This window comes from Pan troglodytes, chromosome 6, assembly GCF_028858775.2.
Source record: "Pan troglodytes isolate AG18354 chromosome 6, NHGRI_mPanTro3-v2.0_pri, whole genome shotgun sequence".
In the NCBI taxonomy this organism is placed as follows: Eukaryota; Metazoa; Chordata; class Mammalia; order Primates; family Hominidae; genus Pan; species Pan troglodytes.
The window spans coordinates 67,842,313-67,912,915 of record NC_072404.2 but is presented as its reverse complement, the minus strand read 5'-3'; the positions used below and the strand labels follow the sequence as shown (position 1 = coordinate 67,912,915).

The 70,603-nt window shown below is 51.0% G+C and overlaps 2 protein-coding genes across 2 annotated transcripts; both read left to right on the top strand.

The window, feature by feature from the left end:
- The first annotated feature begins 21,866 nt into the window (after positions 1–21,866).
- LOC107971940 (trinucleotide repeat-containing gene 18 protein-like) lies at positions 21,867–34,684 on the top strand. Its single transcript, XM_063815924.1, has 10 exons — positions 21,867–22,049; positions 22,790–22,931; positions 25,698–25,789; positions 26,036–26,070; positions 26,579–26,654; positions 26,761–26,836; positions 29,607–29,615; positions 31,072–31,206; positions 32,020–32,184; positions 33,297–34,684. Exons 1-10 carry the CDS (start codon positions 21,867–21,869, stop codon positions 34,682–34,684), a joined length of 2,301 nt encoding a protein of 766 aa, XP_063671994.1.
- Positions 34,685–37,807: 3,123 nt separating this feature from the next.
- On the top strand, positions 37,808–38,153 carry LOC134810615 (trinucleotide repeat-containing gene 18 protein-like). Its single transcript, XM_063815922.1, has one exon. The coding sequence runs from the start codon at positions 37,808–37,810 to the stop codon at positions 38,084–38,086; it is 279 nt and encodes a 92-aa protein (XP_063671992.1). The 3' UTR covers positions 38,087–38,153.
- The last annotated feature ends 32,450 nt before the right edge of the window (positions 38,154–70,603 follow it).

The window sequence follows — 70,603 nt, the reverse complement described above, 5'->3', positions numbered from 1 at the left end:
ATGAGTGGGGTCGTTTCATGATCAGGGAGGCCAAGTGGGAACCCTGTGACTGATCCATTTGTCCTGGTTCCCGGGAGGATGTCACCCAGGCAGGGCTGAGGGGAGGAGGTGGAGATTCGGGGGTCGAGGGGCTCCCACAGCCCAGGCCTGAATCCGCTGCTGGGTTCCTCCACCTCCCAGCTCTGCCTCTGGAGGAGGGAAGAGGCTAATCTTCCTCCAAACACTTCACGCTTCAGGAAATCACAGGCTCTCAGAGTGCAGGGCCCCTCTCGGCTGAGCGAGTGTGATTTTTCCCGGGAAGTGGCTCTTATGAGACTCTCTAAGGGGTCCCTGACCTGAAGAGAAGGTTCAACAGCCCTGCCTCGGAGGAGGAAAATGAACATTCGCTGTGCGTACAAAAATAGCTTACATGCTCGGAGCCTGCATTTGAGGGGCGCAGGCCCGGCACACAGGGGTCTGGGTCCAAGCCCCTGCCTCGCTGGCACTCTCGATGAACTTGGGAGCAGGTGCGCCCATCTCCAGCAGGTTCGTTCCCCATCAAGGAGGGAGAAACAGGCCATCTTCATGGGCCTGGGCAAGGCAGGAAGGGCTGAGTGCAGTGAGGGCCGAATGCTCGCTCCTCCTGGATACCATGGCCCTGGCAGCTGTGGGGAAGATTGAAGGCACATGTGGCTGGGTGGGAGTTGTTTCAGCTCTGCCCCAAGCAGGGAACCATGGTGGTGGGCGGAGGGGGTCCTGGGGAGTCGGGGTCTAGCTGGTCAGGTGATGTCTTCCACTCCCAGACTCTAGGAAGCAGGCCCAGCCTCGGGAGGGCAGACATGTTGTTTGTACCGGGCACAAGTGGCCAGGGAATGACCGATGGCAGGTTGCTGCTGACCGGAAGGAGAACAGAACCAGGACAGTGGAGGTCTTGGTTCTAGTGGCTGCTGTGACATTGCCCTCTCCTCTCTCTGCTTGTCTCTCTCCCTGTCCTCATCCTGATCCCCACCCTTCCTCTCTCCCTCTCTTTTCTCCTCTGCCCTGGAGTCTCACTCTGTCGCCCAGGCTGGAGTGCAGTGGCATGATCTCGGCTCACTGCAACCTCCGCCTCCTGGGTTCAAGCGATTCTTCTGCCTCAGCCTCCCAAGTAGCTTGGACTACAGGTGCCTGCCACCATGCCTGGCTAATTTTTGTATTTTTAATAGAGATGGGGTTTCACCATGTTGGCCAGGCTGGTCTCTAACTCCTGACCTCAGGTGATCCACCTATCTTGGCCTCCCAAAGTGTTGGGATTACAGGCGTGAGCCACTGCACCTGGCCTAATTTTTGTATTTTTAATAGAGACAGGGTTTCACCATGTTGGCCAAGCTGGTCTCGAACTCCTGACCTCGTGATTCCCCTCTGCCCTTTTCTTTTTTTTGTTTTTGTTTTTGTTTTTGAGATAGGGTCTCGCTCCATCCTCCAGGCTGGAGTGCAGTGGCACAATCTCAGCTCACTGCAGCTTCCAACTCCTGGGTTCTAGTGATCCTCCTGCCTCAGCCTCCCACATAGCTGGGATCACAGGTGCATTCCACTATGTCTGGCTAGTTTTTTGTAGAGATGGAGCCTCACTGTGTTGCCAGGCTGGTCTTGAACTCCTAGGCTCAAGTGATCCTCCTGCCTCAGCCTCCCAAAGTGCTGGGACTATAGGTGTGAACCACTACGCCCAGCCCCCTCAGCCTGTCTTGCCCCAAAAGGTGGGTGCCAGCCAACATGTCCCCCTGCAGGTGCCAGTCACCTTCCTCCTGAGGGCATTCCCGGTGCAGGTGCACAGCTGGGGCTGGCCCTAGGAGCGGCCCTCGCCCATGATGGGTGGCAGCTGGTGGATAAACTCGGGGTTCCTGGTGCCTGGGTTGGGACAGCCACAGCAGCCCAGGGGCTCCCAAGAGGGTTGAGTTCCTCTTGCCCACCGAGGCTCCAGCTGCCTAAAGAACAGCCTTGCCCAGACCCACAGCCCTTCTCAGGTTGCCTGCACGCTTGCTTCAGGGTTGCTTTGGGGACACACCCCTTCTGGGGCTTCCTGCTCCCAGATCACTTCTGCTAAGAAGGGTCTCGGAGGCTGGGCATGGTGGCTCACACCTGTAATCCCAAAACTTTGGGAGGCCAAGGCGGGTGGATCACAAGGTCAGGAGATCAAGACCATCCTGGCTAACACGGTGAAACCCCATCTCTACTAAATATACAAAAAATTAGCTGGGTGTGGTGGCGGGCGCCTGTAGTCCCAGCTACTCAGGAGGCTGAGGCAGGAGAATGGCATGAACCCAGGAGGCAGAGCTTGCAGTGAGCAGAGATCGTGCCACTGCACTCCAACCTGGCGACAGAGTGAGACTCCGTCTCAAAAAATAATAATAATAATAATAATAATGAAGAGGCGTGTTTGTGGCTGGGAGTGGCGGCTCATGCCTGTAATCCCAGCACCTGAAGTCAGGAGCTCAAGACCAGCCTGCCCAACATGGCGAAACCCCGTCTCTACTAAAAATACCAAAATTAGCTGGGGCATGGTGGCACACACCTGCAATCCCAGCTACTTGGGAGGCTGAGGCAGGAGAATCACTTGAACCCAGCAGATGCAGGTTGTTGTGAGCTGAGATTGCACCATAGCACTCTAGCCTGGGCAACAGAATGAGACTCCGTCTCAAAACAAAACAAACAAACAAAAAAAGGCATGTTTGTGTTGGAGACATTCTGTAGCAGGAGCTAGGGTGGAGGCCCAGGGCACCCTGCAGCCATGACTCCTTTCATTCAGCTTACGTGAGCAGCCACTGTGTGCCTGGATCCGTGCTGGGCCCAGGGATGGTGAGATGAAGCAACCGATGACACCTGTCCTCGGGGGGTTCCCAGGGTACTGGAAAAGGCAGGTGGAGGAGCCGGCAGGCCTGAGATGAGCAGGCTCTGGGGGCCTACTGCCTGCAGCTGCATCCAGGGTCTCCTGCTATTGTGTGAGTTAGTACCTCTCTCCATGCCTCAGTTTCCTCATTTGCAAGGGGCACAATAAAAGCCTCCTCCTCAAAGGGCCATCGTGAGGCAGAAATGATTCCTGTGAAGCATCTCCGGTGGGGCCTGGACCGTGGTCAGATCTCAGTCGCTGTGAGATGTCAGTGTTAGGAACAGGGCATTGAGCAGGCCTGGAGCTGGGCCAGGGACCCCTGGGGAGGGCTGCAGAGAGTGGCCACCAGGCAAGGGCTGGGCATGGCGGATTGAAGCAGGGTCTCTCTGTGGCGGGGCCTGCCAGGTTCCTGGAGAAACTGCCCTGAGTTGGTGATGAGATAGGAAAGCCTGTTAAAACGAAATGTTTAATTAATTAATTTATTTTTTATTTAATTTTACTTAATTATTTTATTTTTTTGAGACAGAGTCTCCCTCTGTTGCCCAGGCTGGAGTGCAGTGGCGTCGTCTCGGCTCAGTGCAGTCTCCACCTCCTGGGTTCAAACTATTATCCTGCCTCAGCCTCCCCAGTAGCTGGGATTATGGGCGCGTGTCACCATGCCTGGCTGATTTTTTTTTTTTTTTGAGGCGGAGTCTCCCCCTGTCTCCCAGGCTGGAGTGCAGAGGCGCAATCTCGGCTCACTGCAAGCTCCGCCTCCTGGGTTCACGCCATTCTCCTGCCTCAGCCTCCTGAGTAGCTGGGACTACAGGTGCCTGCCACCATGCCCGACTAATTTTTTTTTTTTTTGTATTTTTAGTAGAGACGGGGTTTCACCGTGTTAGCCAGGATGGTCTCAATCTCCTGATCTCGTGATCTGCCCACCTCGGCCTCCCAAAGTGCTGCGATTACAGGCATGAGCCACCGCACCTGGCCTGATTTTTGTATTCTTTAGTACAGACGGGGTTTCACTATGTTGGCCAGGCTGGTCTAGAACTCCTGACCTCAAGTGATCTGCCTGCCTCGGCCTTCCAAAGTGCTGGGATTATAGGCATGAGCCACCGCGCCTGGAATAACTCTTGTTTTAGATACTGAGGGCACACGTGCAGGGTTGTTACATGGGTAAATTTTGTGTCATGGCGGTTTGGTGTACAGATTATTTTATCACACAGGTAATAAGCACAGTACCCGACAGGTAGTTTTTTTGATCCTCACCCTCCTCCCCAACTCCACCCTTAAGTAGGCCCTGGTGTCTATTGTTTCTTCTTTGTGCAAATACGTATAACAGAGTCTCGCTCTGTCTCTCAGGCTGGAGTGCAGTGGTGCAATCTTGGCTCATTGCAGCCTCGACCTTCCAGGCTCAGGTGATCCTCCCGCCTCAGCCTCCCTGAGTAGCTGGGACCACAGGCGTGCACCACCATGCCTGGCTAATTAAAAAAATAATAATAATAAGGCTGGGCGCGGTGGCTCATGCCTGTAATCCCAGCACTTTGGGAGGCTGAGGTGGGTGGATCACAAAATCAGGAGATCAAGACCATCCTGGCTAACACAGTGAAACCCCATCTCTACTAAAAATATAAAAAGTTAGCCCGGCATGGTGGCAGGCACCTGTAGTCCCAGCTACTCAGGAGGCTGAGGCAGGAGAATGGCATGAACCCGGGAGGCAGAGCTTGCAGTTAGCCGAGATAGCACCACTGCAGTCTGGCCTAGGCAAAAGAGCGAGACTCTGTCTCAAAAAAAAAAAAAATGTAGAGATGGGGGTCTCACTGTGTTGTCCAGGCTGGTCTCGAACTCTTGGGCTCAAGTAATCCTCCCATCTTGAGCTTCCAAAGTGGTGGGATTATGGGCCGGCCTTGGCCTCCAGAAGTGTTGGGATCACAGGGATGAACCACCTCGCCTGACCTGCAATTTTTTTTTTTTTTTTTATAAAAGGAGTTTCTCCCCATTACTGATGCAAACCTGCTGGAGAGCTCAAGATATGCTGCATGGTTTTCCAAAGGAATGTGCTATATTTATGTGTGTCTATTTCTGGGCTTTCTATTCTGCTCCATTGATCCATCTCTGTTTGCTTGCCAATTCCACAGGGTCTTTATTTATTTATCTTTTAGACAGCAGTTCTCATTCTGTTGCCCAGGCTGGAGTGCAATAGTGCAATCATAGCTCACTGCAGCCTTGACCTCCTGGGCTCAAGGGATCCTCCTATCTCAGCTTCCTGAGTAGCTGGGACTACAAGTGTGTACCACAGTGCCTGGCTAATTTTTTATTTTTCATTTTTGTAGAGATGGAGTCTTGCTGTGTTTCCCAGGCTGGTCTCAAACTCCTGGCCTCAAGCCATCCTCCCATATTAGGCTCCCAAAATGCTGGGATTATAGGTGCGAGCCACGGTACTGGTTCCCCCACCTCCTTTTTTATTTTTATTTATTTGTATATTTATTTATTTTTTGAGACTGAGTCTCACTCTGTCGCCCAGGCTGGAGTGCAGTGGCGCAAACTCGGCTCACCACAACCTCCGCCTCCCGGGTTCAAGTGATTCTCCTGCCTCAGCCTCCCGAGTAGCCAGGATTACATGCGCCTGCCACCATGCCCAGCTAATTTTTGTGTTTTTAGTAGAGACAAGATTTCACCATGTTGGCCAGACTGGCCTCGAACTCCTGACCTCAGGTGATCCACCCACCTTGGCCTTCCAAAGTGCTGGGATTATAGGTGTGAGCCACTGCGCCCAGCCCTGTTTTTATTTTTATTTTTTAAGAGATGGGCTCTCTCTGCATTACCCAGGCTTGAGTGCAGTGGCTATTCACAGGTGCAATCGTAGTGCACTGCAGCCTTGGGCTCCTGGGCCCATGCCATCCTCCCATCTCAGCTTCCCATATAGCTGGGACCACAGGTGTCCACTACTGTGCCTGGCTTCTGCCTTGATTACTGTAGTTTTATAGTAAATATTAAATCAGTCTTCCAACTTTCTTCTTCAATATTATGTTGGCTATTCTGGCTCTTTTGTCTCTCCATATAAACTTGAAAATCAGTTTGTCATTATCCACAAAATAATTTGCTAGGATTTTGATTGGGATTGTGTTGAATCTATAGATCAAGTAGGGAAGAGCTGACATGTTGACAATATCAAGTTTTCCTATCCATGAACATGGAATATCTCTCCATTTATTTGGTTCTTCTTTGATTTATTTCATCAGACTTTTATAATTTTCCCCATATCAATCCTGTATATATCTTGTTAGTTTCATAGGTATTTCAGTTCTGAGGTGCTAATATAAATGGTACTGTGTTTTAAATTTCTTTTTTTTTTTTTGAGACAGAGTCTTGCTCTGTTGCCAGGCTGGAGTGCAGAGGTGCCATCTCAGCTCACCACAACCTCCGCCTCCTGGGTTCAAGCGATTCCCCTGCCTCAGCCTCCCAAGTAGCTGGGATTACAGGCACACGTCACCACGCCAGGCTAATTTTTTGTATTTTAGTAGAGACGGGGTTTCACCATGTTTGCCAAGATGGTATCGATCTCCTGACCTTGTGATCCAACCGCCTCAGCCTCCCAAAGAGCTGGGATTACAGGTGTGAGCCACTGTGCCCGGCCTGTGTTTTAAATTTAAGGCCAATTGTTCATTGCCGGGACTTAGGAGAGCAATTGACCTTAGTAAATTAACTTTGTATCCTGCAACCTTGCTATAATCGCTTATTAGTTCCAGGAAGTTTCTGTGTTGATTCTTTGTAATTTTCCATATAGGTAATCATGTCCTCTTGGAACAATAATGAAGTCATTGGCTTTAGAAATATTTGTGTTATTGAAAAATTCAAATTATACAGAAGCCAAGAGAATAAAACAATGAACTCTTATGTCCTCACCACCTACCTTTGGCAATTGTCGACTCATGGGTGAGCTTGTTTCATCCATACCTGTACCTGTGCCTCCTCCCCTCCACATTCCAGACTTTGAAAATCCCAGATATCATACCATACCGTCCGATTATATATCAGAATCTACTTCTAAAAAAGGATGCTTTTGAAAACCATCCCATAAGGCTGGGTGTGGTGGCTCATGCCTGTAATCCCAGCTCTTTGGGAGGCCGAGGCAGATGGATCGCCTGAGGTCGAGAGCTCAAGACCAGCCTGGCCAACGTGGCGAAACCCTGTATCTACTAAAAAAAAAAAAATACAAAAATTACCTGGGTGTGGTGGTGGGCACCTGTAGTCCCAGCTACTCGGGAGGCTGAGGCAGGAGAATTGCTTGAACCCAGGAGGCAGAGGTTGTGGTGAGCTGAGATTGCAACACTGCACTCCAGCCTGGGCGACATAGGGAGGCTCCATCTCAAAAAAAAAAAAAAAAGAAAAAAAGAAAAAAAAAAAGAAAACCATCTCATGATACCATTATCCCCCATTATCCCCCAAAACAAATTAACAATGTTTCCTTAACAGCATTGACTATCCAATCAGTGCTCAAATGTTTCCAATTGCTTCATGAACTTTACAACGTTTTGTTGTGAAATTTTTCAATGTCACAACATGTCTAGAAGAACAGCATGATGAACCCCTGCAGGCGCTTCACCTGTTTTCACTAGTTGTTGAGAATGTTACCTTTCATTATTGATGCAAGAGTTTTACTAGTAGGGACACATCGTTTTTAGCCATTCCAAATGAGTCATTACCCATTGCTTTGATCTCTTTTTAATAGTCAAGTCTTTTTTTGTTTTTGTGTTTTTTGAGACAGTCTCACTCATTGCCCAGGCTGGAGTGCAGTGGCACAATCATGGCTCACTGCAGCCTCCACTGCCTTGGCTCAAGCGATCCTCCCACCTTAGCCTCCTGAGTAGCTGGGACTACAGGAGTGTGCCACTATACCTGGCTAACTTAAAACAATTTTTTATAGAGATGGGGGTCTCATTATGTTGCCCAGGCTGGTCTGAAACTCCTGGACTTCAGCAATCCTCAAATCTTGGCCTCCCAAAGTGTTGGGATTATAGGCATGAGCCATTGTGCCTGGCCAATAATCAGTCTTTATACCAATAGGCTTATTCCAATGTCTTGGATTGTTACTGCTTTTTTTTCCTATAAAAAAGTGGTAAATATTTTCTTTTTTTTTTCTTCTTTTATATCCCTATAAAATTTGTAATTATTCATTTGTTTAACAAATATTTCCTGAGCCACTCCAGATACTGTAGCTGTTTTTCATATAAATTGTATTAATTTCATTTAATTAATTACTCAGTGTTTTATGTCTTTGCTGCTATTGTGAGTGATTTCCTGCCAGTTTTGTGGTGCCTCCCCTCCACCACTGTTTTTTCTAATCTATCATTGCTGGCATATAGAAAATGATTGATTCTGCCAGGCGTGGTGGCTCACGCCTGTAATCCCAGCACTTTGGGAGGCTGAGGTGGGTGGATTGCCTGAGGTCAGGAGTTCAAGACCAGCCTGGCCAACATGGTGAAACCCCCGTCTCTACTACAAAAATACAAAAATTAGCCAGGTGCGGTGGTGGGCGCCTGTAATCCCAGCTACTCAGGAGGCTGAGGCAGGAGAATCACTTGAACCCAGGAGGTGGAGCTTGCAGTGAGCTGAGATCATGCCACTGCACTCCAGCCTGGGTGACAGAGTGATTCTGTCTCAAAAAAAAAATTGATTCACGAATATTACTTTCATAACCGGACACCTAACTGAGCATTTTTTTTTTTTTTGAGACCAAGTCTCACTCTGTTGCCCAGGCTGGAGTGCAACGGCGCCATCTCGGTTCACTGCAAACTCCACCTCCCGGGTTCAAGTGATTCTTGTGCCTCAGCCTCCCGAGGAGCTGGTACTACAGGTGCCTGCCACCACACCCAGCTAATTTTTTTTATATTTTAGTAGAGACGGGGTTTCACCACATTGGTCAAGCTGGTCTTGAGGTCCTGAACTCAAGCAACCTGCCTGGCTCGGACTCCCAAAGTGCTGGGATTACAGGCATGAGCCACCACGCCCGGCCTCTTTTGGTTTTAATTGTGGGGAAATATACACAATATAAAAGTGACTGTTGCAGCTATTTTAAGTGAACAATGCAGCGGCATCGTGTGCATTCACGATATTGTGCAAACCATCTGATTACATAACTTTTTCACCATTCCTAACAGAAGCTCTCCACCCATGAAGCAAACCCTCCACATTTCAACCTCCCCCAGGCCCTGGCAAGCACCTGAGCTCCCTGGATACGCCAGACATCCTGAGCCTTCTTCAGGAATCTCTCTTGACTGAGCAGCTCTTCAATGATTTCCTTTTTTTTTTTTTTTTTTTTTTTTTGAGACGGAGTTTCACTCTTGTTGCCCAGACTGGAGTGCAATGGCACAATCTTGGCTCACTGCAACCTCCACCTCCTGGGTTCAAGAGATTCTCCTGCCTCAGCCTCCCGAGTAGCTGGGATTACAAGTCCCAGCTAATTTTTGTATTTTTTAGTAGAGATGGGGTATCACCATGTTGGCCAGTCTGGTCTCAAACTCCTGGCCTCAGGTGATCCACCTGCCTCGGCAGCCCAAAGTACTGGGATTACAGGCGTGAGTCGCCGTGTCTGGCCAGTGATTTGCATTTTGAGCCGTCTCTTTTCTTGCATCTCAAACAAATTCAAGGTCAAGTCGCAACTGGTGTGGATATTATACTGCAGCCCCAAGCTAGAGCCTGGATCTGGGGTCCACGTTCCTGGCCTCAGGTGCCATAAGACAGCCTTCCTGCTCTCACATTTGAGAATTCGCCTCTCTTTCTTTTGAGCTCAGCCATGTGTTTATAGCTGGGGGATCTGTATCCACCTGGTACATTTCTGTTGCTAAAACCCTCCACGTTTTTTCTCACCCTCTCACATAACCTCTGACGGCAGCCTTTCCATTTACAGCGCAGAAATAATGGTGCCTACCTCCCCTAGACGTGAGCTGGGACCGTAGGCTGGTGTATCGCTTCTGAAAAGTGAATACCGATTGTATTCCAGGTCCAGCTGAAACGCAAAGTCAGGCCACCACTTAAGAAGATTGGAGGGCCAAGCGTGAATTTAAAATGACTACTAGGTAATCGCACCTTCTCTTAACTGGCCTGCTTCTTTGCTGGGTTTTATTTTAAGCGCTTCGGAGCATTTGTGTTGCTTGTGATCCTTCGTTCGTTCGTGGCTCTTTTGCAGCCAAGCCCTCCCCTGGCTTATGCAAATATAAGTCCCCCAGAAGGCAGCTCCCACACCAACTGCGAGGGACAGAGATAGTAAATTCCACAGTCAGGTTCTCGGTTTCGCCACCATCAGGAGAGATGAGGCCTGGAGTTCGGGGCTGGGGGCAGGGAACAAAGCCCCACCTAAAATATCCCCACTGCCCACAGAGCCCCCTCCATCAGCTCTTCTGCAACAGAGGGCACATGCCTTTGGACTGTTGTTACCAAACCAGAGTCTACCCGCCTCGCACAGCAAAGCCTAATTCTGACATCAGGGCTGCAGTGAAGAGAAAATGAGGCGTTTCACGCAGGACTCCAAACAGGGAGAATTGGGCAGCTCAGCTCGTGCTTAAAACCCAGACTCCCTGACGGCTTCCCAGTGGCTTATGGGCAAGGGTTTTTAAAGGTGGGGAGGATCTGGGCACGGCAGCTGACGCCTATAATCCCAGCACTTTGGGAGGCCGACGAGGGTGGATCACTTGAGGCCAGGAGTTCGAGGCAAGCCTGGGCGACATGGTGAAACCCTCTCTTTACTGAAAATACAAAAAATTAGCTGGGTGTGGTGGTGCGCGCGCACCTGTAATCCCAGCTGCTCCAGAGGCTGAGGCAGGAAAATCGCTTGAGCCCGGGAGGTGGAGGTTGCAGGGATCCAAGATCACACCATTGCACTCCAGCCTGGGAGACAGAGCGAGACTCCATCTCAAAAATAAATAAATAAATAGAAGTGGGATATCTCGAAGCAGGGACCCACAGGTCATAGGAAGATTTGAAATGCTTTTTTTTTTGATGGAGTCTCGCTCTGTTGCCAGACTGGAGTGCAGTGGTGCAATCTCAGCTCACTGCAACCTCCACCTCCTGGGTTCAAGTGGTTCTCCTCCCTCAGCCTCCCGAGTAGCTGGGATTACAGGCATGCACCACCATGCCCAGCTAATTTTTGTATTTTTAGTAGAGACGTGGCTTCACCATATTGGCCAGGATGGTCTTGATCTCCTGACCTCATGATCTGCCTACCTTGGCCTCCCAAAGTGTTGAGATTACAGGCGTGAGCCACCGCACCCGACCTGAAGATTTTCTAATTTGCAATTGCTTTAAGCAGGTGAAGCTTTGTTTTAAAATCTGGGATCAGTAGAAAAGAATGTTAGCTCTGGCCTGTGGACAGGACCTCCTGCCCGCCCGTGGGGAAATAATTTAGAACAAAGAACAGGGGTCAGAGTTCTGTTCTCAGCTCCCCCTTATCTGAGGTCTAGGCCTGTCAACAGATCATTTGGTGGGGGGGGGTCCAGGTTTCTGAAAAACAACTCAGGGACATATGTTAAGATGTCATCTTTGGGAGGCTGAGGCAGGAGAATGGCGTGAACCCGGGAGGCGGAGCTTGCAGTGAGCTGAGATCTCGCCACCGCACTCCAGCCTGGGTGACAGAGTGAGAATCCGTCTCAAAAAAAAAAGATGCCATCTTTAGCTGGGTGCGGTGGCTCCCACCTGTAATCTCAGCACTTTGGGAGGCCAAGGTAGGCGGATCACCTGAGGTCGAGAGTTTGAGACCAACATGGAGAAACCCCATCTCTACTAAAAATAAAAAATTAGCTGGGCATGGTGGCGCATGCCTGTAATCCCAGCTACTCAGGAGGCTGAGGCACGAGAATTGCTTGAACCTGGGAGGCGGTGGCACCAGAATCCTTGAACCTGGGAGGCGGAGGCATGAGAATTGCTTGAACCAGGGAGGCGGAGGTTGCAGTGAGCCACGATCGTGCCATTGCACTCCAGCTTGGGCAACAAAAGCGAAACTCCATCTCAAAAAAAAAGAGTTCGAGACCAGCCTGGCCAACACAGTGAGACCCCCGTCTCTACTAAAAATACAAAAATTAGTTGGGCATGGTGGCACGTGCCTGTAATCCCAGCTATTAGGGAGGCTGAGGCAGAGGAATCGCTTGAATCTGGGAGGCGGAGGTTGCAATGAGCTGAGATTGCACCATTGCATTCCAGCCTGGGTGCTAGAGCGAGACCCTATTGAAAAAAAAAAAAAAGGATGGGCTGGGCGCAATGGCTCACACCTGTAATCCCAGAACTTTGGGAGGCTGAGGTGGGTGGATCACCTGAGGTCAGGGGTTCAAGACCAGCCTGGGTGCTAGAGCGAGACCCTATTGAAAAAAAAAAAAGGATGGGCTGGGCGCAATGGCTCACACCTGTAATCCCAGAACTTTGGGAGGCTGAGGTGGGTGGATCACCTGAGGTCAGGGGTTCAAGACCAGCCTGGCCAATATGGCGAAACCCCCATCTCTACTAAAAATACAAAATTAGCTGGGCGTGGTGGTGCATGCCTGTAATCCCAACCATTCAGGAGGCTGAGGCAGGAGAATCGCTTGAACCTGGAGGTGGAGGTTGCAGTGAGCCAGAATTGCGCCATTGCACTCCAGCCTGGGTGACAGAGCCTGACTCCATCTCACAAAAAAAAAAAAGAAAAGAAAAGAAAAAGAAATAGGGTGAATGCAGATGTAATTAGTTAAGGGTCTTGAGATGAGGTTGTATTGGATTTAGGGTGGGCCTTAAACCCAATGACAGAGGAGAAGACAGAGACACAGAGAGGAGACAGAGCCTGGAGCGATGCAGCCTCACAGAGAGGAACACCTGGAGCCACCAGAGGCTGGAAGGGGCAGGAAGGATCCCCACAGAGACCTTGGAGGGAGCATGGGTGGCCCTGGCAGACACCTCAGTCTCAGACTTCTGACCTCCAGAACAGTGAGAGAATCAAGTTCTGTGGTTGAAGCCACCCAGTCTGCAATACTTTGCCATGGCAGTCCTAGGACATTAACCCAGCTGGCATGTGGTGGCGTTGGGATTTGAACTGTGAAGATTGATCATCTGAACTGGGTCATTCTTGTCATACTCAACTAAAACAGCGTCAAGAGGCCAGGGGGGAAAAACTGACACAGAACCATGCTCCAAAAATGTCATTCTCCGCAAGCCCCAAGGCTGGCACTGCTGCTGTAATTTGAGGCCAGTTTTCTGTACAGCTGCTGAGATAGCTCACTGCAACCCTAGGACTAATTTTGCCCACCTCTATCACCTGTCAATCAGAGCTTCCCAGGTTCCCTTCCTGGGAACCTCACTAGCACCAAGGATCTTTCTCAAAGAGCAGTATGTGCTGGGTGTGGTGACTCACACCTGTAATCCCAGCACTTTGGGAGCCTTGAAGCAGGAGGGTCACTTGAGGCCAGGAGTTCAAGACCAGCCTGGGCAACATAGCGAGACCTCATCTCTACAAAAACAAATAAAATTGGGCCGGGCACAGTGGCTCACGCCTGTAATCCCAGCACTTTGGGAGGCCGAGGTGGGTGGATCACCTGAGGTCAGGAGTTCGAGACCAGCCTGGCTAACATGGTGAAACCCCGTTTCTACTAAAAATACAAAAAATTAGCCAGGCGTGGTGGCATGCGCCTGTAATCCCAGCTACTTGGGAGGCTGAGGCAGGAGAATCACTTGAACCCGGGAGGCAGAGGTTGAAGTGAGCTGAGATCGCGCCATTGCACTCCAGCTTGGGCAACAAGATCAAAACTCCATCACAAAAAAAAACACACACACACACACACACACACACACGCACACACACAAAACAAAGAAAATTAGCTAGCGTGGGCCGGGCATGGTGGCTCACGCCTGTAATGCCAGCGCTTTGGGAGGCCAAGGCAGGTGGATCACCTGAGGTCAGGAGATCAAGACTAGCCTGACCAACATGGCGAAACCCCCATCTCTACTAAAAATACAAAAATTAGCTGGGCATGGTGGCACATGCCTGTAATTCCAGCTACTTCGGAGGCTGAGGCAGGAGAATCACTTGAACCCGGGAGGCGGAGTCTGTGGTGAGCCAAGACTGGGACATTGCACTCCAGCCTCGGCAACAAGAGTGAAACTCCATCTCAAAAAGAAAGAAAGAAAGAGAAAATTAGCCAGCATGGTGGTGCGTGCCTGTAGTCCCAGCTACTTGGGACGCTGAGGCGGTAGGAGTACTTGAGCCTGGGAAGTCCAGACTGCAGTGAGCTATGATTGAGCCACTGCACTCCAGCCTGGGCAACAGAGTGAGACCCTGTCTCAAAAAAAAAAAATTAATTCTAAGAGCAATACGTAACATTTCCCTTGTCTCTCTCTCTCTCTCTCTCTCTTTCTCTGTAAAACCTCCTACCTCCATTTTGTTCTTGGACATACCTAGTCAGTGTGAATGCCCCGAATTACAGTTCTGTCTTCCCAAATAAAACATTGTATTTTCTTTATTTTTTTTTTCAGATGGGGTCTCGCTTTGTCACCCAGGCTGGAGTGCAGTGGTGCAATCTCGGCTCACTGCAACCTCCATCTCCCGGGTTCAAGCGATTCTCCTGCCTCAGCCTCCTGAGTAGCTGGGATTAAAAGTGTGCACCACCACGCCTTGCTAATTTTTGTATTTTTGGTAGAGACGGGGTTTCACCGTGTTGACCAGGCTGGTGTCGAACTCCCGACCTCAAGTGATCTGCCCACCTCGGCCTCCCAAAGTGCTGGGATTATAGGCGTGAGCCACCCCACCCCGCCCAATTAAAATGTTTTAATTTCAGAGATTCGTCTCTGCATTTTTCTTTCTTTCTTTTTTTTTGAAATGCAGTCTTCCTCTGTTGCCCAGGCTGGAATGCAGTGGCGTGATCTTAACTCACTGCAACCTCCACCTCCTGGGTTCAAGCGATTCTCCTGCCTCAGCCTCCTGAGTAGCTAGGGCTACAAGCATGCTCAAGTGATCCACCTGCCTTGGCCTCACAAAGTACCTGGCCCTGTATTTTTATCGTGACTTCAAAGAACCCTGATTTACCAAATCAGAGTGGACACAGGTCTTGAGCTCCTCAATACTGGAAAGAAGGCCTAAGAATCGAGCCTCTTACCTCTGTGATGCTGCATGCAAAATTCTCCCTGCTGTTCAAATAGCCCAGGCCCCTCACTGTGTCCCCGTGCCTGCCCTCGGCCTGCAGGCTAAGGCTCTGAGCCTGTGGCCTGGAAGGGGCTGCCCTGGGCAGGAGATGAGGAAGGAAAGCCCTGGCCGCTCCTTCTGGGCACACTTCCTCGATGGTGACAAGGCAGCCGCATGGCCAGAGGGGCAGGGGCTTAGGCTGAGTGTGTTTTCTCCTTGCAGTTCAGGGCGAGGTCTGGATTTGCCACGGCTGTGGCCTGCAGGGCTTGTGGCCAGCAGGCTCCCAGGAGGCCCTGCTGGGTGGTACTTAAGTGAGTGATAAATGAGATGGATTGTCTGCATCGATCCAGCCTGGGCCTCACAGAATGGGAACTGTTGGATAGATACTGTGGCTGCCCGGGAGACGGGGCCTTCTGGGAGCAGCTGTTATCATGGCTGCAGCTGCCTCGGCCCCCACCACTCAGGTGGGCCTTGGCCATGGTCGTGGCAGGGAAGCACCCAGGCCCTGTAGCTCAAGGGCTCCAGGCCGCCCACCCAGATCTGCGTAATCAGTTTCACAGCAGCCCCCACACCACCCTCCTGGGGAAAGGCAGGAACGTAGCATCATCTGCTGACTCAGTGGATTCCGGGGGGACCCTGCTCCACCGGCTCCAGGATCATCCTCTCCAAGCAGGACCAAGGCCAGGAAGTGTGTTCGTTTACTTCTTACTCTCTCTTTTCAAAATGGCTTTATTTAGGCCTGGCGTGGTGGCTCACACCTATGATCCCAGCACTTTGGGAAGCCGAGGCTAGTGGATCACTTGAACTCAGGAATTCGAGGCCAGCCTGGCCAACATGGTGAAACCCTGCCTCTACTAAAAATACAAAAATTAGCCGGGTATGGTGGTGCACGCCTGTAGTCCCAGCTACTTGGGAGGCTGAGGCATGAGAATCGCTTAGACCCAGGAGGCGGAGGTTGCAGTGAGCTAGGATTGAGCCATTGTACTCCAGCCTGGGTGACAGAGTGAGAACCTGTCTCAAAAAAAAAAAAAGGCTTTATTGGTTGAGCACGGTAGCTCACACCTGTTATCCCAGCACTTTGGGAGGCTGAGGTGGGTGAATTCCTTGAGGCTGGGGATTCGAGACCAGCCTGGCCAACATGGTGAAACTCTGTCTCTACTAAAATTGCAAAAATACAAAAAAATTAGCTGGGCATGGTGGTGCATACCTATAGTCCCAGGTACTCGGAAAGATGAGGCAGGAGAATCACTTGAACCCAGGAGGCAGAGGTTGCAGTGAGCTGAGATCATGCCACTGTACCCCAGCATGGGCGACAGACCCAAACTCTTAGCTCCAAAAAAAAAAAAAAAAAAAAAAAAAAGACAGAGTCTCATTATGTCACCCAGGCTGGAGCGCTATGGTACAATCACAGCTCACTCCAGCCTCGAAATCTTTGGCTGAAGTAATCCTCCTGCCTCAGTCTCCTGAGTAGCTGAGACTACAGGTGTGCACCACCATGCCCGGCTAATTTTTGTGTTTTTTGTAGAGATGAGGTATCGCTATGTTGCCCAGGCTGGTCTCAAACTTCTAGCCTCAAGTGATCCTCCCGCCTCAGCCACCAAAGCGCTGAAATTACAGGTGTGAGCCGCCATACCTGGTCTGCACTTGAAGCTTTTGAACTGTTTACTGCTTGGTGTCCAGAAATGGCCACATTCTCAGTATTGGTGCTTTCGCTATTGTCACTTTGCCACCTCCTCTTCCTCTTGGTCATCTTGGGGACTTGAACACAGGACAGAGGAGCCAAGGCTGTCTTCCTGGTTCACACGCTCTCCTTGTCAGGGGGCAGTAGGCTGTGTATTTGAGTTGCTAACCGCTAAGAAGGAATACAGCAATGACGGGAGGAGGTCCCTGAAGACTTAGCTAACACAGTGAAGCTGGCAGGGCGCTGTGGTTCATGCCTATAATCCCAGCACTTTGGGAGGCCGAGGTGAGCAGATCACTTGAGGTCAGGAATTCGAGACCAGGCTGGCCAACATAGTAAAACCCTGTCTCTAGTAAAAATATGAAAATCAGGCGGGGATGGTGGTGCACACCTGTAATCCCAACTACTCGGGAGGCTGAGGCAGGAGAATCGCTTGAACCTGGGAGGCGGAGGTTGTGGTGAGCCAAGGTCATGCCACTGCATTCCAGCCTGGGCAACAGAGTGAGAGACTCCATCTCAAAAAAATAAATAAATAAAAAGTAAACACAGTGTAGCTGTGGAGCACGGCAGGGCACTCACAGGGGAGCAAGAGCCCCCAAGGCCTATTTCTGCAGTGAGGAAGGTGTCGGCCTAAACAGAAGAGATAGAAAATCGCCAGGCTCCCTGGGAAATGACTGTGTTCAAAATCAAACAAGCAATCTTGGTCAAAAAAACAGGGGAGCTCCTGATAGGGTCAGGCTTTGGGAGGCTGTGAGAATAGTGAGTTCAGAGTTTGCATGAGCAAATTGGGTTTACACAGTTCTGCATGGCAGATGATGGGAATTTTCTGAAAAACCCAGGAGAAAATTATATTTAGATGTCATATTCTAAATACATCCTCTAGGATCCTGTGACTGTGTCTGCAAAAATGAACAAAAAATCTTTTATTTCCTTCCATTCACGGGTCCTGTCAAATATCTGTGGATCGTAAAGTGTCCCACACTCAAGAAAACTGTGGAGTGGACCGTGAAGGGCTTCCCCACCTGTGCAGGAGGGAAGACTCACAACAAACTGCAGGGTGGCCAGAGAGAACTCCTGACCTCAAATGATCTGCCCACCTCAGCCTCCCAAAGTGCTGGGATTGCAGTCGTGGGCCACCGCGCCCAGCTGTATTCTGCTTTTCAGACTTAGTTCAGTCTGTGTTATATCATGTGTACTGCCACATGGGATGGGCTTTTACTTTTATTTTCTATCTTTTTTTTTTTTTTAAGACAGAATCTGTCCTACTGCCCAGACCGGAGTACAGTGGTGAGATCTTGGCTCGCTGAAACCTCTGCCTCCCAGATTCAAGCGATTCTCTTGCCTCAGCCTCCCGAGTAGCTGGGATTACAGGTGCTCACCACCATGCCCGGCTCATTTTTGTATTTTTAGTAGAGAGAAGGTTTTGCCATGTTGGCCAGTCTCGTCTTGAACTCCTGACCTCAGGTGATCAGCCCACCTCAGCCTCCCAAAGTGTTGCAATTATAGGCATGAGCCACCATGCCCAGTCTTCTATCAATATTTTTATTGTATTTATTTATAAGAGACAAGAGTCTTGCTCTGTTTCCCAGTCTGGAGTGCAGTGCTGATTGTAGCTCAATGCAGCCTCAAATTTCCAAGTTCGAGCAGTTTTCCTGCCTCAGTCTCCTCTGAGTAGGTGGGACCACAGGTGCACACCAACACAACTAGCTAATTTTTCTTTTAATAAGAGACGGTGGTCTCAGCCGGGCGCAATGGCTCATACGTGTAATCCCAGCACTTTGGGAGGCCGAGGCAGGTGGATCACGAGGTCAGGAGTTTGAGACCAGCCTAGCCAATATGGTGAAACCCCGCCTCTACTAAAAAAATACAAAAAAGTAGCCGGGTGTGGTGGCGGTCGCCTGTAGTCCTAGCTACTCGGGAGGCTGAGGCAGAAGAATCGCTTGAACCCAGGAGGCGGAGGTTGCAGTGAGCCGAGATTGTGCCACTGCACTCCAGCCTGGGTGACAGAGCGAGACTCCGTCTCAAAAAAAAAAAAAAGCGGCGGCAGGAAAGGTGGTCTCACTGTGTTGCCCAGGCTGGTTTCAAACTCTTGGGCTCAAGTGATCCTCCTGCCTCGACCTCCCAAAGTGCTGGGATTACAGGTGTATACCACCACGTCCGACTAATTAAAAAAAAATTATTTTCATGCAGATGGGGTGGGGTCTCCTTATGTTGCCCAGGCTGGTCTCGAACTCCTGGGCTCAAGCAGTCCTCCTGCCTTAGCCTCCCACAGTGCTGGGATTATAGGTGTGAGCCACCATGCCTGGACATCAGTATTTTTTTTTATTTTTTGAGACAGAGTCTCACTCTTGTGGCCCAGGCTGGAGTGCAGTGGTGCAACCTCAGCTCACTGCAACCTCTGCCTCCCGGGTTCAAGTGATTCTCTTGTCTCAGCCTCCCAAGTAGCTGGGATTACAGGCTCGTGCCCTCACACCTGACTAATTTTTGTATTCTTAGTAGAGACGGGGTTTCACCTTGTTGGCTGGGCTGGTCTCGACCCCCTGGCCTCAAGTGATCTGCCTGCCTTGGCCTCCCGAAGTGCTGGGATTACAGGCGTGAGCCACTGCGCCTGGCTGTCAGTATTTTTAAATGGTTGAAAGCCAACCCACTGCCTGCCTGTCTCCCACCACTGACCCTGCTGGCGGTTGGTGGTTTGGGTGATGATGGTGTTTTGCTGTCATAATTACCAAAGCAGGCAGTGTCTCTGTTTTGCTTACAGAACTTCTATCACATCGGAAGTTATTTTCTTATTTACTTTATTTTTTTTTTACAAAAAAGTAGGGGAAGGCTCCCAGCCGTGCGTTTTCTGATCAAAGGGAAAGAAACAGTTACTGGTTTTATCTGATTATAACAGTAATTTGGAAGATAAAAGAAAAATCCATTCAGGCCTTTTTTTTTTCTGCTCTCATTTCCTTTTGTTCCCCCGTGGGTACAGCTGCAGGGACATGTACCAGGACCTGCAGCTATCTGCTTAATGACAGATCCCAGAGATAAGGGGACAGCGCCACTAACATTCCTTCAGCGCCTAAGATGCCTCTGATTCCAGAAGGATGACTTGCATTAAAGAGTTCAGCAGCAACAAGAAAATAAAACACACAGACACACACACACACACACAAACACACATACATATATATAGTCTCCCCCCCCAAAATTGGGATTAAACTATATTCTTTTTCTCTAGAACATGCCATTTTTTGTTTCTTTTAATGCTCTTTGCTTTGACTTTCATTTTGGATATGGACACTGTGACTTCTGTTGTTGTCTTGGTAACATTTGACCATTATTATCTTTATTTATTACTTTTCTACCTCTCCTGGCCTTGGCCATTTGTTTTTGTTGTTGTTGTTTGTTTGTTTTTTGACACAGAGTCTTGCTCTGTCACCCAGGCTGGAGTGCAGTGGCACGATCTCGGCTCACTGCAACGTCCGTCTCCTGGTTCAAGCGATTCTCCTGCCTCAGCCTCCCGAGTAGCTGGGACTACAGGTGCGTGCCACCATGCCCGGCTACTTTTTTATATTTTTAGTAGAGATGGGGTTTCACCGTGTTAGCCAGGATGGTCTCGATCTCCTAACCTCGTGATTCGCCCACCTCGGCCTCCTAAAGTGCTGGGATTACAGGCATGAGTCACCGCGCCTGGCCTTTTTTTTTTCTTAATTTTATTTTATTTTTGAGACGGAGTTTTGCTCTTTTTTGCCCAGGCTGGAGTGCAATGGCACGATCTCGGCTCATTGCAACCTCCACCTACCGGGTGCAAGCGATGCTTCTGCCTCAGCCACCCGAGTAGCTGAGATTACAGGCACCCGCCACCATGCCCAGCTAATGGCCATCTGTTTTAGACATGTTCCTTTTAGAAAGTGTAGATTTTTTAGCTGGGCATGGTGGTACATGTCTGTAGTCCAAGCTACTTGGGAGGCTGAGGCAGGAGGATTGCTTGAGCCCAGGAGGTTGAGACTATAGTCGGCTGTCATTCCACCACGGCACTCCAGCCTGGGCAACAGAGCGAGACCCCTGTCTCAAAAACAACAAAACAGAGAGTGAAAAAACGGAGGCAGCCTACAGGCCCTTCTCATCGCGGGGGTGGTTAAAGTAAGTGCATTACGGTTTCTCCATACCTTGGCTCAATAGGCTGCTGTTAAAATGAAGCTCCTTTTATATGTATCAGTCATGTTAGGGGGGAAACGTTGCAAAGCAGGACTATTGGTAAATTCCCACTTTTTTTTTTTTAAATACTGTGTGTGCATGGTTGTGTCTGCGTAGCCTTCATATTTACAGGGTTGTGTGTGCTTGTGGAAAGTTCTAGAAGGATATACCATGCTGTTACTAGTAGCTGACTCTATGGAGTTGGTAGGAGGGTCACTGGAGAGGAACTTGCAACATATATACACTTCAGTGTTGTCTTTTTTGGGCAGACGGGGCAACAAGTAATATATACTAGTAATAAGATAATAAACATTAAAAACAGCCTGTAATCCCAGCACTTTGGAAGGCCAAGGCGGGAGGATTGCTTGAGGCCAGGAGTTTGAGACCAGCCTGGGCAACATAGGAAGACCCTGTCTCTAAAAAAATAAAAAATAAAAACTTAGCTGGGTGTGGTGGTGTGCACCTGTAGTCCAGCTACTCAGGAGGCTGAGGTAGGAGGATAACATGAGCCCAGGAGGTCGAGGCTGCATTTAGTGGTGATGGTGCCACAGTCCTCTGGCCTGGGCAACAGAGCGAGACCTTGTCTCTAAAAAAAAAAGGCCGGGCGGGCGCGGTTGCTCACGCCTGTAACCCCAGCACTTTGGGAGGCCGAGGCGGGCGAATCACAAAGTCAGGAGATTGAGACCATCCTCGCGAACATGGTAAAACCCCGTCTCTACTGAAAATACAAAAACATTAGCCGGGTGTGGTGGCGGGTGCCTGTGGTCCCAGCTACTCGGGAGGCTGAGGCAGGAGAATGGCGTGAACCCGGGAGGTGGAGCTTGCAGTGAGCCGAGATAGCGCCACTGCACTCCAGCCTGGGTGAGAGCGAGACTCCGTCTCAAAAAAAAAAAAAAAAAACCCAAAACCAAAAACACTTGCAGGGAGAGAGAGAAGGGGCGTTTTGTTCCTCCTGGGAGGGCACACTTGGGGTGGCACAGAACTTGGGAGTGAGTGAGTCAGGGGGACAGGGGTGCTGCCTGCACTTTCCCTGCTATTTCATGGATCCTCTCTGCTGCTTCCTCCTCCAGAAGAAGAAAAGGAAAGAGGCCGTGCCAGGAGCTGGGCTGCCGCCACCCCAAGCTCCCGCCTTGCCCTCTGAGGCCAGGGCTCCTCACGGCATCTCCCTGACTGCTGCCAGAAGGAGCAAAGCCAAGGCCAAAGGAAAGGAGGTGAAGAAGCAGGTGAGGCTCACCGTGCCCTGGTGGGGGGCTGTGGGGGGCTGAGCCATGCTCCTGTGGTCAGGGCCAGGGGCTCCACCTGCTGCTCTGTATTCACCCCCCCTGTAGCTGTGGCTCAGAGAGGTTGCGGGTGACGAGGGTGACGTGGCCGTCCCCGTGCTCCAGGGATAAGGAGATACTGGGGACTCTGCTCCTGTCCTCAGGAAATGTCTGCTCTAGCGGGGGCAAGGGACACTGGAACAGAGACCAGGAGACCTGGGTGACAGGCCCCCAGCCCAGCACCAGGTCCTCACAGGGCCCTCAGGCTTGGGTGAATCTGCCCGAGTGGCAGATGATGGCATGCCCACTCCCCACACCTGCTAGCCCCTGCCCAAGTGGTTTTTCCTCAAGCCCATTGGGTGGAAATGCTGGAGATGCTGCTGAAGTTTCTCTAAGAAGGGAACGGAGGCACCTGCCATAGTGATGAACAGAGATATGGTAGTGAGTACTGAGTGCTGAGTGCTGATACTGAGCACAGAGTACTGAGTATTGAGCACCAAGTACTGAGCATGGGCCAGCTGGGTTTTGGGCCCATTTCACCCTCCCCCTGGCCTCTGGGGTGCCCCTAACTGGGATCCCTGCCATGCACATGACAGATTCCCCCTGCGGCCTGACTGTGGCTCCAGGTTTCCAGAGAGGGTCCCCAGCCCGGCAGGACCCCCGTTCAGGTCCTAAGTCATTTGTCGGCCATGCTCTGTCCCCAGAACCGCAGCAAGGGGGGCGCTGTGAGCAAGCTGATGGAGAGCATGGCAGCCGAGGAGGACTTTGAACCCAACCAAGACTCGAGCTTCTCTGAGGACGAGCACCTGCCGCGTGGCGGGGCTGTGGAGCGGCTGCTGACCCTGGGTGAGTGGCCATGATGCCACATGTGCCGGGCGGGGCTGCTGGAGCCTCCCCTGGGGGAGGCAGATCTGAGCAAGGCTTGAGACGGAAGGGCTGGGCTAGCTGGGGCCAGGGAACCGCAGGAGCAGAGATCCTGAGGCTGTTACCCAGGTGGATGAGAAGGCTGGACTGGCTGCAGCTTAGTCAACTGCAGATGAGGCAAGAGAGCCGCCTTGGGACCAGGGAGGAGGCAGGTCCTGCGGGGCTTGGGAAGGAGTTCCGTGTTGGCCCTAAGGAAAATGAGAAGCTCTCTGAGGTTAGATGTGGGGATGTGATATGGTCAGATTGGCTTTAAAACGAGCTGTCTGGGCCGAGCGTGGTGGCCCATGCCTGTAATCCCAGCACTTTAGGAGACCGAGTTGGGCAGATCACCTGAGGTCAGGAGTTCCAGACCAGCCTGGCCAACATGGTGAAACCCTGATTCTACTGAAAATACAAAAATTAGCTGGGTGTGGTGGTGGGCGCATGTAATCCCAGCTACCCGGGAGGCTGGGGCGGGAGAATCACTTGAACCCAGGAGGCGGAGGTTGTGGTGAGCCAAGATCATGCCATTGCACTCCAGCCTGGGCAAAAAGAGCGAAACTGTGTCTCAAAAAAAAAAAAAGCTGTCTGGTGATGCACAGAGAATGAGTGGAGGCCCCAGGGAAGGCAAGGAGTCCAGTTAGGAGGCTTTGCTGTCCAGGCAAGAGTGGGTTGTAGCCTGGGGCTGCCATGGGGGCAGCAGGGAAGGAGGCGGGGCAGGGTGCACGCATTAGGAGGGAGAGTGGATGGGAGGTGGGGTCGGGGGTGCAGGCAGAGGAGAGGGGAAGGGAAGGGTGAGGACAGGTGTGGGGGTGGGCGGAGGCCCTGTCCCTGAGACCCAGGTCAGGGAGGGTCATCTGCTGGGATTTGATGACTATCGGGAAGTCATGCCCAGGCTCGGACCCAGGGGTCTGTAGCCCAGAGGCGAGATCGTGGGTATGGATGGGGGAGCGAGTGAGAAGGAGTCGGCCACCCCAAGGCTGCATTGGTCACCTGCTGCTATGTGACAACCAGCCACCACCTGTGTGCGTCTCAGGGGCACGTAGGGCTGCTGGGTGGCCATGCAGACCCCCAGTGGCCTCGCTCCTGCGGTGATGGGCTGGCCAGGGGTCAGCTGCTCCAGGTCTGTAGTCCTCTCTGCATGCGTTGTTTATCCTGCCAGACCCATGGCTTAAGAGGAAAAGTTGGGCTTAAGAGCTCTCTTGAGGCCTAGGCTCAGCATTGGGCCCCGGCCACTTCTGAGAGCCACATGGCCAAGCCCAACGTCAAGGCGTGGGAAGTGGACTCTGCCTGTGACAAGGCCACCTGAGGGCTCTGTGCAGGCACAGGCAGGGATAGGGCGGTCCCAACCATCCCTCTCCCAGCGAGTCATCTGGGTAATGGGAATGTCAGGGACAGACCAGGTGAAAGGTTCCACTGAGAAGGAAGGGCAGGCCCAAGTGTCTCGGCAGGGGCAGGGAGAGGGAGGGAGCAGAGAGTTGGGGCAATGAGAGGTGACAGCCTTAGGGAAGTTTGCCCCTGGGCATTCATTTCCACCAGAAAGAAAAAGTGGATGGAAAGTCTCAGAGGTAGGTGGGGTGTGGTCACATGTACCTGTAATCCCAGTGCTTTGGGAGGCCGAGGTGGGAGGATCACTTGAGACTAGGAGTTCAAGATCAATTGGGCAACGTAGCAAGACCCTGTCTCTACAAAAAATAATTAGCCAGGCATGGTGGTGCGCACCTATAGTCCCAGCTACTCAGGAGGCTAAGGTGGGAGGATGGCTTGAACCCAGGAGTTTGAGGCTGCAGTGAGCTATGATCTTGCCACTGCACTCCAGGCTGGATGACAGAGCAAGACCTTGTCTCTGAAAAGATTATTATTATTATTATTATTATTATTATTATTATTGAGACAAAATCTCACTCTCTGTCACCCAGGCTGGAGTGCAGTGGCGTGATCTTGGTTCACTGCAGCCTCTGCCTCCCAGGTTCAAGCAATTCTCTTGTCTCAGCCTCCCAAGTAGCTGGGACTACAGGCGTGCACTGCCACGCCTGGCTAATATTTGTGTTTTTAGTAGAGACAGGGTTTTACCATGTTGGCTAGGATGGTCTTGATCTCCTGACCTTGTGATCTGCCTGCCTCAGCCTCCCAAAGTGCTGGGATTACAGGCGTGAGCCACCGCACCTGGCCTGAAAAAATTATTAAAAAAAAAGAGGCCGGGCATGGTGGCTCACACCGGTAATCCCAGCACTTGGGAGGCTGAGGCGGGTGGATCACCCAAGGTCAGGGGCTCGGGACCAGCCTGGCCAACATGGCGGAACCCCATCTCTACTAAAAATACAAAAATTAGCCAGGCGTGGTGGCGGGTGCCTGTAATTTCAGCTACTTGGGAGGCTGAGGCACGAGAATCACTTAAACCCAGGAGGCAGAGGTTGCAGTGAGCCGAGATCATGCCATTGCATTCCAGCCTGGGCAACAAGATTGAAACTCCATCTCAAAAATAAATAAATAAATAAATAAAATAAAAAGAAAGTCCTAGAAGTTTGGCTGAGGGCAGCAGTAAGGTGAGGGCAGACGTCATGAGGGAGGATGGTCGCTGTGAGTGTCCGGTGATGGCTGGAACCCAGAGCTTCATGCCAGGCCCAGAGGCTGCTGGTCTTGAGGTGGGAAGAGACAGCACGTGCAGGCTTTCATCCCTGGGTTCACACCCACCTGGGGTCTTTGCAGACATCTGGGGCCAGGCCGGGGAGGGGGCTGGGAGGAGAGGGGCTGGCCACGGCACCCTGTGCGTGCCCACTGGTACACACAGGTCTGCACGGGTACACATACAGGCAGACGAAGGAGTGCACATGTCTCAGCCCCACAGGCCCACCCAGCACCAGGGCCTCCATTCCAAGGGGATGACTTGGGGGTGACAGGAGGAGGGAGAGGTGTCGCAGACATCCCTGGCTCCAGTCTTGCCTCACGATCCAACCCCTGCAGCCCCTCGCTCCTGCATCATCGACAAGGACGAGCTGAAGGACGGCCTGCGTGTGCTCATCCCCATGGACGACAAGCTGCTGTAGGCTGGGCACGTGCAGACCGTGCACTCGCCAGACATGTGAGTGGGGTGGGAAGTCCAGCGCAGAGCCCCGTGTCCCATACCCGCCCTGTGTCCCATACCCGCCCCGTGTCCCGGCCGCCTCTGTGCCTGGCTGCTTCTCCTTTCTGGGCTGTGGCTTCCCCCGAAGGCACAGGGCAGGGGCATGAGTGGGCTCAGAGCTGACTGGGAGGCCCTGGGCACTTTGAGGGAGTACCGGGTGAACCCTCCCACGGGCTGGGCACGGCTGCTCCATGGCAGGAGCCACAGTGGGAAGGGGTGAGAGAGCGTGCTGGCCTCTCTCAGGATCTGGACTGCGCCAGCCTGGTGTGCTCTACAACCCCTAGTCCTACAGATGAAGAAAATGAACCCAGAAAGGGGGAGAATTCCCAAATTCAGCAAGTCAGCAAACCTCTGAGTCCTGGTGTCACCTCCCAGTGGTCTAGGAGGCAGTGCTGGTGCTGGTGGGGTTGAGGCCCTCTGGGGAGGTCTTGGCCTCTGCCACCTCACACCTCGTTTGCTCCTACAGATACCGCGTGGTGGTGGAGGGTGAGCGTGGGAACCGGCCCCACATCTACTGTCTGGAGCAGTTGCTGCAGGAGGTAGTGAGAGGGGGAGGGGTGGGGCCTCGGGAGGCTTGGGGTGGGCTGGGTGTCCAAGGCCACGGCCACAACTGTGTCCACACCTTGGACTCATCCCATGCCCTCCTAGATCATCGATGTGAGGCCAGCTGCCACTCGCTTCTTGCCACAAGGGACCAGGATTGCAGCCTACTGGAGCCAGCATGGTCTGAGGTGAGATACCTCCTCCCCAACTCTCCCCTGCCGTCTAACATCTCAGTATGGACTTGTTTGGCTACTAAAACCCAACTCTAACTGCTTAAGAATAAAGACGTGTGGGCTCACATAACTGAAAACTGTATGGCCTTCAGGCATGGTTGGATCCAGGTGCCATTTAAACGATGTCATCAGGACTCCAGCTCTGAGTATCTGTCAGCAGTGCTGTCATCTGTGCTGGCTTCACACTAGCTCCTTGGAGATTGTATTTTACCATCTTAAGAAATCTTACCATTGTAGGATTTCTCAGTCCCGGTTTTCCCACACAAGTTCTAGTGTGAACTGACTTGGGCCACATGGTTTTCATTGATCCTACCACCGTGAGTCTGATCAACCGGGCCTGGGTCAGATTCTCATCCCTGGGGTTAAGGAGTGAGGTCACCTCCCTTTTATTCGTGGACTGAGAAAGATGGGAGGGTGGCTTCCCCTGCAAAGTGGACATGTTGTTAGAATAAGAGAGAATGAGGCTGGGTGTGGTGGCTCATGCCTGTAATCCCAGCACTTTGGGAGGCCAAGGTAGGTGGATCACTTGAGGTCAGGAGTTCAAGACCAGCTTAGCCAACGTGGTAAAACCCCATCTCTACTAAAAATACAAAAATTAGCTGGGCATGGTGGCAGGCGCCTGTAATCCCAGCTACTTGGGAGGCTGAGGCAGGAGAATCGTTCAAACCTGGGAGGCAGAGGTTGCAGTGAGCCAAGATTGCACCACTGCACTCCAGCCTGGGTGACAGAGTGTGACTACGTCTCAAAAAAAGAAAAAAGAATGGGGGCTGGATGGAGAAAAACAACAGGTAACCTAGGAAATTTAGGTGTGGATATCAGACAGGCAAGAAAGACAGTCAAATGGTCCAACCCTTAGCTTTTGCAAAAGCAATGTATCCTAGAGAGGGGGTATGGATGTGGATTAGACATTCCCCGCCTGTGCAAAAAAAAAAGCCCACTCACATGCCAAATACAGTCCACTGCTTGGCCTACAATCCATTCACACCCAGAAGATGGAAGCCAATGCCAGCTCAGCAAAACAACAGATGACTGGTCCAGCCTGAGTAGAGGATCTCAGGCCAGAAGACTTAGTTTTTTCCATTGTATTAGTCACTCATTTATCATCCAAATTCTGAAAGTGCTGTTAATAAAGCAGAAGTTGGCCTTAGATTCAGATTTCCTGGCACACGCTGTCCCCCTGTACTGGGAGGTGCTGGCTGTGTTCTAGGCCTGCCTCATGGGTATCATTCTGGATTCTTGGGCCTTCCCTGTCCCTCATCCTGGGAACCACTTTTGTTGCATTGCATGTTTTTCTCTTTTTTGGTTCAGCTCCTTGTTTTAAACAGTGGATCTTTGAGTAGCTTTCTGAGGAAGAGTCTGTGGGAGTTAAATTTCTCACATCCTTGTGTATTTGCAAATCTCTTCATTCTACCCTTATTTTTTAGAGATAGTTGAGCTGGGTACCCTTATTCTTTAGAGATAGTTGAGCTGGGTATAAATTCACGACTGGAAATAGTTCCCCTCACCATTTCAAAGACATTTTTCTATTTTTCTCTTGCTTCCCATGTTGAAGACATTCAAGATTGTGATTCCAAAATCATTGTGGGAGACCTGCTTTTTTATCTCTGGAAACTTTTAGGATCTTCTCACTGTCCCTAGATCTGGAATTTCGTGTGTGTGTGTGTGTGTGTTCTCATCATGCTTGGTATCTGCAGAGGGAGGCTTTGATTTTGAAGCACATTTCCTTGATTCTTGGAAGCTCTACTTGTAGCACAACTTGGATAACTTCTCTTGTGAATTTCATGTTTTCCCTGGAACTTGGGCTAGGTCCCATGGCCCCTGGTGTGTGTGTCTTTTTTTCTGTTAATATTTTCTTATTTTGTTCAACTTGCGGAGAGATTTTCTCTACTTTTATCTTCTAACCCCTTCTGTTTTCTTGAATTTTAAAATTTTCTGCTGTCATTTAAAAAAATTCTCCACCAGCTGCAGTGGCTTACATCTGTAGTCCCAGCAATTTGGGAGCCTGATGTGGGCAGATCACTTGAACCCAGGAGTTCGAAACCAGCCTGGGCAACATAGCAAGACCATGTCTCTACAAAAAGATACAAAAATTAGCCAGGCTTGGGCCAGGCGTGGTGGCTCACATCTGTAATCTCAACACTTTGGGAGGCCAAGGTGGGCAGATCACCTGAGGTCAGGGTTTGAGACCAGCCTGGGCAGCATGGTGAAACCCCGTCTCTATTAAAAATACAAAAATAAGCTGGGCGTGGTGGTGGGTGCCTGTAATCCCAGCTACTCGGGAGGCTGAGGCAGGAAGGAATCACCTGAACCTGGGAAGTAGAGGTTGCAGTGAGCCGAGATCACACTGCTGCACTCTAGCCTGGGTAACATAGTGAGACTCTGTCTCAAAAAAAAAAAAATTATCCAGGCTTGGTGGTGTGCACCTGTTGTCCTTGCTACTTGGGAGACCGAAGTGGGAGGATCACCTGAGCCTGGGTGGTCGAGGCTTCAGTGAGCTATGATTGCGCCATTGCATTCCAGCCTGGGTGACAGAATGACACCCTGTCTCAAAAAAAAAAAATCCTTAAGAGTTCTTTCTTATTCTCTGAATATTCCTTAAATTTTTTTTTTTTTGTTTTATCAACACATTTCTTTTTAAACTTTCTCAGAGGATTGTTTTTCATTTTAACTTTCTGTATTTTTTTGAGACAGAGTCTTGCTCTGTCACCCAGGCCGGAGTGCGGTGCAGTGATCTCAGCTTACTGCAGCCTCTACCTCCCGGGTTCAAGTGATTCTCCTGCCTCAGCCTCTGGAGTAGCTGGGATTACAGGCATGCACCACCATGCCCAGCTAATTTTTTGTATTTTTAGTAGAGACGGGATTTCACCATGTTGGCCTGACTGGCCTCGAACTCCTGTCCTCAGGTGATCTGCCTCTCTCGGCCTCCCAAAGTGCTGGGATTACAGGCGTGAGCCACTGCGCCTGGCCTCATTTTAGCTTTCTGCAGCTCCCTCTCTCTTCCCAGTCCCCCCTCCTTCTGTTTGCTGGTGCTGTGCTCTTCCTCTGGTTAGAACTTCTTAGGCATCTGGGGACCCTGAATGAAGAGAACATTATCAAGCTGATGGGAACTCTGTGCACTCATGAGTCTTTGTCATAGCGGGTGGACAGGAAGGTTTTGTTAGGGGGCTGCCCAGATTCTGCAAGACTCACATCCTTGGGGATATAGTCCCAGCATCTGGCGTTTGGGAAGAGGGCTGGGCTATCACCCTTTGGGGGGCCTGTCCAGCCTCCTCCCTGTGCTCAGTGTCCTTCAGTCTGGAGCCTCTCTCTAGGGTGAACCTCCCAGCTCCTGCCAGCTGGGCCACCCTCAGCCTGTTCAGTGTTGAGGTCTCCCTCAGCCCTGCCTCCGGAGGTGGTTGGGGCCTCTTGAGCCCGAGCCTTGGCAGGATTCTCTTGGGAAAACCACCTCCTCCTCGTGGGTATCACCTCCTCCTAGGAGATCAAAGCCCGCTCCTGCACGTTCATCCCGGCATCTCTCCGGAAATGCCACCGTCTCCCACTGCCGCCCTCCCCTTTCCCATTCTTCATGTCCTTCAGGGTTGACACCTGTGTCCCTCCTTTGCTGTGGTTGCAGGAGGGTCTTGTGCGTGAGCGGGCACAGGTGCATGTGCTCAGCTGTCTTGTGTCACCCAAAGTCAGCTAGAAATGGGAGACCCAGGCCAGGGACAGTGGCTCACGCCTGTAATCCCAGCACTTTGGGAGGCTGAGGTGAGCGGATCACCTGAGGTCGGGAGTTTGAGACCAGCCTGACCAACATGGAGAAACCCCATCTCTACTAAAAATACAGAATTAGCCAGGCGTGGTGGCGCATGTCTGTAATCCCAGCTACTTGGGAGGCCGAGGCAGGAGAATCACTTGAACCCGGGAGGCGGAGGTTGCGGCAAGTCAAGATCACGCCATTGCACTCCAGCCTGGGCATCGAGAGTGAAACTCTGTCTCAAAAAAAAAAAAAAAAAAGAAAGGGAGACCCATTTCTCCTGCCCGGATGGCCTGGCTCTAACACCCACATTCTGAGCCACTGTATACCCTCCACCCATGTCCCCACTGCTGTACCATAGAGACCAGGGCTGCACAGGGGCCAGTTTCTGCCATCCTGACCTTTGTGCCTCACTAGGGAGCTGGAGGTTGGAGGGCCTCCCCTGAGCCTCCCCTCCTCCCACAGGGTTACTGGACCTGGAGGAGGATGGGGACTTGACCACCGTGGAGTTTGACAACGGAGACACGGGCAGGATCCCCCTCTCACATATCCGCCTCCTGCCCCCTGACTATAAGATCCAATGTAAGTGACAAGCTCATGACACCCGGGCTCCTGCCAGGGGCCGCCCACCGAGGCTCTCGCCCTCCAAGCCCAGCTCTGGGCTGTGTCTGAAGTCATTTGGAGCCACAGGTGATAGAAGTAGCAGAATCCATGGATGGGCTCCTGTGAGATCCCAGGGTTCCCGGGTCCTGGGTCCATGAGGACAGCACAAGCCCAGTGGCCCAGGCCATGGGAAGCTGATCAAAAATTGTTAATGGCTGGGTGCGGTGGCTCACGCCTGTAATCCCAGCACTTTGGGAGGCCAAGATGGGCGGGTCATGAGGTCAAGAGATCGAGACCATACCAGCCAATATGGTGAAACCCTGTCTCTATTAAAAATACAAAAATTAGCCGGGTATGGTGACATGCACCTGTAGTCCCAGCTACTCGGGAGGCTGAGGCAGGAGGATCCCTTGAACCTGAGAGGCGGAGGTTGCAGTGAGCTGAGATCCTGCCACTGCACTCTATCCTGGCTACAGAGCGAGACTCTGTCTCAAAAAAAAAAAAAAACCAAAAAACCAAAAAAAAACAACAAAAGTCAGCATCTTTATCCACCTGTCCCAGTTCCACAAAGTGCTTTGTTTTACTTCATTATTCGGGAGCCTCTGGCTGCCCCCTGCAGACGGGGTTTCCCCTGCTGGACCTCACAGCCTGTCGTGGGAGCCCACCCGGGGTCAGACACCTGGTGTCAGTTGCTTCCGCCCCCATCCCCAATCCCCGGGACAGACCACGGTCTTGGAAGCTCCAAGCTGGGGACCCCAGGCCTGATGAGCCACTCTGTCCTCTGCCCCACAGGTGCTGAGCCATCCCCGGCCCTCCTGGTGCCAAGTGCCAAGCGCCGCAGCCGGAAGACCAGCAAAGACACTGGGGAGGGCAAAGATGGTGGCACGGCTGGGTCGGAGGAGCCAGGAGCCAAGGCCCGTGGGAGTGGGTGGAAACCCAGTGCCAAGGCCAGGGGTGGCCCGGTCCCCAGGGCAGGGGCGGTGGGCGGAGCTCCTTCGTGCATCCAAACTCCGGGCTTGGGAACCTGTCGAAGTGCCTGCCTGCTGTCTGTAAGAACTCTGAGCCGAGTGCGGTGCCTCACACCTGTAATCCCAGCACTTTGGGAGGCCAAGGCGAGCAGATCGCCTGATGTCAGGAGTTCAAGACCAGTCTGGCCAACGTGGTGAAACCCCGTCTCTACTAAAAATATAAAAATTAGCCGGGCATGGTGGTGAGTGCCTGTAATCCCAACTACGTGGGAGGCTGAGGCAGGAGAATCGCTTGAACCTGGGAGCTGGAGGTTGCAGTGAGCCAAGATCGTGCCATTACACTCCAGCCTGGGCAACAAGAGCGAAACTCCATCTCAAAAAAAAAAAAAAAGAGAGAGAGAACTCTGCACCTGCACTGCAGGGCCGTTCTGACCAGGTGATAGATGAGGAAACTGAGGCTGAGGGAGGCAGGTTGGTTTGTCAGAGGCAGAGCTGAGCTGCAGCTGGCCTGTGTTTCTTTCCAGAATCCAGAGAAAATGCTTCGTGCAGGCTGAAAGCAGAGGAGGACCCGCTTTGGGGCCAACACAACTTAAGGTTGTTATAGGGGAACTGCCGAAGGAGGCCTAAGAAGGCTGCAGCCAGGTTCCGCTCAAGAAGTAGCAGGGCCAGGATTGAAACCAGGCCTTTCTGCTGGGCGCAGTGGTCCACACCTATTCTCAGCACTCTAGGAGGCCCAGGCACAGGGATCGCTTGAGCCCAGGAGTTTAAGACCAGCCTGGGCAACAGAGCAAAACTGTATCTCTACAAAAAAAAAATAATAATAATAATAATACAAAAAATTCCCCAGGCATAGTGGCGCATGCTTGTGGCCTCAGATTACTTGGGAGACTGAGGCTGGAGGCTCACATGAGCCCAGGGAGGTTAGGGCTGCAATGAGCTTTAATCACGCCACTGCACTCCAGCTTGGGTGACTGAGACCCCATCTCAAAAAAAAACAAAAACAAAAACAAAACTCACAGAAGCAGGCCTTTCTGATGAAAGCCACAGCTCATCTCTGCCAGGAAGCCCCCGCCCCAGCCTCTCATCTGTTTTGTTTTGCAGACAGAGCTGCTACCCTGGAGGAAGGGAACCCAACAGACGAAGTCCCCAGTACCCCCCTAGCCCTGGAGCCGAGCAGCACCCCAGGTTCCAAGAAGAGCCCCCCAGAGCCTGTGGACAAGCGAGCCAAGGCCCCCAAGGTGCGCCGGGCACTGCCGCAGCCCAGTCCCGCACCACCCGCCTTCACCAGCTGCCCAGCACCCGAGCCATTTGTGGAGCTGCCAGCTCCTGCCACCACCCTGGCCCCAGCACCCCTCATCACCATGCCTGCCACACGCCCCAAGCCCAAGAAGGCACGGGCAGCCGAGGAGTCGGGTGCCAAGGGCCCTCGGAGGCCGGGGGAGGAGGCCGAGCTGCTTGTCAAACTGGATCACGAGTGTGTCATGTCACCCAAAAGCAAGAAGGCTAAAGAGGCCCTGCTGCTCCGGGAGGATCCGGGGGCGGGGGGCTGGCAGGAGCCCAAGAGCCTCCTGAGCCTGGGCAGCTATCGCCCGGCGGCCGGCAGCAGCGAGCCCAAGGCACCCTGGCCCAAGGCCACCGACCGGGACCTCGCCCAGGAACCCGGGCCGGGGCTTACTTTCGAGGACTCTGGGAACCCCAGGAGCCCGGACAAGGCCCAGGCTGAGCAGGACGGGGCCGAAGAGTCCGAGAGCAGCAGCAGCGGCGGCAGCAGCGGCAGCAGCGGCTCGGAGACAGAAGGGGAGGAGGAAGGCGACAAGAACGGGGACGGGGGCTGCGGCGCCGGGGGCCGTGGCGCCGGGGGCCGTAACTGCAGCGCTGCCAGCTCCAGGGCGGCCTCACCGGCCTCCTCCTCCTCCTCCTCCTCCTCCTCCTCTTCCTCTTCGTCTTCCTCCTCTTCCTCCTCCTCCTCTTCCTCATCCTCATCCTCCTCCTCCTCCTCTTCCTCTTCTTCTTCCTCCACCACAGATGAGGACTCTTCCTGCAGCTCGGAAGATGAGGCAGCCCCCGACCCCACGGCTGGCCCTTCTGCGCAGGCGGCGCTCCCCACCAAGGCCACCAAGCAGGCCGGCAAGGTGCGGCCCTCGGCCCACTCCCCAGGCAAGAAGACGCCCGCGCCCCAGCCCCAGGCGCCTCCTCCGCAGCCCACACAGCCTCTGCAGCCCAAGGCTCAGGCCAGGGCCAAAAGCCGACCCAAGAAGAGAGAGGGCGTCCACCTCCCCACCACCAAGGAGCTGGCCAAGTGGCAGCGCCTGCCGTCCGTGGAGAACCGGCCCAAGATTGCCGCCTTCCTGCCAGCCTGGCAGCTCTGGAAGTGGTTCGGCAAGCCCACCCAGGTGAGCAAGCTCGCGCCCGGGCACGGCCGAGGGGCCGGGGGCCTTGTCTCTCTCTGCTGGGCCCACGGCTTCACGCCGTGTCTCCGCGTGTGGTAACCTCCCAGAACCCCAGGGTGGAGGGCTGGCGTCCCACTTTATGGATGGGTACACTGAGTCTCAGAGTGTCCTCAGGCACCTGGGTCTGTCGGACTCCAATGCCTGAGTCCTTCAGAGCAGAGCGGTCCTGCCCTCTGGTCCTGGGAGGCAGAGCCACCCTCATGTGGAGCCCAGATGAAGGAAACGTGCAAAGATCAGCACAGACCCACAGGCGTCAGCGCCACGTGGAAGGGGCTTTCCAGGCCTCTGGGATTGTTTCCTTTTTCTTTTTTTGAGACTGAGTCTCTCTCTGTTGCCCAGGCTGGAGTGCGGTGGTGTGATCTTGGCTTACTGCACCCTCTGCCTCCCGGGTTCAAGCAATTCTCCCGCTTCAGCCTCCCAAGTAGCTGGGATTACAGGCGCACGCCACCACGCCTGGCTATTTTTTGTATTTTTAGTAGAGATGGGGGTTTCCCCATGTGGGTCAGGATGATCTCAAACTCTCCTGGCCTCAAGTGATCTGCCTGCCTCGGACTCCCAAAGTGCTGGGATTACAGGTGTGAGCCACCGCGCCTGGCTTTTTCTTTTCTTTCTTTCTTTTTTTTTTTAAGAGAGAGGATCTTGCTCTGTCACCCAGGCTGGAGTGCAGCGGCGCCATCATAGCTCACTGCAGCTTTGAACATCTGCGCCCAAGCAGTTTTCCCACCTCGGCCTCCTGAGTAGCTGGGACTACAGACGTGTGCCACCATGCTACCCAGCTGATTTTAAAATATTTTTGTAGAGACAGGGTCTCACTGTGTTGCCTGGGCTGGTCTCGAACCCCTGGGCTCAAGTGATCCTCCTGCCTCGGCCTCCCAGAGTGCTGGGATTCCAGGTGCGGGGCCTGACAGCCTGTTGTGCGTGGCATTTTAGTGTTCCCAGCTATGCCCCGGGCTGCTGGCCACTAGTGTGGCAGTCCCAGCAGAAGGTACCTCCTTCCCGGGTTTGCTAGCAAAAGTCCAGGATTGAAGCTCCTTGGCCTGGCCAGGATCATGTGCCCACCCCTGAGTGAATCAATATGGCCTGGAAAACAAAGTCCTGGCTGGCCAGGTTGGGGTCCCGTGTGCCCTGCCTGCAGCAGTGGGTTAGCTGTTCAGAAGGAGCCCTTCCAGCCTACCTGTGGCTGTCTACACACATGCACACACACTTGCACACAGTGCACTCAAAAACAGGCACATGCACACACGCACACACGCACACATATGCATGCACATGGACACACGAATGCACATACAGCCACACACAAAAGCAAGTACACACGCACGCAGATGTACATGTGAATGCAGGCACATACACGAACCATGTAAACATGAACATGCACACACATGCACACAAATACACTACACCCACCCAAACGCACTCTTGCACACGTACACAAATGTTGGCACATACATGCGTGCACATGCATCCATGCACATGTGCACGCACACATGAGTACACGTGCATACACACGCAAACACGTGGGTGCACACACGAACACACGTGCACACACACGAACACGTGCACAAGTGTAGTCACATACATGCATGCACATGCATCCATGCATGAACACACATGCACAAATGCACAGATGAACATGTGCACACACAGGTACATACACATGACAGGACCCAGTGTGAGAAGTGAGGGTGGTTCAGGCAGGCTGGCAGGGAGCCCCCAACGTGCTGTAGGTGTGGGGCAGGAGCACCTGCATGTTCCAGTAGGAGTCAGTGGTGTCTCAGGCAGCATTTCCAAAGCTGCTCTAGAATGGAGTTTCAAGTCTCTCTTGCCCAGGTGCAGTGGCTTAAGTCTGTAATCCCAGCACTTTGGGAGGCCCAGGCGGGAGGATCACTTAAGCTTGGGAGGTCAAGGCTGCAGTGAGCTATGATTGTGCCACTATACTCCAACCTGGGCGATAGCGTGAGACCTTGTCTTGAAAAAAATAATAGTTTTAGCCGGGCGCAGTGGCTCACACCTGTAATCCCAGCATTTTTGGAGGCCCAGGCAGGAGGATCACTTGAGGTCAGGAGTTTGAGACCAGACTGCCAACATGGTGAAACCCCGTCTCTACTAAAAATACACACACAAAAATTAGCCAGGTGTGGTGGTGCACGCCTGTAATCCCATCTACTTGGGAGGCCGAGGCAGTAGAACTGCTTGAACCTGGGAGGCAGAGGCTACAGTGAGCCAAGATAGTGCCACTGCACTCCAGCCTGGGCGACAGAGTGAGACTTCATCTCAAAAAGAATAATAATAATAATAACAATTTTTAAAAGATAAAAAAGGCCAGGTGTGGTAGCTCACGCCTGTAATCCCAGCTCTTTGGGTGGCTTATGTGGGAGGATCACTTGAGGTCAAAAGTTCGAGACCATCTTGGGCAACATAGTGAAACCCCCATCTCTACAAAAATGAAAATATTAGCCGTGCATTCCTGTAGTCCCATCAACTCAGGCGGCCGAGGGAGGAGGATGGCTTGAGCCCAGGAGATTGAGGCTGCAGTGAGCTATGATAGTACCACTGCAGTCCTGCCTGGGTGACAGAGCAAGACCCTTTCTCTGAAAAAAGTAATTTTCAAAAGAAAAATAAGGCCAGGTGCAGTGGCTGACACTGCGATCCTAGTGCTTTGGGAGGCAAAGGTGGGAGGGTGGTTTGAGGCCAAAAGTCTGAGACCATCCTGGGCAACATAGTGAGACCTTGTTCTCTACAAAAATAATCAAAATTAGCCGGGTATGGTGTGCGCCTGTATTCTCAGCTCCTCAGAGGCTGAGGTGGGAGAGGATTTCTTGAGTCTAGGAGTTCGTGGCTGCAGTGAATCATGATGGCGCCACTGCGCTCCAGCCTGGGCAACAGAGGGAGACCCTGTCTCAAAAATAAAAAGTCTCGTAGCGGCAGAATCCTTAGATTAAGGGAAGCGCCTCTTGGAGACCCAGCATATCAAAGAGGTGGAAGAGGGGCTTCCCCACTTGGAGCAAGACAAGGGGCTTCCTCCTCTCCCAAGAGTTGGATAGGGGTTGACTTAGAGGCCAAGGGCCTGGAGTCCCAAGCGCAGAGCCTGCCAGGCGGCGGGCTCCTCAGGGCTGGGCCAGGGCCTGTGCCGTGACACACGTGTCCTTGCAGCAGCGTGGCATGAAGGGCAAGGCCCGCAAGCTCTTCTACAAGGCCATCGTGTGCGGCAAGGAGATGATCCGTATTGGGGACTGTGCCGTGTTCCTCTCTGCCGGCCACCCCAACCTGCCCTACATCGGCTGCATCCAGAGCATGTGGGAGTCGTGGGGCAACAACATGGTGGTCCGCGTCAAGTGGTTCTACCACCCCGAGGAGACCAGCCCAGGCAAGCAGTTCCACCAGGGCCAAGTGAGCCTGCAGCCCGGCTGCAGCCCCCCGGGCTGGGCCCCCCAGTCCTAGGCGGTGTAGGGCAGACCTGAGGGTGAGGCGTTCTGGGTGCTGGAGCATCAGCAGCCCTGCCCAGTGGGTCAGCCCTGTCTTGGGGCCTGGCGTCAGGTGCAGCAGCCCCTGGGCTCACCCAAGCCCCTCCTCTCTCCCCCACACAGCACTGGGACCAGAAGTCCAGCCGCAGCCTCCTGGCGGCCCTGCAGGTCTCCAGCCAGAGGAAGGACTTCATGGAGGTAGGTGGTGGTGGTGGTGGGTGGGTTGGGGATGGCTGCCTCCTTCCAGGCAGCTCAGACAGGGCTCAGCTCAGCATCTGCTGCTCTGTTCCCTATGGTCTCCCTCAGCCTCTGACCTCCTGTCCCTGCCACTCTCAGTGCCTGGCTCCTGTTCTCTGTCTCTCCCGGTCTCTGCGTCTATCTCTGTCTCTGGGTCTCCTCTGCTCTCCCAGTGTCTGTCTCTGAGTCTCTGGCCATTCTTGCCCTCTGACTCTCTCTGGGTCTCTCCCAACCTCTATCTTTCAGTCTCTGTGTCTCTCTGGGTCTCTCGATCTCAGTCTCGGTCTCTGTCTCTCTGCGTCTTTGGATCTCTTGGTCTGTCTATCCTTGTCTTCTGTCTCTCATTTGCTCTCCATCTCTCAGTCTCTGTCTCTCTTTTGTTGGTCTGTCTCTCCTTGTCTTCTGTCTCTCATTTGCTCTCCATCTCTCAGTCTCTGTCTCTCTTTTGTTGGTCTGTCTCTTCCTCAGCCTCTGTCTCTGACCTGGTCTCTGTCTCAGTCCCTGGGGCTCCCTCTGCTTCTGTCTCTGTCCCTGTGGCTCCCTGGGGCTCCCTCGGCCTTTGTGCCCCCCACCTGCCATCCTGATGTCCCCGCGTGCCCGCAGCGTGCGCTATACCAGTCCTCGCATGTGGACGAAAATGACGTGCAGACGGTGTCACACAAGTGCCTGGTGTTGGGCCTGGAGCAGTATGAGCAGATGCTGAAGACCAAGAAGTACCAGGACAGCGAGGGCCTGTACTACCTCGCGGGCACCTACGAGCCCACAACAGGCATGATCTTTTCCACGGACGGCGTGCCCATGCTCTGCTGAGCCTGCCGGGCCCTGCTGGCCACCAGCCACCTGTGCCCCGAGGGCGGCCAGGGACCCCTCTCCATCACTGCCATGGTTCGGAGACCACGTGCGTTGTGTGCATGTGAGCGCTCCTGCAGGCGTGAGCATGGGGCCAGGTGTGCATGTGGACGCCCGGGTGAGTGTGTGTGTGCATGTGTGTGCCCGTGTGCATGCACGTGTGTGCATGCATGTGCACATGCTTCCAGCCCCACCTTCCAACCCCTCAGTGCCACCAGGACAGGGGCCCCTCTTAGCTATCAGGGTATGGCCCTGCTGCCCCCATCAGGGCAGTCTCAGCCGGGACCGGCCCTTCCTGCTCAGCACGTTGCAAGCACTTGGCCAGGCTGGCCCTCCAGGCTGCTGCTGCATGGGGGCCCGGGTGCCCCCAGGTCCATGCAGACTGGGGATTCGGTGGGGAGGGGCGCTTCTAAGGAACCAAACTGACACTCACTCTGGGCTTCCCGGGCACCCTTAGCATGGAGCCCACCCCAAGGCCTCCCACCGTGCATGGGATGGGGTGGCCCGATGCCAGCTGGCCTACTGACTGTGCCAGAGGCCTTGCCCCCACCCTCTCAGGATGGCCTAGACTTGGGAAACACAGCAGGGTGGGGTTGCAGCCCGGAGTATCAAAGGCACCAGGTGGAGAGGGCCCGGCACAGGCCCACCCTGGTCCAAACCCTCACACTACAGAAAACCCCAATGGTGCTGAAACCCTCGCCCGGCCACGCCCGGCCCCTCCCCACCCAGGAGGGAGGTGGCACTTCTTAACCTGTACAGTTTTATTGTACCAAGAGACTCGCCCTGCCCCTGTATCATAAGCCTTTAAATGGAGTCAACTTTTTAATTATATATATAAAGATAAATATATATAAACTTTTTAAAACTGTGAAAAATAGCTATAAAATTATAAAAAAAACACGTTCTGATGTGCAGGATATTATTTTTTATTTCCTATTAGATTGTAGTGTCTAGCACCGGCTTCACCGGCCTCCCAGTCTCCAGCACACCCCCTGCCCACCCTGCCAAGTGTACTGTACTCACCCCCCAGGATAGAGAAGTGTTAGGGAGAGCAGGAGCCGGCCCGAGCCCAGGGTCCCTGCTTGGGCCCCAGAAAGCACTTAACCAGGCCCCAGGCCTTCCAGGGAAACCAAGGCCTCTACCAGACAATCTTGAGGGAAAGAATAGCCAGACTTTGGGTTTGTTTTTGGGGGGAATTATTGTTTTTTTTGTTTGTTTCTTTTGGAATTTTGTTTGTTGGCAAATTCTGTGTGATCTTTTTTCATTGAAAAAAAAGAAAAGATTTAATTGGAAAAATAAAATTGTCTGGAGTGGTTTATTTCAGGAGCTGGAGTAGGGGTGGTGTATGGGGGCATTCTGCCATATCAGGGCACCAAGAAGCAGGATTCGACTGGAAGTTGGGTGCCACTCGTGCAGGGGCAGTGACCACATGCAGCCATCTAAATGAGCTAATCGGCCGGGCACGGTGGCTCACGCCTGTAATGCCAGCACTTTAGGAGGCCGAGGCGGGAGGATCACTTCAGGCTAGGAGTTTGAGACCAGCCTGAGCAATGTGGTGAAACCCCGTCTCTACTAAAAATACAAAAATTAGCCAGGTGTGGTGGCCCACACCTGTAATCCCCGCTACTCGGGAGGCTGAGGTGGGAGAATCACTGGGACCCGGCAGGTGGAGGTTGCAATGAGTTGAGATTGCACCACTGCACTCTGGCCTGGGGGTGACAGAGATTATCTCAAAAAAAAAAAAAAAGAAATTGAACAAATTTACATGAGAAAAAATTAAAAGTTAAGTTGGCTGGGTGTGGTGGCTGATGCCTGTAATCCCAGCACTTTGGGAGGCCAAGGTAGGCGGATCACTTGAGGTCAGGAGTTCGAGACCAGCCTGGCCAATATGGTGAAACCCCATCTCTACTAAAAATACAAAAAAATTAGCTGGGTGTGGTGGAGCGTGCCTGTAATCCCAGCTACTTGGGAGGCTGAGGCAGGAGAATTGCTTGAACCCACGGCAGATATTACAGTGAGCTGAGATCGCACCACTGCCCTCCAGCCGGGGTGACAGAACGAGATTCCATCTCAAAAAAACAGTGCCAGGCATGGTGGCTCATGCCCGTAATCCCAGCACTTTGGGAGGCTGAGGCAGGTGGATCACCTGAGGTCGGGAGTTCAAGACCAGCCTGACCAAAATGGAGAAACCCCGTCTCTACTAAAAGCACAAAATTAGCCGGGCATGGTGGCACATGCCTGTAATCCCAGCTACTCGGGAGGCTGAGGCAGGAGAATCGCTTGAACCCAGGAGGCAGAGGTTGCAGTGAGCTGAAATCGAGCCATTGCACTCCAACCTGGGCAACAAAAGCGAAACTCCTCAAAAAAAAAAAAAAAGCAAAGCTGCACATTCCCAGCCATGCCTACCACAAAATGATACTAGAAGAAAATGATACTAATGCTAAGAGTGGCCCCAAGCCCTCACCTAGATGGGGGTGGATGGCATCTCTGCACTGGGGCCTAGGGAAGCTATAAGTGGGGGTCTGGCTGCCCAGTGACTGACCTGGTTAGTGTGGGTGGCCTGCAGAGGACATTCGGGGCTTTGCAAAGAGGGTAACCCAGGGAGGGCAGTCAGCCGGCCTCGGGCAAGGGAAGGGCCCAGCGTGGGCTCTGGGAAATGCTCTGGTGTCACCTGGTGCAGTCTTGGCCCAAGTGGCTGCCCACCTGGACCCCAGGGAGGATGCCTGCCAGAGCACAGGTGGCCCTCGTGCCCTCCTTTAAGGGACCCACATCAAAACCTGGACCAGCCCCATTCCTTGGGGAAGCTAAGGACAGAACAGGCTGGGCGCAGTGACTCATACCTGTAATCCTGGCACTTTGGGAGGCCAAGGCAGGGCGAACACTTGAGGCCCAGAATTTGAGACCAGTCTGGGCGCAGTGACTCATACCTGTAATCCTGGCACTTTGGGAGGCCAAGGCAGGGGGAACACTTGAGGCCCAGACTTTGAGACCAGTCTGGGCAACAGCAAGACCCCATCTCTACACAAAATAAAAGAATCTAGCCAGGCGTGGTGGCAGGTGCCTGTATTCACAGCTATTTGGGAGGCTGAGGTGGGAGGATCACTGGAGCCCAGGAGGTGGAGGCTGCAGTGAGCTATGATGGCACCACTGTACTCAAGCCTTGGTGACAGAGCGAGAGCCTGTCTTGTAAAGAAAGAAAAAACAAAAATGAGGCACAGGCCGGGTGCAGTGGCTCACACCTGTAATCCCAACACTTTGGGAGGATGAGGCAGGTGGATCACTTGAGGTCAGGAGTTCGAGACCAGCATGGCCAACATGGTGAAACCCGGTCTCTACAAGAAAAATTAGCCAGGTGTGGTGGTGCGTACCTGTAATCCCAGCTACTTGAGAGGCTGAAGCAGGAGAATCGCTTGAACCTGGGAGGCGGAGGTTGCAGTGAGCCAAGATCGTGCCACTGCACTCCAGCCTGGGCGACAAGAGCAAGACTCAGTCTCAAAAAAAAAAAAAAAGAAAGAAAGAAAGAAAGAAACGAGGCACAGAACAGTGCAGGATTTTGTCCAAATTGCACAAATCAGCAAAAGAGATGAGGCTCGAGGCCAGGAGGCTCTGACTCCCAGGATGCAGTGCAGTCCCCAAGGGGCAGGGGCCAAGCCGCACCCGCTTCATTTCCCCTTCAAATGGGCTGCATGCGGCCATCCTCCCTGATCCTCACGAAGACTGGGGGGGGGTCATCAAGGTGAGCGACAAACCCCAAGTGCTCCCAGCTCTCACCCCACCACCCAGCCCTGCCCACAAACCAAGCCTACCCGGTGTGAGGACACCCTCCTGCTCCCTGATCCACCCGGCCTACCTCACAGATGGGAAGACTGAGGACTGGCTTATGCGGGGTGGCCCAAGTTCCACCGGGATCCCGAGATGGCAGTCCCAGCCCCCGTCCATGCACAAACTCTGCTTGCAGGCGGCGGTGCAGCCGTCTGCCTTCATCTTTTAATGGCCAGTGCGGTACAGTTAGTGGACAGACGGGTGACGGGACACAGCAGGGGTGAAACAGGGCAGTCACAGCCGGGGCTGGGGATCTGGAAGGGTGGGCGGTCCTCCCCCTGGAAACGCCGTCTCTGGAAGGATACCCTTAGGATTCCCTGAACTCAGGGTGCCACCCACACAGGCCTGGTGTTCTGGGAGGCCCGGGCTGGAGTGACCCCCAGCCCCTCCCTACATTCTAGGGACCCTTGGGTCTGTCGGGTCCCTTGCTGGATGAGGGTCAAGACCTAGGTCAAGCTGACTTCAGCCAGGGTGGGGGGCCCGGCTTCGAAGCCCCCAGACTTACCTCCCCTCTTCTATCCCGGGCCAGGAAGGCAATAGGAGGGCTCCCTTGTCAGGCACATCCCCCGACCGTTCTGGTTCTGGACCCTCAGGAATGAGGACCAATGGCTCCCTCGACCCGCCTCTGCATGGCCTGGCACTCCTGACCTCACCCTGCAGGTGTCCCCAGGCCTGTATGGCTGCCGGCCCTGACCCTGGGGGGCTGTGCAGCGCTGCTGCCACCAGAGGGCACCCCAGCCCCCCAAGGACGGCTGCCTGCCCAGGGATGGTGGGATAGGGCACCTCCTGGCAGGGGCTGTCTGTGCTGGGGACCCTGTAGGGGCAGTGCCTCTGTGCTGTGACAGGGAAGCCCAGCAGAGCCAGGGGCCACAGAACCAAGCCCCTGGCCCTCCCTCTCCGCCTGTCTATCCCCACCTGGGAGTCCACTCCCTTTCCTGGCTGGTGACTTCTGTGGGAAATTCTGGGGGCCCCGCCACACCCCCTCAGGGAACCCAGGGTTATCCCTGAGCCCTGACTTCCCTCCTGGCGTCCCGTCTCTAGGGAGGAAGAGTGTGAGCTTCCTAGAGAGTTTGCTGCCAGGCTGAGCCTGCAGGAGGACTCTCCAACGTGGGTTGGCGCAGCCAGGAGGGCTGAGACCCTCAGAACGAACGTGGGCTGTCCCAGGGATGGAAACTTTAGTGTACATCATGTGTGGTGTCACTGCAGACAGGGACCATGCACGCCCCACGCCGTGGGACACAGCAGCTGGGCAGATCTCTGGACCACAGATGCGGGTGGAGTGGGGCCTTAGGCCACGAGACGTGGGGTGCCACTAAGAACCCACACCTGAGTCCACAGAATAAAGGGTGCTGGCGGGAAGGATTCTCCACCACAGCAGGAGGCCGCAGCCTGGGATGCAGGGCAGGGGCTGGGCCCCAGGTACTTCCCTATGTCGCGGTGGGGACAGAGGAGGGAACGGAGGTGGGCGGTGCGCACTTACGAAGTGGACGTCCCCGGCGACGACGTCGTGGTGCACGCGGTAGCCAGAGCCCCTGCCCAGGCCTGGCCTGCCCCGGCGGCTGTCGCGCGGCCGTGTGGTATAGAAGAGCACGAAGCCGCTGCACCGCACTAACAGGTGCAGCAGGAAGCACAGCAGCTCCAGCGCCACCGACACCAGGAAGAAGATGAGCCTGCTGGCGCGCTCGTCGGGCAGCAGTAGCTCCGTGAGGATGCGGCTCAGAGAGATCATCACGCCCGCCGTGCCTGGGGAGCGTGCACAGTGGGCCGGGGGCCTAATCCGCCCAGCTCCCTGCACCGCCCCGCCCCGCTCCAGCCCCGCTCCGCCCCGCCCCAGCCCCGCTCCGCCCCGCCCCAGCCCCGCCTCCACACAGACCCCTCCCCGCCGGCCCCGCCCTCCACCACCGGCCCTGCCCCCACCCACAGGCTCCTCCATCACCGCCGGCCCTGCCCACTGCCACCACCCCACTCCCACAACCAGACCTGCTCCACCAGCCCCATCCAGCAATTCCGACAATGAGTGGTCCAGCTGCATCCCGCCCCCCACTCAGCTCCGCCCCCACTCAGCCACGCCCAGCTGCATCCCACCCCCCGACTCAGCTTGGCCCCACACAGCCCCGTCCCACCCGCTCCACCAGCTCCCCGCCCCACCTCCTTTCCCAGCCCCGCCCCCTTCCGCTCCCTCTAAGTCCTGAGTCCCGTCTCTCCCACCCCAACTCCGGGTGCCCTCAGCTCCGCCCCAGCCACAAGAGGAGCTGCGCCTCACAGCGGCCCCACCCCGACGCCGCACACACACCCCCACCATGGGGCATTTACCCAGTGCCTGCCGTGTCGCTGCACCCTCATGCTCTGAGGACGCAGTAGGGCCACGATGACACACGGGCGCAGAGTGGGAAGAGGATGGATGCAACAAGATTGTGCGTGATTCAGGCAGGGGGCAAAAAGGAATGGAACAGAGGGCGCGCAGAGGTGGGGGGCAGTTAGAGGACCCCTGTCCCGTTGGGGGCCTTTGACGCGGAGGTCTGCAGGACAGGGCCGGGAGTGCAGCCTGGGGACGGGTGTTCCTGGGCGGGGGCTGCTGTGAGCTCAGTGGTCATGTTTGAGGTGCTGGAAGCCGCGATTAGGGTCACGAGGCTGGGAGGGAGGGCCTTGGGGTGGGCAGGCTGTGGGATTTTTCTTCGTATGGCCATGAGCCACTGCCCAGTGTGAGGCAGGGTGGGTCAGGGCCATGGTGGGCCACCCCGTGAGGGTGGGCAGGGCTCTGAGCACGTCTTCTCTGCGGGGCCCTTGGCTCTATAAACCACGCGACATCAGTGTGCCGCCACAATTCTGCACCCACTCTCGCTCAGCCACACCACAAAATCTACCGGCCAGCGACAGGAACCAGGACCTCCCAGATGGGAGTCTGGAAGCTCCGGGGCGTCTGGTCGACCTCAGCACCAGGCAGAGGGTTGCAGAACGCCCCCCAGGAGAGAAACGAGCCAGGCCCACGTGGGTCTTGACCTGGGCTTCCGCTTCCTGCCTGGGCGGCACTGACCCCGGGCAGGTCCAGGCACAGAAGGGAGAATGGGGGGCTGGGGGAGATCTCTCATGTAAAGAAGAGCCAGCAGCATCTTAAATGTTGCTTAAGTGTCCTGGTCCTCCAGGACTTTCCACATCTTGGCTTCCTGCTTGGTTTGATCACGACAGAGAATAACCTATGGTGTGGTGGAAAGAAAGGTGCTGACTTTGGATTTATTAGTGAAGGTTTGTGATGTTGATTTGGTTTCTATCCAGACTGTGTCAGATACTTGATGTAGGAGGTTCTCATGTTTATAATCACAACAGCTTAACAAGGAGGGAGTTACTACCCTCACTTAATAGACGAAGAGACCAAGGCTTCAGTATATATATATATTTTGTGTGTGTGTGACAGAGTCTTGCTCTGTCACCCAGGCTGGAGTGCAGTGGTGTGATCTCAGCTCACTGCAACCTCCACCTCCTGGGTTCACACCATTCTCCTGCCTCACCCTCCGAAGTAGCTGGAATTACAGGCATGTGCCACCATGCCTGGCTAATGTTTGTATTTTCAGTAGAGACAGAATTTCACCATGTTGACCAGGCTGGTCTCGAACTCCTGACCTCAGGTGATCTGTCTGCCTTGGCCTCCCAAAGTACTGGTATTTACAGGTGTTAACCACTGTGCCCAGCCAAATGCTTCAGTATTTAAATAACCTGCCTCCCAGTCACCCAGCCAGTGTGTGCTGGAACTAAGATTCAAACGTAAGTCTGTCTTTCCATCAAAGCACATATTCTTTCCATCAACCATGTGGCCCCCAGCCCCAGTGCACAATGCTGGATTTTATCATATCACTAGGAAGGGCCAGGGGCCAGGTTCCAAGTGGCTTGGTGGGTTTCTGCGTCTGAGAAGTGGAGCTGGTGAGGCAGCGACTCCTTCGCTGTTTTCCAACGGCCACCACGGCTTTGATCTTGACAGCAACCAAGACGTATCGCCCCACTTTGCAGATGAAAAAACTGAGGCCCAGAGAGGTTGATTCAACGGCCCAGGCAGAGTACCTGTTTTATGTTGGAGCTGGAAATCAAACCCTGGTCTGCCAAAAACATACCCAGGCTCTTGGCTGTGTGTGGCGTGGACTTGCCTACCACATGGGCATGGTACACTGGAGAGATGAGGCTTTCTTATTTCAAAATACACAGCACTTCTTGGCCAGGTGCAGTGGCTTACGCCTGTAATCCCAGCACTTTGGTAGGCCAAGGCCGGCAGATCACTTGAGGTCAGGAGTTCAAGACCAGCCTCAGCAACATGGCAAAACCCTGTCTCTACTAAAAATCCAAAAATTAGGCGGATGTGCTAGCATGTGCCTGTAATCTCAGCTACTCAGGAGGCTGAGGCATGAGAATTGCTTGAACCTGGGAGGCGAAGGCTGCAGCGAGCTGAGATCATGCCACTGCACTTCAGCCTGGATGACAAGAGTGAAAATCCATCTCAGAAACAAAAAATACACAGCACTTCTTAAGCCTCGGTTACCACACCCACAGATGATCTGAAGTCCAGTCTTTCCGATTCACACCTTGGTGATCTGGGGCCCTTGTGCAGTCCACATCCTTGTCTCCCTCTGTGCCTCCCACCTGGCATGCCAGGTACCCTGTTGTGCAGCACATAGGGAGGCACCCACTGGACAGCTAGTCTCCTGGTGCACCCCCCACCCCCACGCAGGTCCCCAAAGCCTGCTGCAGCCCAGTGCACAAATTACTATTATCCTTTTTACTGTGAGCTTGGTGAGGAACAGTGGTGGTGAATAGACCATGCTGTAGTGAGGTTTTGGACTCGACACTGTGCGGGCAGTATGCCTTAGAACAGTCATAGCATGTTCTGTGCCCATTGAGTGCTAGACCTAATTATAGGCATTTGCACACAATCCTATTGAAAACTTACAAGAGGTTGGCCAAGCACAATGGCTCACGCATGTGAGCTCCCAGCTCTTTGGAAGAGGTGGCTCCCTGCACTTTGGGAGGCTGAGGTGGGAGGATCACCTGAGGTCAGGAGTTTGAGGCCAGCCTGGCCAACATGCAAAAATTAGCTGGTCATGGTGATGGGCCCCTGTAATCCCAGCTACTCAGGAAGCTGAGGCAGGAGGATCACATGAACCCAGGAGGCAGAGGTTGAAGTGAGCTGGGATCACGCCACTACACTCCAGCCTGGGCAACAAAATTAGACTCCGTCTCCAAAAAAAAAAAAAAAAAAAAAGATATTCATCCACAAAAAATGTTGGCCTCAAGCAGTCCTCCTGCCTCATTTTCCCAAAGTGCCGGGATTGCAGGTGTAAGCCACCACTCCCAGCCTGAGCATCCCAAAATGCATGATAGAGCCATGCCTTAATCCAGTCTTCTGATTTCAAACTTAGTGGCCTTTTTACTTATATGATCTTCCCCTCTTCCCACTCCTGTCAAAAATAAACAAGCTTCAAAACAAACACACAAAAATCCCTCAGCTCTCAAGATATTGGTTGTTTAGTCTTTATTTTTACTGTATGTTACTCTCGCTCAGGCTGGTGTGCAGTGGCACAATCTCGGCTTACTGCAACCTTTGCCTCCTGGGTTCAAGTGATTCTCCTGCCTCAGCCTCCCAAGTAGCTGGGATCACAGGCAAGGGCCACCTCGCCGGGCTAATTTTTGTATTTTTAGTAGAGACAGGGTTTTGCCATGAAGGCCAGGCTGGTCTCGAACTCCTGGCCTCAAGTGATCCTGCCTTGGTCTCCCAAAGTGTTGGGATTATAGCTGTGAGCCACTGTGCCTACACATTTGTCTTTAAATGTAACACTTATTACATTTAAAAAGAAAAGCTCAACCTTATGAAATTGATGTTGCTGAAAAGATAACCATGGAATCCAGCAGCAAGCAGTCATTAGTGTGGATGTGTGGGTCACTGCAGGAAGACGGCTGGAGAGCGCCATTGTGTGTGTACAGTGGAGAAACACACCTCCCAGGAGCTACTGCCAGCCAAATGGCTGTCATCGTCCCACAGCACACAAAACAATGCTTACTACACAGAGAACTCTTTACATGTTAAGCATTTTCTATTTATTTATTTATTTATATATTTTTTGAGACGGAGTCTCACTCTGTTGCCCAGGCTGGAGTGCAGTGGTGTGATCTCGGTTCACTGCAACCTCCACCTCCCAGGTTCAAGCGATTCTCATGCCTCAGCCTTCTGAGAAGCTGGTATTACAGGTGCCTGCCACCCCACCCGGCTCATTTTTGTATTTTTAGTAGAGACGAGGGTTCACCATGTTGGCCAGACTGGTCTTGAACTCCTGACCTCAAGTGATCCACCCACCTTGGCCTCCCAAAGTGCTGGGATTACAGGTGTGAGCCACCACGCCCAGTCAAGAACTCTTTACATATTGAGCATTTTCATAAAGATTTAAACCTGGATTCCTGAACCCTTGGGTCACGTCTGCAGTTGGCCATTGAGGAAAATATTAAAAGCATATTAAACACCCACTGTGTGCCCATGGTCAGGAGGAAAGGTGGTTGATGCTACAGCTTAGTTTTGCAGGAATTCAGGATCCCTGAGTCAGGCAGCCTTATCTGTCATCCTAGAACTCCAGAACAGTCCCATGTTGTGTTGGGAGTGGCCACGACTGGGAGATGGATCTGCTCTGAGCCCTGGGATCAGGGTAGCATTCCTGGGAGGTGCCTTACAGGCAGAGGGGAAATTGCTCATGTGTTCCGGGAACTGGGAGTGACTGGGTGTGGCAGGAGGTGAGCCTGAAAAATAGGCTATCCCTCAGAGCAGGACAGGTTTTACCCAGGGCCACAGGCCAGTGTCTGACGTTTCTAGATCCGTCCCAGTTTAGCTTCTTCTAAATGGTTTTGTGTCTGTGTGAGAGCGTGTGTGAAATGGGGTTTTGCTATGCTGCCCAGGTTGGTCTTGAACTCCTGGGCTCAAGCGATCCTCCCACCTTGGCCTCCCCAAGTGCTGGGATTACAGGCATGAACAACTGTGCCCGGCCCTAAATGGTTTTAAGGGCATGATACCTACCTCAAGCTAACATGCACGCAGGCATGAGGGAGCCGGAACCCTAGCCTAGGATCCTCTCTTCAGCAATCCTTGCATTAAGACCTCGCCCTAGACACTTACTCATTCGCAGATCCCTCCCCTTCTCAGAGGGAGCTGTGTTACCAAGCCTTGGCTTGCACCTCCAAGGCATGCAATGGACGGGCTGGGCTCCCTGCAGGGAGGTGGGTGGGTGTGGGGCATGAAGATGAGCACAGCACTGTCCCTTCTTCCCTCCCTCCCACGGGTGCTCTTCCTGGCCAGTAGCCGTGTGGACACCTGGAGGGAAGCTGTTCTGTGTGGCAGAGTCACTGTGTTGTATCTGGTACTGGGGCCCTCGCCAGCGTAGGTCAGCGACTTGTCCAGCCCCAGGAGGTGGCTGCTGTCTCCTCCTCATGCAGATGAGGTGGGGTTGGCATTCAAAGGCCTGGCTCCCTCCCTCCCTTCAGACTCAGAACAGCCCAGGAACCCAGCTCGAGGTCTGGGGGAAGTGGTGTGTGCATTGGGTCTTGCAGAATAGATAGGTTTTGAGTGGAGAGGCCAGCCAAGGGTGTTCCAAGTAAGCAAAGCACGGAACATGGAACTAGGCTGCAGCAGTGAAGTCAAAGGAAGGGAAAGCCCACCACAGACTGGGTGAGCTGCAGAGGGAGGATGGACTGAACTCCACCTCCAGGGTCATTCTGTTTTTGTTTGTTTGTTTGTTTGTTTTGTTTTTTTTAAAAAACCACAGTCTCGTTTGGCCTTCCAGACTGGAGCGCAGTGGCTCAATCATAGTTCACTACAGCCTTGAGCCCCTGGGCTCAAGTGATCCTCCCACCTCAGCCTCCGAGTAGCTGGGACTACAGGTGTGCACCGCTGTGGCTGGCTAATTTGTATTTTTTTGTAGAGATAGGGTCTCGCTATGCTGTCCAAGCTGGTCTTCAATTCCTGTGCTCAAGTCCTCCTCCCGCCTCAGTTTCCCAAAGTGCTGGGATTACAGGTGCACACCACCATGCCTGGCTAATTTTTGTTTTTGTTTTTTGAGATGGAGTCTCGCTCTGTCGCCCAGGCTGGAGTGCAGTGGTGCGATCTCGGCTCACTGCAAGCTCCGCCTCCCAGGTTCACGCCATTCTCCTGCCTCAGCCTCCTGAATAGCTAGGACTACAGGCACTTGCCACCATGCCTGGCTAATTTTTTTGTATTTTTAGTAGAGATGGGGTTTCACCGTGTTAGCCAGGATGGTCTCGATCTCCTGACCTCGTGATCTGCCCACCTCGGCCTCCCAAAGTGCTGGGATTACAGGCTTGAGCCACCACGCCCGGCCAACTAATTTTTATTTTTGGTAGAGACAGAGTCTCACTCTGCTGCCCAGGCTGGTCTTGAATTCCTGCCTCCGTTTCCTAAATTGTTGGGATTACAGGCATGAGCCACTGTGCCCAGCCTTGGGGCCCATTCTTGTCTGTGGGGCTAAGGGGACTTCATCATTTAGAAAAGGATCTTTTAAGTCATCTCTTTTAAGAAACCTCATGGCCCATTTGCATACTGAATTAATTAAACTCATCGACCTGACCATGTTCCTCAGGACTGGGCTGGAATTTCCCTGTGTTAGTGGAAGAGGGCATGGGGAGAGGTCTGAAAGTCGTGGTCCCTGTGATACAGCTCCAATGGGTGGAGGAACACTAGGGTTTTTGGTTTTTATGCTAGTTTAGACAAAATGACATGCTTGGAGTGGTATTTATTTATTTATTTATTTATTTTTGTGGGGGATGGAGTCTTGCTCTGTCGCCAGGCTGGAATGCAGTGGCACAATCTCAGCTCAGTGCACCCTCTGCCTCCTGGGTTCAAGCAATTCTCCTGCCTCAGCCTCCCAAGTAGCTAGTATTAAAGGCTCCCACCACCACGCCTGGCTAATTTTTGTATTTTTAGTGGAGACAGCATTTCACCATGTTGGCTAGTCTGGTCTAGATCTCCTGACCTCAGGTGATCCACCCACCTCGGCCTCCCAAAGTGCTGGGATTACAGGTGTGAGCCACCATGCCCGGCTCAGCAGAGTGGTTTTAAAACACCAATGTCCACGGGGCTGGTTCCTTCTGCTGGCTATAGGGGAGAATCTACTGTGTCCTTGTCCCAGCTTCTGGTGGTTTCCTAGTCATCTTTGTCTTGTAGATCATCAGCCCAGCCTTTCCTTTGTCTCCCTGTGACATCCTGTCTATGTGTCTGTCTCTGTGTCCAGGTTTCTCCTTCTTATTGGATCCTATTGGACGAGGGCCCAGGCTAATGACCTTGCCTTATCTTGATCACCTACAGAGACCCTAGTTCCAAATAAGGTCATCTTCACAGGTATTGAGGGTCAGGACCTCATCATCTTTCGGGAGACACAATTCAACCTGCCACAACCCCGAAGTGTGCCATGTAAATTACCAAACCCCACATCCCTGGGAATAACCTAGTTGACAGGAGGACAGAGTTCAGGGTCCTTCCAGATCCCAGCCCTTGTCTCCAGGAGATACAGCCACCTAGTACCCTCAGTCGGAATACCTGGGAAGTGAAGGGCCCTCCCTAGACAGATCCTAAGTCAGGAAGAGAAGCCTCTGTGTGGCTGTCAATCAGTACGGACAGCAGCCAGGGCATCTGCCCAGCTTTCTGGACAGGCTCTGCTACCCACCTGCCTCTCTTAGAAGGGCCCCAGGGAGTGTTCCAATTCATCTGGAGAAGCAACTCCAAATCCGTTGCTTACTGCAGACATATATAATATGTGGGCTTAGGTACAGTTGAAACGGTACCATTTAGACAGTTCCCAAAATTTGTAATGGATATTGAGAAAGATACATGATACGACAGGGAAAGAAAGCACAATGCACAATCTTATGTATAGGTTGATTTCGAATATGTACATACACCCGTTTTAAGCAGCTTGATTGAGATACAATTCACATACCATATAATTCACCCATTTAAAATCTGCAGTTCACTGACTTTTAGGATATTCACAAAGTTGTACAGCTGTCACCACAGACAATTGTAAAACATTTTCATCACCCAAAAGGAAATCCCACACCCTTCAGTTGGCATCTACCAGCCCTTCCTTCCTGCCCACCCCCAGCCCGAGACCACTCTAATGTATAATACATCAGTCTCTTGTGTGTCTGCATTTCATGTCACTGATTTATTTTTTTTTTTGAGACGGAGTCTCACTCTGTTGCCTAGGCTAGAGTGTAGTGGCATTATCTCAGCTCACTGCAACCTCCACCTCCCGGGTTCAAGCGATTCTGCCTCAGCTTCCTGAGTAGCTGGGATTACAGGTGCATGCCACCACACCCAACTTATTTTTGTATTTTTAGTAGAGATGAGGTTTCACCATCTTAGCCAGGCTGGTCTCGAACTCCTGATCTTGTGATCTGCCCACGTTGGCCTCCCAAAGTGCTGGGATTACAGGCATAAGCCACTGCACCTGGCCGCAATGATTTTTTTTGTATAATTAGGAAAACAAATTTAGAAATACAGATCTCACAGTCTGATTCCTGCCTGTGAGTGGCACATTGTAATTATACTTTTAATTTTTTTCTATATATTTGATATTTTTCTGATCACACAATGAGTATGAATTGCTAATAAAGGGGGAGGGAGTTATTTTAAAAACAAAGGGCGGTCATGTCATATTAATAGTCCTTGCAGGCAAGGCATGGTGGCTCATGCCTGTAATCCCAGCACTTTGGTAGGCTGAGGCGGGTGGATCACCTGAGGTCAGGAGTTCAAGACCAGACTAACCTGGCCAACATGATGAAACCCTATCTCCACTAAAAATACAAAACAAAAAAATTAGCTGGGCATGGTGGCGCACTCCTATAGTCTCAGCCACTTGGGAAGCTGAGGCAGGAGAATTGCTTGAACCCAGGAGGCAGAGGCTGCAGTGAGCTGAGACTGTGCCACTGCACTCCAACCTAGGCAACAAAGCAAGCCTCTATCTCAAAAAACAGTCCTTGTAGAGTGTTCTGAAACTCTACTCAACACCAAATTCACAACTTTGTGTGTGTGTGTGTGTGTGTGTGTTTTGTTTTTTTTTTTTAATTTGAGACAGGGTCTCACTGTGTTCCCCAGGCTGGAGTGCAGTTGTGTGAACACAGCTCACTGCAGCCTCGAACTCCTAGGCTCAGGCAATCCTCCCACTTCAGCCTCCCAAGTAGCTGGTATTATAGGTGCATTGCCACCCCTAATTTTTTTATTTTTTATTCTGTAAAATTTTTATTGTTAAATTTTAATTTGTAGATACCTCATTATTTTTCCCAGGCTGGTCTTGAACTCCTCAGCTCAAGCCATCCTCCCATCTCACCCTCCCAAAGTGCTGTGATTACAGGTGTGAGCCACCACAACTGGCCTAGAATCACAGCCTTAACTTATCAGGTTGGGGGGCGGGGGGCAGGGGGCGGTGGGGGGGCGAATGTGTCTGAGTTCCAAACAACTGACTTTCAAATTGGAATCTTAGTGCACAGCTTGTTAGAAGTTGGAAATGCTTGCATTGCACTAGTCTGCTATGCATTTGATTTTCTAGGCCCAGCTCCCACTAGCCCTCATCCCCTAGTCCTGAGAACCCCACATCCTTAATCAGGGGACCTCTCTCAGCCCTTAACAAACTGCCAGGTGGCTCAGCTGAGAGGCCCTGTAATTAAACCACATCTTTTTGCCTCTTTAATAACATCAGAGACAGCATAGTTCTAGGAAGGGACAGAAGGAATATATAATTTACTGTCCTTTGCCTGAGCCAGTATGAAATTGGTGCACATGCAGTCTTGTGTGTTTTGGCTGTAAAGCGTGATCTGTTGTCTCAGCAAGTGTGTAGGTAAGCTAAATATTCTAATAAGTCGGTCCAACCACGGCAGGCTCTTTGCATGTGCGTCCGGCACAGCTGAAGAACAGACGTCTACGCTGGAGGAAACTGGCTCAGCTAGTCAGTTCACAAAACAAACGAATCCTGGCCACGATTGCAAAACCTCACCAGTTACCTAATCTGGAATCCTGGGCATCGTCCTCGATTCGCCTTGTTCTTCTGGGCCTCACATCAACTGTGTGTGCCACTGATCTCTCCAGCCGCCCTCTCGTCCTCCTCAACACCCACAGCCACTGCCCAGCATGTCTCCCTTGGATGAGAGCAATGACTCCAGAGTGATCTCTTCCTCCTTGCCCCCTCCTGTGCTCTTTTCTCCCCCACTGCTGCCCAGGTGATGAGGGTCACCCTGCACCACTTGCTCTTGTGCCCCTCACGATCTGACCCCATTTGCTTGCCCAACTGCGTCACCCACAGATCCTGCATATGTATCCATGTTCCCACCCGGCAGACTCTCGTGGGTCCCCTATCCCCCATGGTGCATTGTAGCCCCATTGGTGGGCTCTTAATCTGGACTCCAGGAATGGAGCACAAGCTGACATGTGAATGAGTGTCTCAAAAGAGAACACATAGGTCGGGCGCAGTGGTTTAGGCCTGTAATCCCAGCACTTTGGGAGGCTGAGGCGGGTGGATCACCTGAGGTCAGCAGTTTGAGACCAGCCTGACCAACATAATGAAACCTCATTTATACTAAAAATACAAAAATTAGCCAGGCATGGTGGTGGGCATCTGTAATTCCACTACTCATGAGGCTGAGGCACGAGAATCTCTTGAACTCGGGAGGCAGAGTTTGGAGCCGAGATCGCGCCACTGCCCCCCAGCCTGGGAGACAGTGCAAAACTGTCTTTAAAAAAAAAAAAAAAAAGGAATTTTATGAAATTCTTTGCTCCGGTCGTTTGAATATGTTCTTCCATTTACATGCGGTGTCTTACCCATCCACTGGGGTGAAATACTTTTTAAGACTCTGCTCCAAGGTCATGATTTTCCTGCCTGAGGTTCCCTTCTCCATGTCCCCAGGGATTTAATTACTTCTTAATTACGTACCTGTTTCCCTCCTAGACCCTGAGCTCCTGGGGGTAGGAACTGTCTCTTCCGCCCACCCCCGGCCCCCCAGCAGTGTCTAGCACATGGCCAGCTCTTAGTACTTGCAGAAAGAAAAAGACCACGAAGGGCACGCACGCCAGACCATTCTCTATGGAAGACCCACCCAGTGTTCCCTGCTGTATAGTGAATGGCTCCATATTCCCAAATCTCTGCTCCTCCCTCTTTTACCTTCATGAAAGGGGCCTTTTTGTGGTTTGCAGGCATTTCCTGTAAGAGGTTGAAGCCCAGTTGTCAAGCATCTACGCGGAGGAATCAGACTTCCCCTTGCTGCGGGAATTCACTAGATGTGTAATGCTTTGTAAATTACCTCTTGACAAATATTGAGCTTTGTTTTCTTTTCTTTCTTTCCTTTCTTTCCTTCCCTTTCAGATTGACACTTTATTAAAAGAAGCAAGGAAGCTGAAGCAGCTTTCTTGAATGTCTACAAAAGATTGATTGACATCCCAGGTAAGCCCCAGCACTGATGTCCCACCTGTGGCGGACATTGTGTCTGGTGAGTCGGTGAGTTTGGGGCTCATTCTTCTTGGCTTTCCCAAGGAAAATAAATACACCATCAGTGGCAACTTCCCCCAGGAAACCAGGGAGTGCTGCACACGTGAATTCTCCACAACCCACACTTTGGATATGGAGGGAAATTGGTTGCACTTGTTGAAGTACTCACATAATCTCCAGGGGATGCCTTCGTAAAAGCAGAGACTGAAATCTCTGGGGCTACAGCATAAAACGCTGCACGTCCTGCAGAGAAGATGCAGACCTGGTGTGTGTGTGCTGTGCAGAAGTCCCTTGTACTGCCCAATGCCATCTTTAGGATTTAGGAGTGGCCCTACTAAGACACCTGGAGTGTCCTGCTCCCCTGCCAGGTCCACCAAGATCAGTGGCCCCTAGACAAGCCTTTCACTTAAGGGTTATGGGCAGAGGGTAACTGATAATCCATGCAGCTACAACCAAGTATACCAGTTGTTTATTTTTTTTTCTAATTTTACTTATTTAATTTTGAGACAGGGTCTTGCTCTGTCACCCGGGCTGGAGGGCAGTGGCGCAATCTCCACTCACTGCAACCTGCACTGCCCGGCTCAAGCAATCCTCCCATCTCAACCTCCCAGGTGGCTGGGAGGTGCATGCCACCATACCAGGCTAATTTTTGTATTTTTACTAGAGACAGGGTTTTGTCATGTTGGCCAAGCTGGTCTTGAACTCCTGACCTCAGGTGATCCGCCCGCCTCCGCCTCCAGAAGTGCTGGGATTACAGGTGTGAGCCACCACACCCGGCCAGCTGTGGCATCTTGAGATAGCTTCCCAAGGCCATCAGATAAGAGATTTTGGAAGTGCAGAATTCTCCAAGGGCTCACAGCAGCACTGGCAGGGAGCCCCTGTTCCTAGACTGCTGCTCTGTGATGTTTGTAGGCATCTCTAGTGAAAAGTCAGGGACAGTGGACGATGCACACAGTTCAGAGACCCTGACTCTGGTCCCATCTGTCCCCAGGTGTGGCCCCACAAAGCCCCTCCCTCGGCCACAGCACCCACCTCACTAGTACAACAACAGGATCAGACCAGATGCCAGGCAGGATGGAGAGCCAGCCCATTTGTCAGCCTCTTGCACTTTCTTGTCCAGTTCTACTTCCCAGAGTCCTGGATCTCTGATACTGTCTCCCAGCAGGGCCTGTTTGTGGAGTGGCCTTCAGGCACGGCTGCATCCAGGGCACCCAGCAAAGCATGAGTAGTGATGGGAAGAAGCTGGGTGGCAACATTGTAAAGACCTGGGTTTGATTCCCCACTCCATGAATTATGTCACCTCCAGCAGGGCAGGAGGTTTCAATACTCGGGCCTTAGTATTTTCATAAGTGAAATGAAAGAATGCCATACCTCGCCTGTAATCCCAGCATTTTGGGAGGCTGAGGTGGGTGGATCACTTGAGGTCTTGAGTTCGAGACCAGCCTGGCCAGCATGGTGAAACCCCGTCTCTACTAAAAATACAAAAATCTGCCAAATGTGGTGGCGGGTGCCTGTAATTCCAGCTACTCAGGAGGCTGAGGCAGGAGAATCACTTGAATCCGGGAGGTGGATGTTGCAGTGAGCCCAGATAGCGCCACTGCACTCCAGCCCGGGCAACAGAGGGAGATTCTGTTTCAGAAACAAAGAATGCCATGCCAGTGCCTGGCACAGGACCTGCAAGGCACCTGGCATCACCTGGCACATTTGAAAAAGGTCTGCTTACCTCCCCTTGCTTAAGGTCTCTCCCCACTCGAAAGAATTCTGTCACTTTCCACGATGAATTTGTAAAAATCGTTATCTGCACTGCAAGACCTACTCATCCATATTAGCATGCCACAGCAGGGAGAGCCAGGTGAAAGGTTTTGTTTCCCATCATCTTCCTCAGGGACCCTAAATTTTAAAATCTGCATTAGTCACCACTGAGGTGCCACTAATACGGTGGCCAAAAGTCCAAGTTCAAACCATTACAAAGCTGCAAATGCCTTCATAGATGTGTCTCTAAAAAGTCAACACTGGGGTCTGGTGCGGTGGCTCATAGCTATAATCCCAGCAATTTTGGAGGCCAAGACAGGCAGATCACTTGAGGTCAGGAGTTTGAGACCAGCCTGGCCAACATGTTGAAACACCACCTCTGCTAAAAACACAAAAATTAGCTGGGTGTGGTGGCAGGCACTTGCAATCCCAGCTACTAAGGGATTACAGGCATGAGCCACCATGCCCAGCCATTTTACCAACTTTTATAAATTAACTAGGGAGATAAATGTATGTTTCTTTATATTTAATGCAACTGCACAGAAGAAATGTGTCATTCTTCTCCTTTGTTCCAAGCATTTTGTAATCCAATTTTTCTATCGCTATCACTGAGGTGGGAGAATCGCTTGAACCCAGGAGGCAGAGGTTGCAGTGAGCTGAGATCGTGCCACTGCACTCCAGCCTGGGCGACAGAGCAAGACTCCGTCTCAAAAAAACTAAAAAATATGTAGTGTTGAGAATGCTTGCTATCAAAATAGCCTGAAGCACAAAAGCACAGCTTATTCTTGAAATTTTATGGGATAGCCTATATTTTTACCTTTTCACTTCTTCTTATTTGGACAATATGTGCTTTGATGCATTTCTGTGATCTTCCCATCCCTAAAAAAAAATCTCTGCAGGCCGGGTATGGTGGCTCGCACTTGTAATCCCAGCACTTGGGGAGGCTGAGGTGGGTGGATCTCGAGGTCAGGAGTTCAAGACCAGCCTGGCCAATATAGTGAAACCCTGTCTCTACTAAAAATACAAAAATTAGCCGGGTATGGTGGTGCATGCCTGTAGTCCCAGCTACTAGGAGGCTGAGGCACGAGAATCACTTGACCCTGGTAGGCAGAGGTTGTGGTGAGCAAGATCATGCCACTGCATTCCAGCATAGGCAACAGAGTGAGACTCTGTCTCAAAAAAAAAAAAACACCTCTGCAATTTGAAGGATTTGCTGAATATATAGATGACCGGCTGCTCTGTGGTTTCCATGGAAAGCCGAAACGTAATTACAAATCCAATTTCCTATGGATTTTTACAATGGAAAAAGGACCAGTTGTGTTAAGTGGCTAATTCTTTTTGTACACAGATGGTTGACTGTCATTTTCTTATAGTAGCTTTCTGAATTTTTGCGGACTGCCAAAATAAGAAGAAAAAGTTGTATATAAAAATTGATCAATTGGCCAGGTGCAGCAGCTCACACCTGTAATCCCAACACTTTGGGAGGCTGAGGCGGTAGGGTCATTTGAGGCCAGGAATTCAAGACCAGCCTGGGCAAAACCACAAGACATCATATCTATTTTTTTTAAAAAAAGTCATTTTTTTTTTTTGAGACAGAGTCTCGCTCTGTCGCCCAGGCTGGGGTGCAGTGGCATGATCTCGGCTCACTGCAAGCTCCACCTCCTGGGTTCATGCCATTCTCCTGCCTCAGTCTCCCGAGTAGCTGGCACTACAGGCGCCCGCCACCACGCCTGGCTAATTTTTTCGTATTTTTTTTAGTAGAGACGGGGTTTCACAGTGTTAGCCAGGATGGTCTTGATCTCCCGACCTCGTGATCCACCCACCTTGGCATCCCATAGTGCTGCGTAAAAAACAAAAAAAAAAGTTTTAAAATAGCTCAAATTTAAGTACATTAAAGAAGGACAGAGTCTTTAGGAAATGGTAGACTAACAGGTCATCTATGTAGAAGCCAATAGAATCAGAGCTGAGCCCCATGCAAAATAAAGTCTACATGTTTAAAACATTTATTTATTTATTTATTTACTTATTTATTTTTTGAGAAAGGGTCTCACTCTGTTGCCCAGACCTGAGTGCAGTGGTGTGATCTCGGTTTACTGCAACCTCCAACTCTTGGGTTCAAGTGATTCTCCTGCCTCAGCCTCCCAAGTAGCTGGCATTACAGGCACATGCCACCAAACCCAGCCAATTTTTGTATTTTTAGTAGAGACAGGGTTTCACCACGTTGGCCAGGCTGATGTTGAACTCCTGACCTCAAGTGATCCACGCACCTCGGCCTGCCAAAGTGCTGGGATTACTGGCGTGAGCCATCACACTTGGTCTAGGAGCTTAAAACATTTAAATTGACCCCCCAAAAAAACCCATAAAGACACTAGGAACAATTTTAGTGGATATTTATAAAATAAGGGGGTGGAAAAAAAATTTTTTTAAGCATGATGGCAAAAGTAGAAATCACAAAGGGAAATTCAGAGCTTTATGGAGATGGATGGGTGGGTGGATAGATGCATGGATGGACAGATGGACATATGAATTTAGACAGACTGGCAAAAATATTTGCAATGTATATAACAGAGTGTGTGTGTGTGTGTGTGTGTGAGAGAGAGAGAGAGAGAGAGACAGAGAGAGAGAGAGATAGTGTATGCCCTTACGAAGCATAAAAAAGTTTCATTTCGGGGGAGGAGCCAAGATGGTTGAATAGGAACAGCTCAGGTCTACAGCTCCCAGCGTGAGCGATGCAGAAGACGGGTGATTTCTGCATTTCCATTTGAGGTACCGGGTTCATCTCACTAGGGAGTGCCAGACAGGGGGCGCAGGTCAGTGGGTGCGCGCACCGTGCCTGAGCCAAAGCAGGGCGAGGCATTGCCTCACTCGGGAAGCGCAAGGGGTCAGGGAGTTCCCTTTCCTAGTCAAAGAAAGGGGTGATGGACAGCACCTAGAAAATCAGGTCACTCCCACCCAAATACTGCGCTTTTCCGATGGGCTTAAAAAACGGCGCATCACGAGATTATATCCCACACCTGGCTTGGAGGGTCCTACACCCACGGAGTCTCGCTGATTGCTAGCACAGCAGTCTGAGATCAAACTGCAAGGCAGCAGCGAGGCTGGGGGAGGGCCGCCCGCCATTGCCCAGGCTCGCTTAGGTAAACAAAGCAGCCAGGAAGCTGGAAGTGGGTGGAGCCCACCACAGCTCAAGGAGGCCTGCCTGCCTCTGTGGGTGCCACCTCTAGGGGCAGGGCACAGACAAACAAAAAGACAGCAGTAACATCTGCAGACTTAAATGTCCCTGTCTGACAGCTTTGAAGAGAGCAGTGGTTCTCCCAGTACACAGTTGGAGATATGAGAACAGGCAGACTGCCTCCTCAGGTGGGTCCCTGACCCCGACCCCCCCGAGCAGCCTAACTGCGAGGCACCCCCCAGCAGGGGCACACTGACACCTCACACGGCAGGGTACTCCAACAGACCTGCAGCTGAGGGTCCTGTCTGTTAGAAGGAAAACTAACAAACAGAAAGGACATCCACACCAAAAACCCATCTGTACATCACCATCATCAAAGACCAAAAGTAGATAAAACCACAAAGATGGGGAAAAAACAGAACAGAAAAATTGGAAACGCTAAAAAGCAGAGCGCCTCTCCTCCTCCAAAGGAACGCAGTTCCTCACCGGCAACGGAACAAAGCTGGACGGAGAATGACTTTGACAAGCTGAGAGAAGACGGCTTCAGACGATCAAATTACTCCGAGCTACGGGAGGACATTCAAACCAAAGGCAAAGAAGTTGAAAACTTTGAAAAAAATTTAGAAGAATGTATAACTAGAATAACCAATACAGAGAAGTGCTTAAAGGAGCTGATGGAGCTGAAAACCAAGGCTCGAGAACTACGTGAGGAATGCAGAAGCCTCAGGAGCCGATGCGATCAACTGGAAGAAAGGGTATCAGTGATGGAAGATGAAATGAATGAAATGAAGCGAGAAGGGAAGTTTAGAGAAAAAAGAAGAAAAAGAAATGAGCAAAGCCTCCAAGAAATATGGGACTATGTGAAAAGACCAAATCTACATCTGATTGGTGTACTGGAAAGTGATGGGGAGAATGGAACCAAGTTGGAAAACACTCTGCAGGATATTATCGAGGAGAACTTCCACAATCTAGCAAGGCAGGCCAACGTTCAGATTCAGGAAATACAGAGAATGCCACAAAGATACTCCTCGAGAAGAGCAACTCCAAGACACATAATTGTCAGATTCACCAAAGTTGAAATGAAGGAAAAAATGTTAAGGTCAGCCAGAGAGAAAGGTCGGGTTACCCTCAAAGGGAAGCCCATCAGACTTAACAGCGGATCTCTCAGCAGAAACCCTACAAGCCAGAAGAGAGTGGGGGCCAATATTCAACATTCTTAAAGAAAAGAATTTTCAACCCAGAATTTCATATCCAGCCAAACTAAGCTTCATAAGTGAAGGAGAAATAAAATACTTTACAGACAAGCAAATGCTGAGAGATTTTGTCACCACCAGGCCTGCCCTAAAAGAGCTCCTGAAGGAAGCGTTAAACATGGAAAGGAACAACCGGTACCAGCCGCTGCAAAATCATGCCAAAATGTAAAGACCATTGAGACTAGGAAGAAACTGCATCAACTAACGAGCAAAATAACCAGCTAACATCATAATGACAGGATCAAATTCACACATAACAATATTAACTTTAAATGTAAATGGACTAAATGCCCCAATTAAAAGACACAGCCTGGCAAGTTGGATAAAGAGTCAAGACCCATCAGTGTGCTGTATTCAGGAAACCCATCTCACGTGCAGAGACACACATAGGCTCAAAATAAAAGGATGGAGGAAGATCTACCAAGCAAATGGAAAACAAAAAAAGGCAGGGGTTGCAATCCTAGTCTCTGATAAAACAGGCTTTAAACCAACAAAGATCAAAAGAGACAAAGAAGGCCATTACATAATGGTAAAGGGATCAATTGAACAAGAAGAGCTAACTATCCTAAATATATATGCACCCAATACAGGAGCACCCAGATTCATAAAGCAAGTCCTGAGTGACCTACAAAGAGACTTAGACTCCCACACATTAATAATGAGAGACTTTAACACCCCACTGTCAACATTAGACAGATCAACGAGACAGAAAGTCAACAAGGATACTCAGGAATTGAACTCAGCTCTGCACCAAGCGGACCTAATAGACATCTACAGAACTCTCCACCCCAAATCAACAGAATATACATTTTTTTCAGCACCACACCACATCTATTCCAAAATTGACCACATAGTTGGAAGTAAAGCTCTCCTCAGCAAATGTAAAAGAACAGAAAGTATAACAAACTATCTCTCAGACCACAGTGCAATCAAACTAGAACTCAGGATTAAGAATCTCACTCAAAACCGCTCAACTACATGGAAACTGAACAACCTGCTCCTGAATGACTACTGGGTACATAACAAAATGAAGGCAGAAATAAAGATGTTCTTTGAAACCAATGAGAACAAAGACACAACATACCAGAATCTCTGGGACGCATTCAAAGCAGTGTGTAGAGGGAAGTTTATAGCACTAAATGCCCACAAGAGAAAGCAGGAAAGATCCAAAACTGAAACCCTAACATCACAATTAAAAGAACTAGAAAAGCAAGAGCAAACACATTCAAAAGCTAGCAGAAGGCAAGAAATAACTAAAATCCGAGCAGAACTGAAGGAAATAGAGACACAAAAAACCCTTCAAAAAATTAATGAATCCAGGAGCTGGTTTTTTGAAAGGATCAACAAAATTGATAGACCGCTAGCAAGACTAATAAAAAAAGAGAGAAGAATCAAATAGACGCAATAAAAAATGATAAAGGGGATATCACCACCGATCCCACAGAAATACAAATTACCATCAGAGAATACTACAAACACCGCTACGCAAATAAACTAGAAAATCTAGAAGAAATGGATAAATTCCCCGACACATACACTCTCTCAAGACTAAACCAGGAAGAAGTTGAATCTCTGAATAGACCAATAACAGGATCTGAAATTATGGCAATAATCAATAGCTTACCAACCAAAAAGAGTCCAGGACCAGATGGATTCAGAGCCGAATTCTACCAGAGGTACAAGGAGGAACTGGTACCATTCCTTCTGAAACTATTCCAATCAATAGAAAAAGAGGGAATCCTCCCTAACTCATTTTATGAGGCCAGCATCATTCTGATACCAAAGCCGGGCAGAGACACAACCAAAAAAGAGAATTTTAGACCAATATCCTTGATGAACATTGATGCAAAAATCCTCAATAAAATACTGGCAAACCGAATCCAGCAGCACATCAAAAAGCTTATCCACCATGATCAAGTGGGCTTCATCCCTGGGATGCAAGGCTGGTTCAGTATATGCAAATCAATAAATGTAATCCAGCATATAAACAGAGCCAAAGACAAAAACCACGATTATCTCAATAGATGTAGAAAAGGCCTTTGACAAAATTCAACAACGCTTCATGCTAAAAACTCTCAATAAATTAGGTATTGATGGGATGTATTTCAAAATAATAAGAGCTATCTATGACAAACCCACAGCCAATATCATACTGAATGGGCAAAAACTGGAAGCATTCCCTTTGAAAACTGGCACAAGACAGGGATGCCGTCTCTCACCACTCCTATTCAACATAGTGTTGGAAGTTCTGGCCAGGGCAATTAGGCAGGAGAAGGAAATAAAGGGTATTCAATTAGGAAAAGAGGAAGTCAAATTGTCCCTGTTTACAGACGACATGATTGTATATCTAGAAAACCCCATTGTCTCAACCAAAAATCTCCTTAAGCTGATAAGCAACTTCAGCAAAGTCTCAGGACACAAAATCAATGTACAAAAATCACAAGCATTCTTACACACAAACAACAGACAAACAGCCAAATCACGAGTGAACTCCCTTTCACAATTGCTTCAAAGAGAATAAAATACCTAGGAATCCAACTTACAAGGGATGTGAAGGACCTCTTCAAGGAGAACTACAAACCACTGCTCAAAGAAATAAAAGAGGATACAAACAAATGGAAGAACATTCCATGCTCATGCGTAGGAAGAATCAATATCATGAAAATGGCCATACTGCCCAAGGTAATTTACAGATTCAATGCCAACCCCATTAAGCTACCAATGCCTTTCTTCACAGAATTGGAAAAAACTACTTTAAAGTTCATATGGAACCAAAAAAGAGCCCGCATCACCAAGTCAATCCTAAGCCAAAAGAACAAAGCTGGAGGCATCACACTACCTGACTTCAAACTATACTACAAGGCTACAGTAACCAAAGCAGCATGGTACTGGTACCAAAACAGAGATATAGATCAATGGAACAGAACAGAGCCCTCAGAAATAACGCTGCATATCTACAACTATCTGATCTTTGACAAACCTGAGAAAAACAAGCAATGGGGAAAGGATTCCCTATTTAATAAATGGTGCTCGGAAAACTGGCTAGCCATATGTAGAAAGCTGAAACTGGATCCCTTCCTTACACCTTATACAAAAATCAATTCAAGATGGATTAAAGACTTAAACGTTAGACCCAAAACCATAAAAACCCTAGAAGAAAACCTAGGCATTACCATTCAGGACATAGGCATGGGCAAGGACTTCATGTCTAAAACACCAAAAGCAATGGCAACAAAAGCCAAAATTGACAAATGGGATCTAATTAAACTAAAGAGCTTCTGCACAGCAAAAGAAACTACCATCAGGGTGAACAGGCAACCTACAGAATGGGAGAAAATTTTCGCAACCTACTTATCTGACAAAGGGCTAATATCCAGAATCTACAATGAACTCAAACAAATTTACAAGAAAAAAACAAACAACCCCATCAAAAAGTGGGCAAAGGACATGAACAGACACTTCTCAAAAGAAGACATTTATGCAGCCAAAAAACACATGAAAAAATGCTCATCATCACTGGCCATCAGAGAAATGCAAATCAAAACAATAATGAGATACCATCTCACACCAGTTAGAATGGCAATCATTAAAAAGTCAGGAAACAACAGGTGCTGGAGAGGATGTGGAGAAATAGGAACACTTTTACACTGTTGGTGGGACCGTAAAGTAGTTCAACCCTTGTGGAAGTCAGTGTGGCGATTCCTCAGGGATCTAGAACTAGAAATACCATTTGACCCAGCCATCCCATTACTGGTATATACCCAAGGACTATAAATCATGCTGCTATAAAGACACATGCACACGTATATTTATTGCGGCATTATTCACAATAGCAAAGACTTGGAACCAAGCCAAATGTCCAACAATGATAGACTGGATTAAGAAAATGTGGCACATATACACCATGGAATACTATGCAGCCATAAAAAATGATGAGTTCATGTCCTTTGTAGGGACATGGATGAAATTGGAAATCATCATTCTCAGTAAACTATCGCAAGAACAAAAAACCAAACACCGCATATTCTCACTCATAGGTGGGAATTGAACAATGAGATCACATGATCACAGGAAGGGGAACATCACACTCTGGGTACTGTTGTGGGGTGGGGGGAGGGGGGAGGGATAGCATTGGGAGATACACCTAATGCTAGATGACAAGTTAGTGGGTGCAGTGTACCAGCATGGCACATGTATACATATGTAACTAACCTGCACACTGTGCACATGTACCCTAAAACTTAAAGTATAATAATAAAAAAGAAAAGTTTCCTTTCCCAATAGAAAAACTTCTGTATTTTCAGTTCCTTACTAGACATTTCTACCATGAGCATCTCAAACTCAGCTTAACTTGTTATTCTCCATAACTTCCCCCTTCCCTATAGTCAGCCCCTTCTGCTTTTTTCCTCTGCCCAGCGATACCTGCTCCTCCTTCAGTCCAGAAATGGATGGTATTTCTTCACTCCTTTGTGAGCCCTCCTGTCTAATTCGTGTTAGTTCTGGCAATAATGTACATTCCCAACTTCATCACCTCTCTTACTACTGTCATTTTAATGTGTTTTCCTTCTCTTTTCTTTTTTCTCTCTTTTTTTTATTTTTTGAGACAGGGTCTCACTGTGTCACCCAACCTGGAGTACAGTGGCACAATCTCTGCTCACTGCCACCTCCACCTCCCAGGTTCAAGCGATTCTACTGCCTTAAGTTCCTGAGTAGTGGGGATTACAGACACCCACTATCACACCTGGCTAATTTTTGTATTTTTAGTAGTGACGGAGTTTCACCATGTTGGCCAGGCTGGTCATGAACTCCTGACCTCAAGTGATTCACCTGCCTCAGCCTCCCAAAGTGCTGGAATTTCAAGTGTGAGCCACCATTCCCGGCCTTAATTTGTTTTTCATCTCTTGGTCTCACTTCTTCAAGATCTTCCAAACTTGACCCTGTGCCACCAGTTTCTCCCTGGACGAAACCACCCTCCATGCATCTGCTAAAATTATCTTTCTAAAATATGTCTGATCCTGCTAAAACCTGTCCCACTTAAAATCTCTCCGTGGCGTGCTCTCTCGTCTCTAAGGGCAAGTCCAAAATCACAGCATGATGCACAGGCATTTTGGGATACAGCCCTGCCTTCCCAGCCTCATCTTATGCTAAATCGAATTTCCCCATCCTGTGGAATCCCAGGCCCTTTCCCCAGCTCATCTCACAGCTGGTTCCACCTTTCCTGACAAGCAGATCCTGCCCTGCCTTGCCTGCTCCTGTGCCCACACTTACCTGCTCTGGTGAAAGAGGGCTCTGGTCTCCCCCATTCTAGGGGCTCTTCATGTGGGGTCTATAGAGAGAACCCGAGAGCTTCACGAATTGAACCCAGAAAAAGTATATCTTTATTTCCATCAATGTCTAACTGCAATGTAGCATTTCCTTCCATTGCAAATGAAGCCCCCACACCGAGCTAATTGCAGACCGTGACCTTGCTGTGAGTGGAAATCACAGAGGCTTTCACATCTCATTCCCGTTGTTGCAGAGATCACAAACGCTCTTTGGATTCATCTTCAAAATGTCAGCGGTTCTTAGATATTTAGAGCAACAGTAAAGAACAGTTGTTCCTATATCACAAATCTGGTTTTAGAAAAGTATTGTCTGGGCGCAGTGGCTCATGCCTGTAATCCCAACACTCTGGGAAGCCAAGGTGGGCAGATCACTTGAGGTTAGGCATTTTAGTCCAGTCTGACCAACATGGTGAAACCTCATCTCGACTAAAAGTATAAAAAATTCACTAGGTGTGGTAGCAGGCCTCCCAGCTACTCGGGAGGCTGAGGAAGGAGAATCACTTGAACCCAGGAGGTGGATGTTGCAGTGAGCTGAGATCACACCACTGCACTCCAGCCTTGGGCAACAGAACTAGAATCAGTCTCAGAAAAAATAAAAAATAAAAAATAAATTGCAATAACTGCACTTCAGAATAGTTGTTTTCCTTGGTCCTTAAAACATGATTAGACTTACTTCCTATAATAGACTTATGGACTTAAGTCTTTAAAATATTGTGAATAGACGCCTGTATTCTTTACAAGACTTCCGGAGGGGACCATGGCAAAGGAAGGGTTAAGCATCTGCGTCAGATTAACAGAGCCTTGATGCCTGTGGCCGGATCCTCCTCTGTCTTTGCCCCACCGCTTTGCACAGTGCCACTTTGTACCACATGACTTTTTATTTGTTTGCTTGTTTGTTTTGAGGCAGGATCTAGCTTTGTCACCCAGGCTGGAATGCAGTGGCACAATCACCACTCACTGCAGCCTTGACCTCCTGGGCTCAAGGGATCCTCCCACCTCAGCCTCCTGAGTAACTGGGACTACAGGCAAGTGCCAGCACACCCAGCTAATTTTTTTTATTTTTGGAGATGAGATCTCACTATGTTGCCCAGGCTGGTCTCGAACTCCTGGGCTCAAGTGATCCTTCCCCCTCTGCCTCCCAAAGTGCTGGGATTACAGACGTGAGCCACAGCACCCGATCCCTATTTATTTTACTCTCTTTGTGTTTCCTTATATCCTGTGAAGATGGGTACAGTGGGAAGTGGGTAGTAATTCTACACATGTTCTGGATTTTAGCTACTCACTCACATTTATGATTACTTTACCTGTCAATTAATTGCCTTTCTTTTCACTTGAGTTTTAGTGATTTTCACTGTCCAGAAGAATCGTATATAGTTGACCTTTGAACAACACAGGGGTTAGAGGTACTGACCCTCACACAGTGAAAAATCCAAGTACAACTTTTGACTCCTCAAAAGTTTTACTGACAGCCTGTTAGTGACCGGAAGCCTTACCAGTTACATAAACTGGCGATTAAGATGTTTTGTAAGTTACATACGTTATATACAATATTCTTCCAATAAAGTAAGGTAGAGAAAAGCAAATGTTAAGGAAATCCTAAGGATAAGAAAACACACTTTCTGTTAAGTGGAAGTGGATCAACAAAAAGGTCTTCATCCCCATTGTCTTCACATCAAGCAGGCCAAGGAAGAGGAAGAGGAGGGTTGGCCTTGCTGTCTCTGGTGACAGCAGAGGAGGAGGTGGGAGGGGAGCCAGGCACACTCAGTGTAATTTTACCAAAAAATATTCAAGGTGAAGTGGAACCATACTGTTCAGACCCATATTCAAGGGTCAACTTGTGTGTGTGTATGTGTGTTTGTACAACCACACATAAATAATAATATATATAAATAAGATAGGTCCCATCAATCTTATCCTTCATCATTTCTAATATGGTTTCAATGATGGAAAATAGTCTTTTCAGGTCAGGCATGGTGGCTCATGCCTGTAATTCCGGCACTTTGGGAGGCCAAGGTGGGTGGATCACTTGAGGTCAGGAGTTCAAGACCAGCCTGTCCAACATGGTGAAACCCTATCTGTACTCTAAATACAAAAATTACCCCAGTGTGGTGGTGAATGCCTATAGTCCCAGCTACTTGGGAGGCTGAGGCAGGAGAATCCTTGAACCTGGGAGGTGGAGGTTACAGTGAGCTGAGATCATGCTACTGCACCCCAGCCTGGGAGACAGCATGAGACTCCGTCTCAAAAAAAAAAAAAAAAAGAAAAGTCTTTTCTTCTCAATCCATTTTCTTATTCTTCAGTGATTTATTGTATCTTTAACTTGTCTGAAGTTTATTATAGCATATAGAGTAATATCTGTTTCTTTTTCTTATTCTTTAATACTCAGTTTGCCCAATAATATTGATGACTTCTTCCCCCGATAAATAATATCTGACAAATCGGGCATAATTACACATACATCTGGATTTCTGTCTATAATTTCATTCTATCAGTCTAGTTTTTCACTCTAATAAGTGCCACACTCTTTTGATGAAGTCTCCTTGTTTTCTATTTCAATATCTTGTATAGCCA

Coding starts and splice junctions, on each gene's coding strand:
- LOC107971940 (XM_063815924.1), top strand. CDS start 21,867: ATGGATCCTCTCTGCTGCTTCCTCCTCCAGAAGAAGAAAAGGAAAGAG. Junction 22,932..25,697: donor GGAGCGGCTGCTGACCCTGG/GTGAGTGGCCAT, acceptor GGGTCTTTGCAG/ACATCTGGGGCCAGGCCGGG. Junction 32,185..33,296: donor CAGTGCCAAGGCCAGGGGTG/GCCCGGTCCCCA, acceptor TTTGTTTTGCAG/ACAGAGCTGCTACCCTGGAG.
- LOC134810615 (XM_063815922.1), top strand. CDS start 37,808: ATGAAGGGCAAGGCCCGCAAGCTCTTCTACAAGGCCATCGTGTGCGGC.